We start from the raw sequence: 66,172 nt of genomic DNA, 5'->3' as shown, positions 1-66,172 counted from the left end.
GGTCTTGGCTCACTGCAATCTCTGCCTCCAGGGTTCAAGTGATTCTCCTGCCTCAGCCTCCCAAGTAGCTGAGACTACAGGTGCCCACCACCACACCTGGCTAATTTTTGTATTTTTAGTAGAGATGGGGTTTCACTATGTTGGCCAAGTTGGTCTCAAACTCCTGACCTCGTGATCCACCCTTTTGGCTTCCCAAAGTGCTAGGATTACAGGCATAAGCCACTGCGCCCAGCCCTATGTCACCCTTTTATAAAGGTCTACACTTTTCATGAACAGCATTTATCAGTTTGTGTGATTATTTATTTAATATCGGACTAGCTCCAAGACAGTAAACTCCATAAGGGCAGAGGTCGTATCTGTTTTGCTCACTATTGTATCCACAGGGCCTGACACATAGAATTACGTGTTTGTTGAATGAATGGAAATAATGAAGAATTGAATTGGGGTAACTGCAGTGAAACAGTGAAGGTGAATGTTAGGACTGGTAGACATAATTGGAGATGGTATAAACGTTTCAACCCTGGGTGAGGAGAATGTTTTTGGACTTATATGAATATTGAAGCCAGGAAATCTCCAATGAATTGCATATGGAGAAAGAAGAGAGCCAAGAACAACTTTAACAAACATTTAAAAGGGAAGGATAAAAAAAGGAACTGCAAGGGGCCGAGGAGGAGAAATAGGAGAGATGTAGGAGAACCAAGAAGGTAGTGTCACTGAAACCAAGGGGAAAATTTTAGAAGGAGAGAATAATTGACAGTGCCAAATATAACAGAAAGGCTGATGGGTATGAGGTCTGTGAAGGCATAAGATCTGGTGACTTGGGACCGGGTGCAGTGCTTCGCACATGTAATCCCAACACTTTGGGAGGCTGAGGCGGGTGGATCACTTGAGGTCAGGAGTTTGAGACCAGACCAACATGGTGAAACCCCGTATCTACTAAAAGTACAAAAGTTAGCCGGGCGTGGTGGCGGGCACCTGTAATCCCAGCTACTTGGGAGGCTGAGGCAGGAGAATTGCTTGAACCTGAGAGGCGGAGGTTGCAGTGAACCAGGATCGCATCACTGCATTCCAGCCTGGGTGATGGAGTGAGAAACTCTCTCAAAAAAAAAAAAAAAAGATCTGGCGACTTGGAAGTCATATTGACTTTTAGGCACAATTTCAGTGGGGTAGTGAGAGAGCAGAAGCTAGACAACAAAGAAGGACGAGGTGGAAAGTAGCAGCAGAACTAGGCAAGGCAGCAGAGCACAGGCACCGACACTGGAACCACATTGTCTGGGTTCAAACCTTTGCTCTCCCACTTGGGAGTTATATGACCTTGGGCAAGTTATTAAATGCCTGCAGACCTCAGTTTCCTCATCTATAAGATGTCCGCAACTATCCTCACAGACTTGTAAAGAGAAAGTGAGTAAATATACACAAAGCTCTTAGAGTAAGACCTGACACAGAACAGGTGCTTTAGAATGTTTGCTGTCATTATTCTGCTCTTGCTGTCTGGCAGGGTCACCTGCAACCACTAAATCTTGACATTTCTCTCTTTATTATCTCATTCCCCAGATCGCTATGCACCGCCTCCTGGAAAGGCTTCCGGCCTGTGATTACAGGGCGGCTCCAGTCATGCAGGGAGTTTTCTCTCTTTTTTTTTTTAGTCCTCTACTCATATTCTTGACTCTGGTTTTTATTCCCCTTTACCTCCGCTATTGTTTATTATTTCTTCTCTAGAATGACCCAATTCACCCTTAGCGACGTGAACTCTAGTAGACCCTGAAGCGTGTGTCTGTCATTTCCTCCTTTGACATTCCTCTACTTAACAGCAGGATCTGTTTACTTTTACCTCCTTATTTTTTTTATCCTTGTTTTTTTTTTTTTTTTTGCATTTCTCCCAACCTCTCTGATAAGCCAAAAGGAAGTGGCAGTTTGCAAACCTAGTTTGCGAGCCTTTTTATTTCCTCAAGAAAAGATGAAAGTTGAAAAGCTTCCATTGATTCTAACAGCCACAAAGCCAGCAATTGCTCCAACTAAAAGACAAACCTGGTTACTCCACTCTGCAGGGCACAGGGGCAGTTTCCACACCTCCTAGTTATGGCTCCCACCTTTGACTATGCTCCGATGTGCCCAGCCCCCACACCACCCTCCCACCCATCTCAAATGCCTCTCAGTGGGAGCCACTGGGGGCACCTCGACTCTACTTAGGAGTGGTTCCATCTTGTGGTTCTTTTGGCACCTCCATTCCCATATTTCCCTAGCACCATTTCTTTGCCTGACTGAAAGAAGTGATTCTATCACAAAGTTGTCTATTTTGTTCAGCTGTCCTGGAATGCAACCCTTCTGCCCAGCTAGGAAAAGGCCATTTCCCCTGGTCTCAGTCCGTGCATGTCCCAGGAGTTCTTTGCTTCTTCACAGTAGGCACCAAGCCTGTCCGTCTGTAGTGTCTGACTGTGTATAAACCGAATGTGCTCAAGCGCCATGTTCTTTGACAGCTCTGTTTAAACCCTTTATGTCATCTGCATCACCATTTGGATTTTTTAACTGCAAATTCACAAAAAGTGTGAACTGGCTTTTTGTGAGGGATTCAGCATAGCACATGTCCTTTAGAATTCTACTATTTTATCATGATCATTAAGTGTGGGAGCTGGGAGAGGCTTTGGAGATTATTTGTCTAACTTCCTCACGTTTTAGAGTAAGATAGTGAGGCTCAGAAAGGGGAAGTTCATTCATAAATCATTTATCGAGTATCAATCATGTTCAAGGCATGTGCTGTGAGGGATACAAAGATACACTAGATACAATCCCAGCCTTCTAGAAGGTTTTTGACTGGTTGGAGAGTGTATTATTGACAAATTACTACCCTGCAACAACAGAGTGTGTTCAGTACCAACTGCTAGAGCAGTTCAAAAGGAGGGAAGGGGAAGCTCCTCTGCAGTGATCAGTGACATGATCATGGAAGGTGACATTTGAGCTGGAGCTTGAAGGGTTTCATTAAATAAGAGATGGGGACTGAACGCACTCCAGACAGAGGTCTTGCTCATGGGTAAAAAGTCAGAGTCTAGATTGGTTTGTAGAGAAGTATCAGGAGATAATGCTGGACAAGCAGATTAGGGCCAGTGGAGTGTGAAATACTTCCCTCCCGGACACCCATGTCCCCTCCCCTACCAGGCTGGTCCTGCTTATCTCACAGGTCTCAACCTGAATGGCACCTCCTCAGAGAAGCTGTCCCTGGGCACCTTTTCTAAGTATTAGCCTCTATCATTGCATCCCACGTACTTCCTTCATGGCATCCACTCAAATGTGTACTTATGCATTTAGTCATTTCCTGCTTTGCTGTCCCTCGCCCCCAACTAGATGATAGGTCCCTTGAAAATAGGCTTTATTTGCCATTGTCTTTCCAGCACCAAGCACAATGCTTACCAGCAGGTGCTCACCAAGAAGTAGCTCTTGTCACTATCAGGGTAGGGGCAGTGATAATGACAACAAAGGACTGGATTAAAAAGACATTGCAAATAATCCACACGTTTTGGTAGGAGATAGGATGTGATGACCAGAGTGGGGAGATCAGGGCTTGAACCTGGGTGACTAGGGCAATGGCAGCACTTAGGTGTGGGGGAAGAGAGAGAGTAAAGGGATCAGAGCTGTAGGTGGGAGGAGCGCATGGAAGGGGTGGGGCAGAATGGGAGAGAACTGAAGTCATCAGGGAGAGCAAGCACGTGGCAATTTCCTGTCTAGGTTCTTGGAATTTCATTCTTGGAAGGTAATGGCTGGCCTTTGAGGGCTTCTAGATGCTTGATCAACTTGTGTTGCATAAACGAGTGATGGTTAGTAAAAGAGAGCAGGGTAGGTAGAAGGTTCAGCCCTGGGTGAGAAGACAGCAGAGTGAAAAGAAGGGGAAGGAGCAATAAAGGATCAGAAATGGATGAAGAAGATGAAAAAGAGAGGAGTCATAATGATGGAGTGAAATTCCAGAGGAAGCGGCAGTGGCTCAAGAAAGGAAGCTCTCCATAAAGCAAACCAAAATAATTCACACTCGCCACAGGTTTGGACCTGGTCAAATCACTTCCCCCCAAGCTTGAGCCAAAGACCAGTGCAGCTCTTTTCTTTTACTGAGCATCTACTATGTGCCAGATACTGTACTAAGTGCTGGGCGTATAAAGGTGAACAGGACATAGTCTCTGCTCTCAAAGAGGAGTCTAGGAGAGGAAGACAGATGCAAAGAGATGGGGCAAGAAAATATTCTAAGCAGAGCAAAGTGAGACCTGGGCCTGGTGTGCTGAAGAGCACAGCTGCTACAGCCAGACAGCCTGTTTTGGGCTCATAGCTCTGCTACTTATTAGCTGTGTGCCTTGGTTTCCCCATCTGGGAAACAGGGATAGTAAGAGTACCTGGCCCAGGTGCGGTGGCTCATGCCTGTAATCCCAGCACTTTGAGAGGCTGAGGCGGGTGGATCACTTGAGCCCAGGAGTTCCAGACCAGCCTGGCCAACATGGCGAGGCTCCGTCTCTACTAAAAATACAAAAATTAGCCGGGCGTGGTGGCATGCGCCTGTAATCCCAGCTACTCAGGAGGCAGTCAGAAGAATCGCTTGAACCTGGGAGGCGGATGTTGCCGCAAGCTGACATCGCGCCACTGTAGTCCAGCCTGAGCAACAGAGCAAGACTCCATCTCAAAAAAAAAAAAAAAAAAAAAAACCACAGTACCTGCCTTCTAGGGCTGTTTTGAGCAACAGGTGAATTAGTATGTGTACAGCACATAGTAAGCAGGAAATAAATGTGAGCTGCTACAGTGATGACCAAAGTCCTTACAGGGTATAATACAGCAATCAGGGTGGGAAGGTCAATTCTACCTACAGGGTGACAGGGAAGAAGAGGTGGTGGTTCAGTAAAGTGAGCACTGAGAGGGGAATTCTTGAACTGAGTCTCGAGATATTAAGAGGAGGCCAGGCATGGTGGCTCATGCCTGTAATGCCAACACTTTGGGAAGGCGAGAGAGTAGGGGGGTCGTTTGAGCACAGGAGTTGGAGACCAGCCTGGGCAATATGGTGAAATTCCGTTTCCACAGAAAATACAAACATTAGCTGGGCCTGGTGGCACACGCCTGGGGTCCCAGCTACTCGTGAGGCTGAGGTGGGAGAATCACTTGAGCCTGGGAGGTAGAGGCTGCAGTGAGCTATGATCACACCACTGCACTCCAGCCTGGGCGACAGATGAGACCCTGTCTCTCTCTCTCTCTCTCCATCCCCCGCTCGGTCTCTGAGTCTTCCAGGTTAAGCAAGATGGGGCAGCAGCGAGGGCATTTATGGGCACACAGACCAGGGCTGTGGTGCATTCAGGGAATTCAAATGCCTAGAACAGAAAGGGGCACAGCAGAAGAGACAGGAGAGAAAGCCTGGGGCTGATGGTGGAAGGGCTATGCTAAGGAGCTGAGACTTCAACTTCTCCCTGTGGGTGGCAGGACCCATGGGAGGGGTAGCGCATGAGACAGATGATTCTGTCATCTTGGGCAGGACTGGCCGTAGGCAGACAGGAAGGCCAGAAGACAGAGTATCCTCTCACACATGCGCTTCACTGGGAGAACGCAGGTCTGAAGCCCATTCTCAAACCATCCGCTTTCCATTTCTTCCAAGTGTTAGGTATGTATGCTGAGACTACCAGTGGAAATGGTGGAAGGAAGGAAACACGGGTAGTTCATTCAAGCTAACATGGAAGAAGTCAGTGGGCATCACGTTGTGCACAATGGGAACAGCTCTGCAGATAAAATCTAGTTGGGGCTTGTTAAAGAAGCTTTGCTATTTTCTGGCAAAGAAATGAGGTATCGACACCCTATTCACTGGGGAGGAAGCGAGGTATGCAGGAGCCAGTACTATTTCTTGGAAGTGACAGGGGAAGAGGCTTTTGAGGAAACAAATTTGAGCTTCAGAATGTTATTTGCAATGACGACAAAATGTCCTAGACGTGCCAAGGAAATGGCTGGATGGATAAAAGGATTAGTGGAATCAGGGCCATGAAATCCTAGGTGGGAACAGGGATGAAATACAACTCGGGAATGCTGAGACTGAATGAACACTTCCAAGGCCCAGGTTGAGGTTGTCAGGCTTCCAGGATCGCTTTTGACTTCAGCGCTAATTTGTCAGCTTTGCCTTGAGAAAATTCCCAGCTCTCTCAACACTTTCTCACCTAATTGCAGTGGTTAGTATTAAGCAAAGACTATCCCTGCAGAAAGGTCTCCACTGGCCTTTAGTGCTGGCTTTTCTGCTTGAGCTGGCACCCCTTCTCAGTCCCACTCTTTTTTGCCTGGCCTTGGCCTGCTTAGGATACTTTCCCTCCCCTCTAGTCTCCTCCCAAACCTGCGGCTCAACTCCCACTTGCTTCTGCATCTTTATTAGGGCCGCCCTTGAGCCACTCGACTTCTACACTTGCTGCAGGTAAGGATTTTGTTTTCATTCACTGATTTCTAGAAGCACTTTCAACTTAAGACAAAGCTGGTCGTTTGTGATTGAACAAATATTTTATTTATTCATGGGTAGACCATAGGTTTGATAATACAGTTCTTCCTCTGTTAGAGATGAAGGAGTCAAGGCATGATCAGCTGCAATGTCAGCAACAAAACCAGGAGGAGATAGGGCTGTCTCCTCCCTCAGGACACGGCACAGCACAGCACGGCACAGTGTTAAGGGTGTGTCTCCTTTTGGGGTTTCCAAGTTGCTCTGTATCTTCTCGTGCTGGGGCTGAATGTTCTTCAGCTGTACCTCCACTAGGAGAACATCAGCTGTGAAGACAGAGCCTCAACAGTGTGACCATAGGCCAGATCTTTGTTCTCTTTGCCCTCAGGAGATGAATTTTCTTAAGCTCTCATGGAGCTCTTTGGGGACTCCCTTTTGTTGGGCTGCCTTCTAGCAAATGAGAGAATGTGGGAAAGCAAGCAACCTGCACACCATAAAGCGCCACAAGCAAGAGGACTCACCCTTCCTGTGGCTCAGCCCACACACATTTCAGGTGGCTCATTCATCCAGATGTTGCTCTTGACCTTATGAATTATGACAGCACTTCCTAAGACTCCTCCGCACAAGTTGCAATGGCGCCTGCCACGTCAGAACTGCCAGAACTGCCTGCTCTAAGCACCCTTCCCCTCCTCAGAAGGCTATGGGGATGACTGCTGTCCTGCTCTGCAACTGGGCCCATCCCACCCTCATTTTTGGAAACACTGGTAGCTGGCAGGTCACTGTCTCTGGCCATTTTTCTCACCCAGTTCTCTGCTACTAAATCAGGCCCCTGCTTTCTCTAACACACACCTTTGCTATAGCAGGCCTCTCCCACCTTGTGTACCTCTTGGGAAAATGTCAGCATTTTGCCACCACTGATGTGGACTCCCATCTAGTTGGTGCTGTTTGAAGCAGTGTCTGGGGCTGGGGTGGAAGACCAAGCACACATCTTTCACAAAGGGCCTGTCACCACCGCAGGGAGCTGTACCGATCCCCAGGACGGCCCAGCTCAGCTAGCTCATCATTACTAAGGAGAAAGCCCTCTGGCCCCCAAAAGTTTGGGATGTTCTTCCCACTACTTTGCCCACGCCCTCCCTTCTCAACTACTTCAAGAAGGTCTCTGAGCCACAGTTCATTGCAACTATCGTTTATTAAAAAATATATGTCTCCTTGGAAGGAACACTGGTAAACCAACTAGTGTCATGCTTACTTTGAATCTTTGTTTCTCTTCCCTGGGAGGGGGGAGGGCTGAGCATGGCTGAGACTTCGCCACATAGTTAACAACAGAGAATCAACCTCTCTGCTCAACCCTCCTCACCAGAGTCACAGTCAGCTGTCACTTTATCCTTCTTTGCCTTCAAGTCAGTGTACTGCCCAGGGAGAGCCACTGCCCTTTCCTTATCCTCATCCTGGGTCCCACGCTTTATACAGTTAGCCTCATTCTGCTGGTTGGACAACTGTTAACATAGTTCCCGGATTTGGCTGGTAGTGCTTAAAGCATCCTCAACATTGCCTTGCTGACACCAGCCCTAACCCAGCGGGCTAGGAAACAAATGCCTCAACCCTAGGGCCAAGCACTTCTCTGTTCTCCCCTGCATCGTCCCTCCAGTATGGAGGCGAGGGAGGCACGTTGGCTTCAAAGGAGCACAGTGGGGTGGGGGAAGACCTGAACCACACCTGCTGCCTGCACTTGTGGTGGTGAAGATTCCCTTGACCACAGTCACTGCCATCAGACTCGGAAAAAGCAACAAGGTTTCACAGCTCACCAGCAAGCGAATCTTAGCTCTACAGCTCAAATGTACAGCATAAAGTCTACTTTCCTCTTGAAGAAACCATAAGCTACCAGCTGTTGGGGAGGGGCTGGAGCAGAGCATATGAAGCAGCTGCAAAAAAAAAAACCAAATCAAACTCACGACGCGGCTGGCCAAGCAAGCCAAGTGCTGTCCCGCCATCCCAGCACAGAACTGGAAGGCAAATGACTCCCTGTCCCTGTTGGTGGAACCCAGAAAGGAACCTCAGTGGAGTCCTGCGTGTCCTCCTCTCAGCCCAGCCCCTGCTCTCCCTTCTGCTGACAGGACAACCAGGCCTGTGTCACCTACTCCATCACAAGGCCTGGCTCCTTCAGGACCTCATAAGCCTTTAGAACCTTGGCAAACTGGATTCTATGCATTCACTTAAATAGTAAAAGTAAAATTTGCAATAATGAAAAGGCTGACACAGTAGCACAACATGGTTTTGGTTTAACAGCAGCTTAAAAAGGAACAAAAAGGAAACCTCTCATGCAGACACATCAGGTGGCATAAAACAATAGGCAATTCCACGCGGAGCATCATTAGCCATTCTCTCTGTCCACACACAGGACTGGCTGCACCTCAGGGGCAGCAGCTGCTTTCAGGTCAAGTCTCTAACCCTCTCACCCCAGGCAAAAGCCCTTTCTCTCAGGCCTCAGGCTGACCCCTCCTAGCTCTCAAGAGAATGACCAAATGCGAGTGCCCTTAGTGCAGCACTTGCTACCATCTTCAATCCCTTCCCAACCAGCTGGGATAGAAGATGCCATCTGATTGGAATATGAAAATTAAAGCATTTCTCTAATAACATAGTACCATTGATGAAGTCTCCATAGATTTTTCTAACCCAAATGTGTGTGAATATATATATATATTATATGAGAGTGTATAATATATATATATAATAATTTCTATATATTTTATATAAATTACATATATATATCTATATATAAATAAGATACTTTCTGTCGCCATTACGTTGCACCGTTCAGAGCTGCAAGACAGCAGTACAGATAGGGAGAAATGCCCAGGAGCATCTCATCATGTGGTGCATTTAGCTCACTTCACAAGCCGTGCAGCTGTCCAGAGTCTGTCTTTCCATCAGTCCTCCTCTTTCTCTTCACTTCTGCTTGGTTTTTATGAAAACAATGGCTCTGATGGATTTTGCACCTGTGCTAGCGCTTGGGAAAGGTCCATGCAGGAATGGGCACAGTCACATGATGAATGAGATGGCATCATCCCAAAAAATAAACTGAAACAAACAAAAAAATTTAAAAAAAAGAACAGGACTAGAAAACTCAATTTTTTTTGACATATCTAAAAAAGGGGACAAGAACAGTAGCATTTGTTCTCCCCATGGGGACAGGAATGAAGAGGGAGGAGGGAAGAGGGACTTGATTTCTTCTGTTCACAAGAGAATGGTTGGAGGGGATTCTTCAGAGTTTTTCAGGGGATGGGACCCAAATGTAGTGCCCAGACTGGTCCTCAATGATTTGTTTGATTTTGTTATAAATCTCTTCCAGTGAGTCACCCTGTACAATGGCTAAAGTGAAGAGGAAAACAAAATTATTACTGTGGTCCACAGCACATCCCCCAAACCCAGCAATCCTGCCTCTCCCAACAATCCTACAAGTCCCCCCTCCACACCCCCAACCCCTCACATGAAGGACATGTTCCCAGGAGTATGGGCTTGGGCTTGGGTTCACTGGCTGGCTGCCTGTGTGTTCAGGGCAGTAAGGGCAACCAACTAGGTGCCCCAAGCCCAGGGCTTGAAGTCAATTCACTGAGACAGTGAGACTAAGTAGTAATGACCAGAAAAATGTGTTTATTCAAAAGATGTTTATTGAGCACCCACTATGTGCCAGACCTTGCAGTTCATGTTGCTCTTGGGTGCCATAAGGCCAGCAGCTTGTTATTCTAAAGCAGCCTTACTAAAAGATTTGGAAAACTGCAGTTCTCCACAGAAAGAGTTGAAAGTCACAATTTCTGGCAAGAGGCAGTGCTTCTGGGCCCATCACATCTGCTATATGTCAGAGGTCAGCCCAGCAAACAAGGACATGGATGCTGATGGTAAAGGGAGCTCTGAAGACCCAAGGTGTGTGAGGACATTTATGAATTCTTTACGCAGTTAACCTAGTGTCACCACCAGCTAGAATGGATTCAGCACTGCCTTGCATGCATATATGTATATATCACTGTACTTCAAAAGGTGAAGAACGTTATTACATAGAAACCTTCCCAATGTTTCAGGAACTGACCTTCTAAAGTAGATGATCACACACACACACACACACACACACACACACACACACACAGAGACAGGCACCCCAACAGACAACTTGAACACCACACTGAGGAATCATCATCATCAACAAACGTTTATTCAGCACCTAAACATGCAAAGCAAAGTACTGGGGGAGGGGGAGGGGAGCTGAAACAGAGGGAGACAGAGTAATACAGGGAGACCACAATCTAGTAAGGACAAGACAAAATGAACAAACCAACAATTCAAGGAAGCATTTGGTGAGTGGTTTATGCTATACACTGGCTGAGCTGCTATGGCTGGACACGGGGAACTTGAGTGCTTTGGAAAGGTTTGTGCTCAAAAGCTTAAAAGCAACTGGAAACTCCGTGCAAGGTTTCTACATTCTGTCTACACCTCTTTGAGACACTTATAGAAACAGGTACCTGGCTAGTCCCCCAGAACCCCCCGCAGGGCAGCAGGAGTCTTACCCGTAAAGTACTCTCCAAACTCCTGCTCCAGTTTCATGGCTTTGTCATAGATCTTATTTGCTTGTTCATATGTCTGCCTTCGGTTCATTTCCCTGCCAAAGACAGAAGAAAAATAGTTCCGAACCAGATCTTATGTTCTGATTAACCATAAAGGATTATTCCAGGATCCCTAAAAATCTGCTAAGCTGCCCTCTCAGAGCAGCAGTGGCCCATGGCTAACTCCTCAAACCTTCTGTGTTCAAAAGTCCAACTGAGAACATACGCACAAGCCCTCAAAACAGGAGCGCCCAGTGACCAGAGCTGGGGCACAGAGTTTCTTTCAAGTTTCTGCCCAGCAAATCACTTTCTTCTCCATTTCCCTTCCAGACCCGATCTTAGCTTGGTGTGTCTGAGTTCTCAGTTAAACACTTACATAAGGGCTTCAATGGACTTGGGCTTGATGAAAATGGCAATGGGGTAAAGTTGTGCTTGCTGCAGTCTCTTGATAGCATTGCCGGAAACATCTAAGATGCAGTGCTTGCCCTGAAAAAGCAGAGATTGTATCAGCCCAGCCACTCCCTATTCACTGAGCCCCAAGCAGAAATCCAGTGACATTCTAAACATCCACCTTGGCTGGGGGTGGGGTTGAGGGGAGGGGCACCAGGGCCACCCAAAGTGGCCTAAAACACTGGATCCCTGAAGTAGACAGGCCCCACTTTTTGCTCCTATTACCCAGAAAAGGCCACATCTGTCCAGGGTCCCCTATTCCCTGTTGGGTGATGCTCTGGGGTGAGTTGTATGAAGGAGACAGATAGCTTCGTCAAGGGACTGGGAGCATGCAGAGGTGCTATGGCTTTGGTCAGCAGCACTGTTGGGCAGCTCCTGTGTTGGAAGGATAAGGATCCAAGTGGAACCTTGGCGTGAGCATTGGCTTTCCCTTTGAGGCCATCTCCTCTACACTTACCCTCTCTGCAACTGCCCGCACTGACTGGATGCTGGTCCCATAGAGGTTATCATTAAATTGGCCTGCTTCAATGAACTTGTTGTCCTGAATATCTTTCTCCATTTGTTCACGCGACACCACAAAGTGGTAGTCTTGTCCATCCACCTCATTATCACGTCGAGGTCGGGTAGTATCTGAAGGAAGAAAGGAAATGCTTTGTAGTCCAGGGGCAATGATCCACCCCAAGTCAAAAAATACTGAGTGGTCCATTCTCATCTGGGTGGGTCACTGGGCCACTCCATTTTTTTTTTTTTTTTTCAAATAAGTGGGAGAAAACAAGCAGTTGGGAAATAGTTTGTCTGGCCTACTTCTCTTCCAATCTCCAGGTCTCACACAGGGGGCTATTTGCTTTAGCTTAAACTGGACCAGAAAGGTGAGCTAAGGCATGGCAGAGGGTGCCAAACTTGGTAGAGGAGACAGTGAACCTAACAAACTGTTCATGGAGTCACATCAACACCACTTTGGCTGGGCCTCCCTATTTGTCCAACCATTCCCAACCATCACCACTGAAACTTCCCCTCAAGAGAGTGAGCAGCCAAGCCTGATGGCTTAATCTCTGCAACCCCATCAGCTTTTGGGGAATATATTGCCACCTACTCTTTTCCAGGGTGTCAAATGTACCCTGTCCTCAAATAGCCCTAGAATCTGATCCCAGACCTTTTCCATAAAACATTACAGGAACTATTCCCAGGGCACCAAGCCTCAATCCTCTGGGCCTTCCTGGACTCTTACGTGGCACACAGGATCCAAATTTATGTGGAAATTCGGAGATCAGGTCATCATTGACTCGGTCCTTCATTGGGCCCAGGATGATCACAGGCCTTGCATAGTGAACTAGAGAGGGAGAGCATCGAGACAGTGAACAGAGGCCCCCACCAGACAGCCTGTCCTACCCCTGAGTCTGGCTAGAACACAGAGGCTCTGGAGCAGAGACTCAGACAGGGTAAAGCATCTTCGGCCATTGTCTGGCTTTTAAACAGAAAGACATCAAAGAGCCTTTAATTTGAGAATATCTAAGTTCAAGGCAAGTCTGAAACCGGAAGCTGCTCCCCTTCTAACAGTCAGAAAGAATCTCTGCACTGACACCAGTAACTGAGCAAGGTTTTTGCAGAGCAGCCACTGAAGGGAAGAACCTGGACCTCTCTTTTAGCAGTGGCTACATCTACTGAAATAGACCTTCCTTGTAAATTTGCCCCCTCCTTTGGAAGGTGTCCTGGCAGCAGGCAAAGGCACAGAGAGAAGTGCACACTGGATGCACCGCCTTCCCTATGACACTAGGAAGAAGCAGAAGAGAAGAAGGAGCCCATGGGCTGGATGTGCCATGAGTCGAGCCTTCCTCCTCCTCCAGGTCCCTCCCTCTGCTGCCATAGCCACCCACTGTATTGAGCCCCACGACCAGACCAGCACAAAGACAAGGCTCTCAGAGGGGGCTTACTTTCTTGCCGTGTCACTGGCTCATATGACAAAATAGCATCCTCTTGTCCTTCTGCAACAAAAAAGGGAGATAGGTTAGCACCATATGATCTGCCTCCTTCCGTACAACACTCCCCGCACCCCTCCCCTGCCAGGACACAGCCTTATCGGGTGGTCCTTGCTACCACCTGTGATCCTTTCTGTTTTCTGCTGGTGAGAAAGCACAGGAAACCCTTCACTGGCTCTGAGACAGAAGTCAGCAGTTATCTTGTTCAGTGAAGTATCACTGGGCAAGGGGCCAAGGCCCAGAAGCCATGAAGCCTCCACCCCAAACCACCCCAATTTCTGAGGAACTCTTCTTGTAGGTAACAAGTCAGCTGTGTGCAGTAGCCCCCTCGCTCTAGTAAGAATGACAGGGACGCTTCGACTGGTTGAGATGCTTGCCTGAGTCCCCTTCATCTACATGCAGGGGAGTCAGGGCACACACCCAGGTCCCCAAAGCTGCGGCCTAACTTTGCCCTTTTAAAGGTCTACCGACCCACCTCCTGCATTGGAAGCAGCATCCAGAAAAGTGGCACATGGCTCTGCTAAGGTCCCCAGTGCCCTTTAAGAGCAATGCTGAGCCTGCTGTCTCTTTCTGGTGGAGCTCCATGTCGAGCCTAGCAATGTTGAGGTTTTCCTAAAACAGTCATTAAGCCACTTGGTGCTGGGTGCCTGGAGGTCCCAAAGTGGCTGATGGCAGTCCCAGGGAAGACAGTGATATTTGCATCAAGGCACACAATGCTTGCTAAAAGGCTTCTTCTGAGCCTAAGACTCCTGGGCAGATTTTACAAGGCTTCTAGCCACCATAGCTCCTGAAAGACCAGTGCTCCCAAAGTTCATGAGGTTTGAATTATGGTTTCTCTGGTCTGGTCACAGGATCTCCCAAGGAGAACTTGGCAATTACCTGATCCTTTAACTGGCCCCAAAGGCAAAGAGGTCCTACTGACCTGGAAAGGCAGATTTAGAGCAGTGTCCTATAGGAGCCATTTTTCTTTTGGTCTCTGAGGAAATCTACAAATCTGGCAGCACCTATGGCCCACAGTAGCCATGGCAGCGATTTACTCTTTGGCAGTTTACCCTTTCCAGTGCCAGGGATGCTTTTAAGTCAGGTCCTGGCCAGAACTATAGGGCTTATACTCTCCTTTAACCCATGCGGTGAACCCCAACCCATAAGGAGAATGAACTGGCCACAGCATTTCCAGGATCTCAAAGTGTACATGGCTAAAAGAAGCACCAGCCTCTGAGCAGCAATGGCAGCTGAGCGACACTGGAATGAGGATGGCTGGGATACACGGTGGAGCTACATGACATGGAAGGAATGACACACACTTACTGGAACTGCTTTCGCTGTCACTGGTGTTGGATGTCACTCCCTCTGCAAGCCAACAAGAAAGAGACTCCAATTCAGAACACACCACTGAGAGGTCACATGCAGCACAAAACTCAAATTCTCCAGGAGCGAGACACTGAGCTGCCAACTGAGTCAGGCCACAGGAGGCCTGCCACATCCAGGCTACCAACTGGGAGGCACAGCTCCAATCCTGAGCCCCTGGCCCTCTCGTACTTGTCCCCAGAGCCCTCTTGGTCTGCCAAGTCCCTCCCTATGTGCTACAAGTCATACTTCCTTCAGCAGCATCCTCTTCACCTGAATCAAACAAATTGACCTGGATGGTTTCCAAGTCCTATTTCAAAATGCATCGCCCAAGGCTAACAACAGGAAAGAAAAGGCAGTGACAGGAGCAAAGAGAAGTCCAGGGACCAGTCTGCTCATGGGTGTCCCCCGCCCGACAGAGTCCCCGAAGTACAGAACCATGTGGCACTCCACAACTAAGAGGCCAAACACTGGATGGGTTAAGCAGACACCAGGCAGCGCTGCCCTGACCATTCGGTGGGATCCCCAGCCTTCCTGCCACCACTCCAAAGCAGGAGAGCTTGGCTTCAGTGGTGAGAGGGGAAGCACTTCCATCCACCACCAGACACATGTCAAAACACAGACAACAAAACCAACAAAAACACCTTGAGGACAAGACAGCCCTCCTGTCTCACACAGCTGGGATCTGCCCATCTCTTAGCGGTGAGGGAAAAGAAAGCTCAAGCGGAGGAGCAGCGCTCACAGGAGGCACAAACAAAGCCCGCCCATCCAAGATGACACACGAATGAAGATGAGACATGGACACACCAAACTATGGAGAGAGATGCTGCTCATTTCAGCCAAGACCACACTGTTCCAGACCATGATATGCTGTGGCCCCCCCCAGAAAGGACTGGCTGAGTTGCCACACATGGCTAGTTCCTGAACAATCCCCATAGGCAACTCCTTTGCCTTTGGCCTTTATTATTTATTGAAGGAGAGTATATGCTGACAGAACCCATTCGGCAAGGCTGCATGTCTGTGCACCCTTGCACACAGTAGGATGGCCGCTAAGCCTCATCATCTAGGTCTTTTTCATTTTCCACTCTAGGATTCTTTTCCAGAAAGGAAAATGAGGTCAGAGTTTTCCTGAGATAAAGCACTAACTATATATGGTCCATAAATGGTGCCGAGGCCCCTAGCAGACCAGCTCAACCCCTTACAGGTGCTCTGTGGGAAGCCCACCAGCGCTGTTTGCTGAGGCCCTGGATCTGCTGGGACATCCCAGATGCAGGTTGGGAAAAGGGGGTCACAGTACCCTTGCCCCTAGTTAGAGGGACTGTAAGAGCTGCAATTCCTACACCCAATTCTTTAGCGTGGTATCACTGGAAGAAGAATCCAACCAGCAGGACCCCTCCCTTCGACAATAGGCTAGAGATTAGCTGAGTGGTTACCTTGGAGAAACATTTCAAGCCCATTTCACTTCTAAGGTGGGACGCCAAGCTCACGCCCTGCCACTTTGAGTAGCAAAAGGTAAACAAAGGCATGAATGATAGGGACTTATTTGGGTACTAGGGATCCAGAGCAAACATGTAACACTTGGAGCCACACGCACTTCTTCCTGCTGTGATGTCAGAGTGCTCACAAACACTGCCCTCCTCTCACCCTTGACCCTCACCCATGTCCCCAATAGCCCCACCCCCACTATCTCCATTCATGCCACAAATACAGTGAACGGTGTGTAAGTTGGACTTACTCAGGTTCTTTGCTCCATAATAATCGTCACTTAACCCCGGGAAGTCCTGATTTCACAGACAGCAAGGGCGGAGAGAGGACAAGGGGGAGAAGAAGAAGGGGGAAGGGGAAGGGATGGGAGGGAATGGAAGAGAGGGAGAGATTTGGGGAGAAGAGAAAAAATAGAGAAAAAGACAAGGGGGGAGGAAGAATACAGAGGCAGGTGAGCACTAGTGACAGAATTATGAAACACCATGAAGACCTAGCACTATAGTGAGGCCAGGAACTTTGCCACAGAAAGAACATCCCAGGGCAGATAAGACATCAAGACTTCATGCTGCCCAATTCGTTGCCAGAGGGCCTTGGAGTAGACTAGCTTTCTGAGGTGTCTACGGCTGTAGGCCAATGGGACAGGACAGGTGACACTCCAAGGCTTAGAGCACCTGCTTTGACCAAATTTTGCTTGTGGAGCCCAGGTCTCTGTTTGGCCCTGAAATCACCATTTCCCTCCGCAGTGCGTGAAAGAGCAAATGCCCACGTGTGCCAGGTAGGCAGACAGAATTCCCATTACCTCAAGAAGCTTTCGCTCAATACTGATTCACTCTGTTCAAACCCTTCAGGAAAAGTTTCGCATGGTGTGGGGTGTGGCCTCCAAAGCTGCCCTGAGCCAGGCAGACCTTGGGGGATGAGCTCAGCTTCTGGAGAAGCACTAGGCACTTTCAACTCTGTCGTCCAACAGATACCCCCACCTCGCCCACCAGGCGGGACCACTGAGCAATGAACACCCCCCCAAGGCTGGGCTTGGCATGGAGGGACTCTGGGACACTGGGACTTATCTGATGAAATTATGGTGACATCACCTCAGGCCTCTGACTCGGACTGTCTCCTAACTGCTCATGAGCAGAGCCACCTCATCTATGGCTTCTCATTGAACTACTCCAGGACGATGAGCTGTGGCTGCCATCTGGATGAGGGCACCCTTTTGTCCACCAGGTACCACCCAGATAGCAACGACTTACACATACCATGACCGTGGACCAGGCTGGCCTCACAGAAGGACATTTCCTATCAGAACCAGTCAGTCTCCTGCCAGCCCCAATAGCCCAAGACCCCAAGATCCCTCCATGTAAGTCAGAGGAGTCACTGGTAAATGACAGATGTTTACCACTCATGATGAGACAAATGAGAAAACATTTTTCAAGCCAGACCTGGTGTTTAAGGTTAGGGTTGGAGCAGTTAATTGCTGAGGCACATGGTAGAGCAAGAAGATTTATCAGGATTAAATTTCTTCTTCAGTTGAATTTAACTCAGTGTGACTGCTCTTCCTACCAAACCAACTTTGTGTTTTTCAACAGATCTTTAATTGAACAATGTGGAGCAACACTCCTTCCATGTCAATTCATTTAAGCAGGAAGGATTCTCCTGGGAAAACTGGCTCTGTAGGCACTCTAGGATGACAGCAAGTCTGCCGAGAGTTGTGTGGATATCCTGTATGCTTATGCACGTGCCTGGGATTCCGGAAGTAGCCCCAACTCCAAGGATCCTGGGAAGAAAAGGCTCTTCTCCTGACATACATGAGTGAAGTTAAGGGAAAGAAAACACAAGAGGAAGAAACCAGGAGAGCAACACTGAGTCCCTAGACTTCGTTCTCTTGAAAAACCATTTTCCTGACCCTGACACTCTAGCTGAAAAACCGTTCCTCACCACCACAGCAGAGCTCTGTCTGGCACTTCCATTGCTAGTGCCAAGCACTTCCTGGGACCCTGGGACCAGTCCCACCTCAGTGCCTTCAACATTCATTCTAACTGAGGAGCAGGACAAATAAAACCCAACATCTTCTTATGTAGACCAATTTCTGCCCTGACTCTGTAGAAAAGCAGGTGCACGCGCACACAGGCATGCACAGGGCCACACGTGGCCCTGCCCAGGCTTCTCCTGAGGGACGGGCAACTGACGATGAGAAGACGGGGCTGCAGACGGCCTGCTCTCTGGACTCTGCTGCTACTTACGTTCCTGTATGCTGCTCTCCTGGGCCATGTTTTCTTTGCTCTTGTAAAATGGAAACTTTCGAGAGAGGCGGAAACTCTTTTTACGTTTCTTTTTGATCGACTGTGAAAGAACATGAAGATGGAGGGGAAGGACAGAAGAAAAAAAAAACAGAACAATGGATTTTAAAGCATGCAAGAAAAACTAAAATGGAGACAACGGTGAGCTAAATAAAAGACCATCTCTCACAAATGGAGTCTATGAGATTAAATGAAAGTTGATGTAAGAGGAAAATTATGTTTACAAGAAAATGTTGTAGGGATGTTAGAGGTTTCTACCTAACCCAGACTCATAACACTCACTGTACTTCCTAAAGAACAAAGGTCACTGTAGCCTCCTGGACACATGCCCTAAGGTACCACTGATATACACAGAGTCATCTACTCCACGTCTCTCTTCCCTCTACTGCTCCAGAAGTTCTTTGGCCTGTGAAGCTCATAGAAAAAAAGGGGTGAATAGAGAGCCCCCCTGCCTCAGGTGGTCTGAAGGGAGGTGGGAGCTCTGGGACTGGGCTTCTTGGCTGGATGCTCTGACAGGATCTATAGCCAGGGAGACACCCATGAGTGGCTTCATTTTCCCCAAGCAAGTCAGCCTTCCAGACAGTCCAACTCCAACACATCTTCAAGAGCCAGTACCCAGGGGGAAGGAGCACAGACTAGCTGTGGACTTTAAGAGCTCCCTCTCTGCTTTCTGAAAAGCAGTCAATGTTCTGACAGGACAGAGCCAGCCCTCTGAAAAAGAGATTTTCTTTTGTGTCCCCCAGTTCTCCTACACATCAGACTAAATTCCAAGCTTCTCGCCCCTCTTTACCTACTGGCTGATTTCCTTGGGAATCCCCACTTACCCTGTTAGACTCAATCATCCCCGTCCTGGCATGGAACTTCACAGTTTTCAATCGAGCTCTTTCTTTCTTTTCTACCCTGTTTTGGAATCAGAAAGAAGTCCTGTTACTGCCAGTAAATGGTCCAGCAGTGGGTTGCAGCAGGCACAGCAGCCATTTTTTTGGCTCACTGAGTAAAAACTATGTTGAGTACCGACTCTACCAAAAAGGAAGCAAGGCACAAATGTTGCTCTCAAGCAACTTCTAATAGGAAAACAAGAAAGAAATACCAGCAAGAGGGCAGGAAAGGCCTTGCTCATGATCATGATGACTCACCTCTTCTTACTGGGGATCACACCGATCTGCTCACTTTCTCCGTGTGGGGTCACCAGCCTTGCCTGCCACCACTCATCATCAGAGGCATTAATGACATGAAGAATGTCACCATAAGAGAAGCTGAGCCCCTGGCTTGGCAGGCAGCTGTCCCGAGTCCGATCATAGTCAAACAGGGCCCTGAAAGGCACAGTGAAAGATGAAGTGATCATCCAACCCTAAATGCCAAGACACTGGCACCTTGAAAAGATGGAAGGCCAACCCAAACAGCACAGACATAGCAGCCTCACAGCATACTAGAAGGATGTCTCCAGGAGACCACATCCTTCTTTCTGTGCCAAAGTGGTAAATATGCACTCCCTTTCAAAGAAACATCTCATTCTCCCAATAAGAAGCATAAGAGAAAATATTTTACAAACCCCATTTCCTCTTGGCTTCTGGATGCAAGACAAAAGTTCAAAGTAGAACTCATTCAATAGCCCTCTCCCTCATTCACATCCTAGGAAACTAGCTCTAGCAGGGAGCTTTCTCAGTTCACAAACATATCTTCAAAAAGTAGCTAAAGACAGGACAAAAAAATGTTAACTACAATCCCAAACAATGACTGGTAAACACTGCTGAAACACTAAAGAAAGGGCCCTATGTCCTCGGGAGTCCAAAGAAAAAGCTAAGGCTGACGCTGACCCACACAATGGTAGGGTTGAAAAGAACCAATGGGACCCTAGAAGTGCAGTCTCTTTCTCTTACATATGGGGAAACAGAGGCTCAGTGAGGAAAAATAGTTTGACCTAGATCACACATCTAACCAACCTGGGACAAAACCCAGGTCTTCTGACAAGACATGCTGTTGTGACATGCTATAAATGATGCAGAGTAAAGAAGTAAAAGGGAAGGTGGGAGAAGGTGGGGAGGGAGCTATACAATCCAGGTTTATGGAAAAGGACACCAGCTTGGCTGCTGCTAGAAGTCCTAGGAAATGGTATTGGAAATAAAGGTCTGAGGCAAATTTTGGAAGCCCTTGAATAGACATGATTTAGCAGCCCCTGGAAATCTGAGAGGAGTGACACATCAAAAGAGCCTTACGAGGTCGGGTGCAGAGGCTCATGCCATTATACTTTGGGAGTCTGAGGCAGGTGGATCACCTGTGGTCAGGAGTTCAAGAGCAGCCTGGCCAATATGGTGAAACCCCATCTCTACTAAAAATACAAAAATTAGCTGGGCGTGGTGGCACACGCCTGTAGTCCCAGCTACTCAGGAGGCTGAGGCAGGAGAATCACTTGAACCTGGGAGGTGGAGGTTGCAGTGAGCCGAGATTATGCCACTGCACTCCAGTCTGGGTGACAGAGCGAGACTCTGTCTCCAAAAAAAAAAAAAAGTTTCTACTTTTCACATCCAGTGGAACCTGTCTTTATATAGAGTCACCACAAATGGGTGATTTCAGTAAGAAGTTTGTGTTTTTCTATCTGCAATCTAGGCTGTCTTCTTCATATTCTCTTAATAGAGGTGTTTTCACACCTTTGCACACACAGCCCAAAATCTAGTTCCAAGACTTCGACTTCTACCTGCAATACTGTGGCCTTCGGCTCAGTTGGAAGTTGCAAGTAAAACACACTATCTTACCATATGCAAGCCCAAATGAGATAGGATGTAGTAAAACCATGAAGCGTGAAATACCCACCTACTGCTTAAAGTTCTTGAAACAGAGTTCTTAAAAATCAGTGTCAGATGATTTGAAAATGAAAATACCCAAACTCTAACAAAAAGCTCTTTTTTTCCCCTCAGTTTACACACTCAAAGCAGTCAGGAGAATGGCAGAGGCAGCAGACAAGGAGGTGCTGTCCAAGAGGTGCATTCTGGGCTATGTGTGACAGAATCAAAACTGAATGCATTTCACTGCCTGAGTCCTGCATTTCCTAAAGCAAGGAAGACATTCTGTCAGTCACTCCTACTAAGAAGAGCATCAGGAAGCAACCTCATTCTCATGACAATGAGAAACACTGGATGTTATTATGGGTTTCAAAGATTAGAACAAATACAGTAAGGAAAAGAACAGAACTTGAATTAAGCACAAATTAGTTTGGGGAGGGAAGGAAGGAAGATGTTAAAATGAATTTAGGAGGCTGGGAGCGGTGGCTCACACCTGTAATCCTAACACTTTGGGAGGCCGAGGTGGGCAGATCACTTGAGGTCAGGAGTTCGAGACCTGCCTGGCCAACATGGCAAAACTCCATCTCTACTAAAAATATAAAAATTAGCCAGGCAGGATGGTGGGCGCCTGTAGTCCCAGCTACTCGGGAGGCTGAGGCAGGAGAATAGCTTGAGCCCGGGTGGCAGAGGTTGCAATGAGCCAAGATTGCGCCATTGCACTCCAGCCTGGGTGACAGACTGAGACTCCATCTTCAAAACAAAACAAAACAAAACAAAATAAAACAACAAAAAAATTAAAACACATACAGCACAAGCTAAGTAAAAACAAAATAAACACAGATCAAAGTCAAAAAGATTTTGCCAGTAGTTAACTCTGCACATTGGGAATTGTACTATTCGGGCTTGTGTTTTTAAGCACAGCATGTGTTCCTTTCACAATTTTCAAAAAACATTAAGTCAATTAAAAAGAAAAAGTGGGGAAGCAGATATATCAAGCACTGGTGTGAGTCATTTACTTCAGATGAGGAACACGTTTGGTTCTAAGTTCCCTGGCAAACAAGGCAAAAAAGGAAGTTGTCTAACTCTAACTTCCCAATAAAAAATGGTACCCAAGTCTATCTGGATTTTGTTTGATGAATTTACGAATGCTGAATGAAGAAGAAATATGAACAGGATGGACAATGCTTTAAGCTATGGTTTTGTAAAAGACATAGAAATGTAGTATCTGAGGTCTGAGATTCTGAACTGGACTATCATTCACAGTTGAGAATGCAAAAAAAATTGAACAAGAATTTCCTTTTCTATCAATCAGAACTGCAAATAGAAAAAGAATTTTGCAGACTGCTAAAGCCTCAGAGGTCATTTTGTCCAACTTTCTATCTGATAAAGGAAATCCCTTAGATATTCTCTAAGTTTCTTTCCAGCTCTAGCATTTAATGAGTCTGGGTCTTTCCTAGATCTTCTCTACCAGGCTAAACATTCCCAATTCCCTCAACAATTCCTTTGTCGTAACTTTGATTTGTTTTCCAAACCCGTGATGTGGATTTTCCCTAAATCTACTTTGCCTCTTTTTCCTGCTGAAATTTTGTTTGACTAAGAGCTAGAAAATTTCCTCAAAGACAATGAAAGTCAGGCCCAGATATGCACATGGCCTCATCTAGAACTGCATGCTGGGTGACTCTCAGACCAGGGCTCTTCTATCTCAGAAAATTTTGTAAGGCCTAAGTCACAGTCACATGTGTTTTTTTTTTTTTTTTTTTTTTTTTTTTTTTAAAAAGCTAATTCTTGGCCGGGCATGATGGTTCACATCTGTAATCCCAGCACTTTGAGAGGCCGAGGCGGGCGGATCACAAGGTCAGGAGATGGAGACCATCCTGGCCAACATGGTGAAACCCCATCTCTATTAAAAATACAAAAATTAGCTGGGCATGGTGATGCATGCCTGTAGTCCCAGTTACTCGGCAGGCTGAGGCAGGAGAATCACTTGAACCCGGGGGGCAGAGGATGCAGTGAGCCGAGATCATGCCACTGTACCCCAGCCTGGTGACAGAGCGAGACTCCGTCTCAAAAAAGACAAAAAAGCTAATTCTTCACTCGGCTATGTGTGGAAAAATACCATTCTTCCACTATTTAAATACTTATTCTGGCCTGGCGCAGTGGTTCACGCCTGTAATCCCAGCACTTTGGGAAGCTGAGACAGGTGGATCACCTGAGGTTGGGAGTTCGAGACCAGCCTGACCAACACGGAGAAACCCATCTCTACTAAAAAATACAAATTAGCCGGGTATGGTGGTGCATGCCTGTAATCCCAGCTACTCGGGAGGCTGAGGCAGCAGGAGAATCGCTTGAACCCGGGAGGTGGAGGTTGCAGTGAGCAGAGATGACGCCATTGTACTCCAGCCTGGGCAACAAGAGAAAAACTCTGTCTCAAAGAAAAAATACTTAGTCTTCTTTACATGGAGTATGTGTTAGATACATGGGAGATACAAGAGCAAAGTTTATTGTCTTGTGGAGCTTACTAGGTGACAGACGGTATAGTATACTAAGGATGTTGTAGCAAGAAGCCCAAAAGGAGGACAAACCAAGGCATAGAAGGATTCACAGGGAGTACAGATCACATCTAGTTTGTACAGATCACATCTAGGGAAGCTACAAGGAGATACTGCTTTTTGAATTGGTTCTCAATGAAGATTTAGGATTTCAAAAGGAAGAACTGGGGAGAGGCCCTTCCAGCTAAAGGGAACAGTGTAAGCAAAGGTCTGGAGGCAAGAAGCACAGGGTATTTGCAGGGATCAGCCGTGCATCCAAGTCTGGCTGGGCCTCAGAGAATGGCAGGTTGAGGCCTGACTGTGGACAGCCTGTATTGTCCAGTTAAGGAGTTTGACATTCATTTAGTAGACCTTATGGGACCAACTTCATTACCTCAGCTTTCTTATCCCATTATCAGGCTAAACTTCCATGTGGAAAGAAAACCAGTAAAAAAGAACAGGCCAGCGAACTAAAGTCAAACTTCTCCCATGAGATATATTTCATGTAATCAAAAAAAGTATGTAAATTAGACCTTAATAATTTTTTAAAAAATACTGACTACTTTCCTAAGATCTTTAAGAAGCAGCTAAACTGTGGCCATCTAGCAGTGACAGTCTGTCTTAAGAACACCCTGGAATCCTAATGAAGTGACAGGGGCTGGTACCTTCTCACAAATAAATGCCTCACGGTAGGCTTGATGAGAGGAAGAAGGAATACCTTTCTCCACAACACTGATAAATCCTCTTCTTCCTCTTTTTATCCTTAGGGTAGGCACTAGAGAAAGTCAAGGCAGATACTTCCCTTTCAAATCAGGCTGAACCACTGTCCGAGGATGGAAATCCTACACATGCAAGGCCCACATGACATAGCAACCAACCACTTCAACCTGACTCAAAACTAGAGAGCATTAAAAAAATAAAAAAAAAAAAAAGCAAAACGTATTTGTCTCTCAATACCTAAAGAAAGGCCATAATTAACCAACTGCCACCCTGGTCTCACTACGTGTGTAGGTTTGTGTGTGTGCGCATGTGCACACGTGTGCATATGTGTGTGTTTCAGCTTCTAACAAGATAATGTGCTGAGAGAGTAGAAGGAAGTCTCAGAAACTCGTTATTCCTTCTGCACTTAGATAAAAATAATTTCATTGAAGCCTCCAAGTTAGGGACTGGTCACATCAGAGAGAAACACTGTGCCATGAGAGAATAAAACTCATGGAAATAAATTACCATCCCCAGCCTAAAGTCACAGTGCTTGATCTACAAGAAAGATGATCTGCCCCTGAATATGTTACTTGTTAGTTATGGCCACGTACCTCTACGAAGCCAGGGAGAGCCAGAGCCTGGGTATTCCTGCAACTTTTCAAACATTGAGGCCAAGCCAGAAAAATATTACATTATTTAAGAGCAAGGAAAATAGTGTAGCCCAGGGAAAATGTGACATGTAAAAACAAAGTGACGGTAGGCTACAAAGCAGCTTTCCAGAGCCATCATACCACCATGAAGAGCAGATGCAACTTCTGGGGGATGTGCAGGTTTGAGTTCTTGAGCTGATCTTCGGCACTCTAGCTCTCAAGGCTGCTGCCTGTCTCCCTAAGGAGAAAGCGTTTCCAAAGATCTTGAAAGACAATGTTGTTTAAGAGGTGACCTTTAAAAATATCCTCGAAGGGATGCATGCGCCCACCCACAGGGATAATGTACATGCTCTAGAGGACTCTGTCCAGTCTTCCTTTCAGCTGGGTCCTCTCTGCTGGATAGAAAAGCAAGACTATAACCAGCTCAAAGTAAACAGATTATCAGGCAAAAGTTCTAGTAGTTGAGATCCTAAATTGTGAGATTTGGGTTGGAAAGATCCAGAGAAATTATAAGCACCTGGCACTGCCACTGTGATGTCTTAATGAACCGGAACGCAAAGCAAATGGTAACTAAGAAGGAAACTGGTAAAGCAGGTTTCTCAATGCAAAGCAAATGAGCATTTTAGCGCTATAGCCTCAAAGGCAAGGGGTTGCTTCTGCTAAAATAACCTAGTATTGTGCCCATCTCTCTATCTGTGGCTCGAGCCATCTGTCTATAGCCTGAGATGCTCTGTCAGTCCCCTCACCCTGCTCAGCAATTCCTCTGAGGCCCAGCCCAAGTCTCTCCCAGCTTTGTGATCCTGCCCACTCCAAATTTCCTTCTTCCAAATCCATACCATATTTGCTACCACATTTGGCAGCAACCTTTCTTTTTATTTTCTCCTTATTGCTATTTAATTCTTGCAAGGTTTTTTTGATGTTTCATATTACACCGCCAAAGTGGAAGCCCTTTGAAAACTGAGACCATGTCTTATGCTTCATGTGGGATTCTGAATCCTTGTGAATCGTGGGTGAGACCTGGCTACAGGGGATGGAGTGTCTACAGAAGACCCTCCCAGTTACTCCCTAGTTACTAACTCTGAGAGTGTTCCCTCCCATAGTAACTGGGGTCTAAGAGATCACTTTATTTCTTTGGCCAGAAAGTATTGGATAAAGGCCACACATTATTTGACGACTAAGCAGCCCATCCCTTGCCCAGTCTCTATAAAGCATGCACAGAAAGTTATAAAGCAACAGTCACTCATCAGCCCTTGACCTTAGTGAGAGTTCAATTTCCAGCAGCCTCTGAAGAGCAGCCTAACAGCACAAACCCGAGCACTCAGACAGGCAGTGTAGGCCAACACAAAACGAGTGAATTGGGCCTCCCTGGTGTATCTTGAAGAAAGGTACATGGAGAGCAGGTTAAGAGCACCTTCCTCCTTTGTCTGTCTCAAAGCGTCAGGCCTTATGGCAATTATGACGTTGGAGAGGCATTCAAGGACCAATTAGCCCGCAATGAGTAACTGTTTGGGGCTCAAAGCACTTGCAGATGATAGGATGAGCTGAGGGATAATGAGTGCAAGCCCAGGACTAGTGTTTGGGAATAGGCAGTTCTAGAAATCACTGATGTAGGAAGCTCTGCCCCACCCTCTGGTAGCCCTGAACACTTACATATATTATTGTTGTTTTTTAAAATGCATATTATTCTCGCCCCCAAATTCTATCAGATAGTGAGGCCTGCCAATATTTCCCCATTGGCATCTTAATCCACTATTGAAACTCATTAATAAACAAGACCAAGTCAGGCTTCACCAAGCACCACCCTGGGCAAAGCAGAGTAGTTGCACAATTAATGTCTACTGGTTCACAGGAATGAGCATTCTCCAGCCTTCTTTAATGACCAAGCCAATATGTCTGACATTGTTTCTTGAATCAAGACTACAGATGCTCCAACATGATTTCCTTCCTAGAGTGGGAAGACGACTAAGACGGCAGATGGCCAGTCAGGAGGCCGGGACTCCCAAACTACTTGAATGCTGTCCTGTGGCTGCAAAGAATGCAGCCAGGCTAGCCTGAACAGACTTTCAAAAGCTATTTATACAACTGTACTCTTGAGTCTCTTGGCAACATTTGGAGCACAAGGTCTTTCCTTTACTCATTCAATAAATAAATTAAATTAAATTAAATACAAGTATAGAACAAGGTCATCCCTGGAACTCTAACCTACCCAGTGTCTTTGTATTGCCTTCACATCAGAATGGTCTGAGTTAAACATCTACCCATTCCAACCCTGAGCAAGAAGTTCAAGAGAGGTTTATTTCTGTGGACTCTTCCAGTGGGCAAGGCGAATTCTCCAGCAGAGCAAAAGCCCTAGGCTGGGCAGACTGAGGTGCTGTGCTCATTCTGGTCATCTACTTAAGAGATGATTCTAGCACAGTGAAGTATGAGGAAGGTCCTTCCAAATAAGTCACTGATGACTTTAAAATCAAGTTTCATTTTCCAAATACTGCTCTTTCCTTCTTCCTCCTGCTCCCTGCTCTACAAACCCCATGTCCCCTGTGGTTGGTACAGCTGCAGCTCCCTAGGGTTTCACCTGTTAGAGCCTCTGTTGCAGCTTTAAGAGGGTGTTATTTACTTCAAAATAGCTTTGCAAACCCATGCACACCAAAGGTGGATAGATACTCAGGGGAGGGGAAGGAAAGCAAAATAATTATGTCATAGGGGAAGTGACAGCAAAAGAGAGGTGACACCCAAACTGAAAAAGGGTTCCCTCACTTTAACCACCTTCTGCTTAATCTTTTCTGGGTAGATGGCGAACTGCCAGAGGGCAGGGACCATACCTGCTGCTTCCTTGAATCTACCCTGCAACGGTGCCCAAATTCTCAGCCTTGTGTTTTACTGCTTTCTACATAGTAGGAGCTAAAGTAAGTGTGACGTTTATTTTTTATAATTTTTTATAGAGACAGGGTCTTGCTCCGTCACCCAGGATGGAATACAGCGTCATGATGACAGCTTACTGAAGTCTCAACCTCCTGGGCTCAAGTGATCCTCTTGCCTCAGCCCCTTGAGTAGCTGGGACTACAGACACATGTCACCACACCTGGCTAATTAAAAAATTTTTACTTTTTAAGAGGGGTGCTCACTATGTTGTGCAGGCTGGTCTCGAACTTCTGGGCCCAAGCAATCCTCCCAGCTTGGCCTCCCAAAGTGCTGGGATTACTGATGTGAGCTGCCACACCCAGCCTTGATTGCTTGTTAAAAACATGTATTTTCCTGGGCCGGGCACGGTGACTCACGCCTGTAGTCCCAGCACTTTGAGAGGCTGAGGCTGGTGGATCACGAGGTCAGGAGATCAAGACCATCCTTGCTAAGATGGTGAAACCCTGTCTCTACTAAAAATACAAAAAATTAGCCAGGTGTGGTGGCGGGCACCTGTATTCCCAGCTACTCGGGAGGCTGAGGCAGGAGAATGGCGTGAACCCAGGAGGCAGAGCTTGTAGTGAGCCCAGATCGCACCACTGCACTCCAGCCTGGGCGACAGAGCAAGACTGCGTCTCAAAACACACACACACACACACACACACACACACACACACACTCTCACACATGTATTTTCCCAAACCTGGTGAATCCAAAGCACTGGAAAAGGAGCCTGGGAATCTGTATTTTTACTAGCATTCCAGCTGATTCCTAGGAGGAAGTTGGGGAAACACTGAAAGAACCACTTTATAGTCAGAGCAGCCAGGTTCAAGTTCCAGTTTTGGAACTTCTTAGCTATCTAACTGGAGTCTCAGTTTTCTCATCTGCAAAATGGGAATCATAATATCTACTTTGTAGGATTATTAAAGGGATATTAAAAGCCATTTAAAGAGAATAACAAGGTCTTGATGTACAATGTGTTCCCTAAATGCTTGTTCCCCTTTATCCTGAAGACACTGAGGAACTAGTGAAAATTTTGAGCAGATCATGTTCAGATTATTGCTTTAGTTTCAACCCCCTCTGCAACACCCAGGCAAATGGTTTCCCAGCCTCTTCTGTAACACCCTGAGTGACAAAAGATCGAATTTACTATATCCAGAAGCAGTCCATTCCATTTTCAGACAGTTTTAATCATTAGCTCTTCCTTCCTTATGTTGAGCAGAGATCTGCCTTGGGTGACAGAACAAATCTAATCCCTTTTCCACATGATAGGGTGAGGCAATTAACTTAGATAAGGAAAGCACATGCCGCTTGTTTGAGGCACTGAGAGGGCAGTTTTATTTATGCACATATCCAGCAAGTAGTTGATATGCAGGTCTGTAGTTCAGTAAAGAGATCAGGAATGTCATTTATACGGCAGGATTTGAAGCTATGAAAATAAATGACATTGCCATTTAGGGGGGCAGAACTAATGAAAGTATTAAGGAATAGTAAGCAGGGTAGAAAGGGAGCCTTTAAAGAAGAAAGCAGGTAATTCATGGAAACAAATGTGGTGAAGAGGTCAGAACAATGTCAGAGAACCAGCGAACCAGTCACTAAATTTGAAGACTAAGAAGTCACCCACTGATCCCTGACAGACAGTCAGGCTTCTGCTCCCCTGGAGCTTTCCAGAGCTGCTCAGAGCCACACTACCACATTGAAAAGCAGATGCACGCTTCCTTTTGGGCTAAAGAGAGGTGATTTGAAGCAGGAGCAAGTACTCCAACATTTCCCAACCTGGATGTTGACATAGGTTTCTCAAATAAGGCTCCCATGCTCTATCTTTGGGGAAACACTGCCTAGTACAGTCCTTCCTGGAGATTAATCACAGGCAAGAGCCCCATTTTCCTCTGTTTAAGCCTGCATTTGCCCAACTTACTAAACCACTGATTTTTCACACAATATTACTAATTATTTTGAGGAGCTAGTGTTTTCTGGCCAATAATTTGGCAAATGCAGTAAGCAAAGGGATACAAGACAATAGTTTAAGGGACTATTGGTATCAAGGGATATATTTTTCTTTTTAAGAATGGAAGAAGCTTAAATATGTTTACATGCTGAAGAAAAGGAACCAAGTGTAGAGTGAAAGGCCAAAAGCAGGAACAAAAGGGAAGACAGCAAGCCAGGTTCCGATAAAGGGGTTAGCTTAGCAAAGAGCCTCAGCTCAATGTTTAGCCATAAGACACTAAGTCCCCTGATTAAATCTAGTGATCACAAATGGTTACTATTTTCCTAACCACATCTACTTTCCTCAGAGAATACAGACAATTTATCTAGAGAAGGTTACGGGCAGATTATATAAACTGATTCACTAGACACAGTCATGGTCTCCACCCTCGCCTCAGAGTTAAGCTGAATGTATCCCCTTGAATTCCCTTGCCTGGGCCAGGGAAGAGTGCTCCAGATTGGGAGCCAATGCCCCATTCCCCCTGCCCAGGCAGAGAGAACTCTAACACAGGATAGGCGGAGAGGGGAAATCTAAAAATAAAGCTCTCCAAAGAAACTGTCTTGCCTAAAGAGCAGCTTCCCACGCACACTGGAGTGCCACATCTGCGGGGGCTGGAAGCACAGAACGGAACAATCCTGACCAAGTCATATAAGCATTACCTATTTTAGGGGGTCAACAGTGCATTTCTGATTTCCCCCATCAGCACCCCAGTATCCAGGCTGCAGACTGGGAACAAGGGCTTTAGTGACAGAAAACAAAACTTTCTTTTCCAGGGGACTGGAAAAATGACCAGTGACTAGTCCTGCCTTCCTACCATCCTCCCTTCACAGCTTGAGGTAAGCATAGCAAATGCTTTCAACACACAAGGGGTGGAGTTGAGGGTTCACATTAGAGAAGATTGTGAAGGGTTCTAGTGGGCTTCAGGCTCAGAGATGGGCTCCCTCAGCTCCACTCCCTGCCATAGAGTCAGGGACCACCAACTGGGGAAAAAGAAAAGCAAGCACCATGAGAAAAATTGCAATTAGCATTGACATCCCTTTGCTATTGTCATCTCACACCCCAAGGACAGAGCAGTTGTCACGTTGCCAAGCAACTAGCAAGCGCAACTTCCAGGCCAGGTATCAGAGGCCACTAGAAAAAGTTCAGCCCAAGAGTTTGATATGACCCCACACCTAAGCATTAAACACAATACTGTAGCGACTTCTGGCTCAGGAGAGTAATCCCCACCACCTTTCGCTAAGGGCTTTAACCTTGGAGAGATACAATGTACTTGGCACCAGATTTTGGAGTTTTGCCAAGAAGCCAAAGCAGGAAGAAGGAAGCTATCCCTAATTCTATGAGGAGTCCACAATATTCGCTTGGCACTCCAACTCCCCAGGAGATTTGTACTTTGACCTGACAAAGTATTATGCTATGCCTCAAGGGTCAGAGAAGCTCAACCTTGGAAATATCTTGGAATAGCTTTCAGCAGCAATATACTCCATGCCACCTATCTGTTCCCTCCACCCCCTCCCTCTTCCTAGGGCACATACACTATACATCCCATGATTCATAGATACAGCAGACCAGTGCAGCGGGTGGTGAGGGGGGAATGGAATCACAATAAAACATCCAGAATGCAGCAACCTGTCAGTTCTTTGGTCTCTTAAAACAGACCCTGTACCAGAACACTGCGATAGTTGCTATGCTCAGATACAAATCCTGATGTCTATCTTGCATACATGGAAGGGGATGGGGGGGTGGCAAGTTTCCCCTCAAAGCACAGATTGCAAGCAAAGTACTTTGAACATTTGACTGATATTTGAATGCTGACTAGCAACAATCACCTAACAGTCTTTTACAATTATAGCAAACTGAAATTTTCCCATACTGAGTCATTCATGAGCTAAAAGGAAGAAGCCAGCTCACAAAAGGGAGGAGACACTGACCATAAAATACACAACCTAAGCATACAGTGAGAATCGTTATTTTAGTACTGGGAGTACATACTCCCTAGCTCACTAGTTAAATAAGAAGGGCTGGGTTGGCATGGAGCTCTCCTCGTCCAGCACAAGGGCTAGTGCTCTGAAGGGCAACTTACCTGACATACAAGGACCTCTTCTCACTTGTTCGGAGGGACCCAGATCCAGAGCTCATGCTGCTGTTCATCATTTGTTCTCGCAAGTCATGTATCTTCGATTCAAAGCGACTGTATTCTGTCGCGGAAACAAGGGAAAAGACAGGAAAAGAATGAACTCAAGGAGCTCCCCTGAGCTTGCATGCCAGCAGCCAAAGAGCCAGAAGGCCCCTTGGCTTAAAAGCAGCCAGAGCCAGCCCACTCTGTCTTTGCTTTGATAAGCAAAGTCCCTCCTCCTAACCACAGAAAGACAGACTTCCCTTCAGCCCCAGACTAACAGAAGGAAAGAATGCACCTGAAAAGGGAGTAGCATTTGGGCAGATCAAATGCAAAAAGCTCTTACCTGCCTCAGAAATCTCACTGATCCTTTAAAAAAATAACAACTGGAAAGAGGTTCCAGTGCAACCTTTATAAATCTTTAGAGCCGACACTAAGGCCCAAGGAGAGCAGATGGGAAAGGAGACTTTCCCAAAAAGCGGATTGCAGAGAACAGATGGCCCTGAGATGCAGAGCAGAGGGGCTGGAAAGGACCTGAGGTCATTATATCATTGTTAGGCAAGAAGACAATTTTTTCAGGATGACTTCTTGGCTGGGGTGAAGGGGGGTGATATTGGAACCCAGTACAGAGGTAAAAACAAACAAACCTGACAACCGTAACAACCATATGAGGAGAATTAAAGCTCTCCTGAGTTATTTCCCTTTTAACCAATAGCCTCTTTGGCTTCAGTAACATACACTAAAACATAAATTCTCCCAAATCGAGAAGTCGGCGGACACCTCTCACCTCCAAAATCATCTAGGCATTGAGGTCATAAGTCCATCCCTAACCTTACAGCCCAGTGAGACCATCACAACAGCCGGAAACAGCCTTATCACTCTGGAAATGTATACAGGTTTATGCCCAATTTAAGAAAACCTGATACAAGAAAATTAACTCTAGCTGTACAATTGTTATAAAAGGTTTTTATAGGGCTGCTTTGCTGTACATTCTCCAAGGACATATAAAATACAATATTCACACTTACCAAACACACAATTACACATTTTCCAGGCCTATAATTGCCACATAAAATGGGGTATTATCTAAGGCCACAGGCTGTGGAAATACTAGAAAACAGGCACACTTCACTATGACAAGCTGACTTTAAAGGAAGCCAAAATTTATAGTAGGGGTTGAAGGTTGGGAAACTGCTTTAAAAAACACACTTCCAGAGGAAAAAATTCCACAAAAGCAATTTCGTGCACCATAGAGGGCTGGCAAGAAGCATCCCCACCTAGTCCGTATGACTCTACAGGAGAAAACAAAACACCTGTTCCGGCACCTGACACTCCCCTTCCCTCGACAAAGCAACCGGACTGACCTTCAACTGGGTGTAAGGGGAAATGCTAAAGCCTAAAGGGGAAGGAATGGAGTCAGGCAAATAACCTCCTCTCAACAAAGTTTCTTTTGTTCATTGTGGTATCAATTTAACCAACTGGTTAAATTCGTGCGCTCTTTCATTCATCACACACCGGTGTTATGGTGATTTGTCCTCATTACCTACTCCTGTTCCTGAAATCCTGGAGGAAGCAGTTAAGTCACTGACTCACCCATTAAATGTTGCAGGGGGGCGGTGGGTAGAGAGACAACAGCTGGACAATGTTCCTGTTCTGAGGGTTACATAGCAACCCATCAATATCAATGAGGTGCCCCAACCTAAAGGTAGGGGGTAGTGACCAATTTGTCACAGAAGCCCTGGACTGTCATAGAGCACAGCAGCAGGCCAGTCTACCTCTGGAGACCGCCTGGGTGCTGGCCCCACCCCAAGGCTTGGCCCTCTACACTGGGTGGGGATTGTTTCTCATTCGTTCCTTTCTGGCCCTCCTCTGAGCTCACTGGCTATGGGCAGAACCATGTGAGACAAAGATTTCTGACCAGGCAGCCCTTTCTTAGGGGATGATAAATAAAAGAGACAAAGAACTATGCATTGAACTGTGAACAAAAAAGTACACCCAATCTATCTTTAAGCCATGTTTTCCCCTTCTTGAAACTTGTTTATATATTCCCTTCTTTGGAATTGACTTGCCTGCTGAACTCCAACTCAGCAGCAGGTCATGGCAGTTGCTTAGTAACTACATTTCTTTAAAAATCCTTTAAAAAACAACCACCAAACCACCATTTCCTCAAAGCTCCTAATCCAAGGCTGATAATTCTGGGCCAGAGGGCCCACTTAAAATAGACTACAGAAAAAGAACAAAGCTATTGCTTCAAGGCATACACTTTTTGTTTTTACATGTGCTGCTAAAATTTCAAGTTTATTAAATTGTGTTTTATTCACTTTTTTTCCATTTGGATGATCCCCTTAGAGTTCCAGCTCCCCATCAGTCTCTGGCTTTTATTTGTAGATTTATCTAAAGTCTACTAGGCAGAGCAGCCTTTGAATAAATGATTGTTGGGTAAATGAGGAGCAAATTAGAAAACTGTGTCCAAGTTGACACTTCTATTCTTAAACTAATAAACTTAATGGTTTATTTAACTGATGGCTGCCAGCTTCACTGAGGGCTTAGAAAGGTAGTTAAGAAGCATTCACATTTACTTTTGTTCCCAAGGTTAACTGTTGGGAGCAATTGGGGTTTATTATTTTTAAACACCCTTTTGAGATGTTAACAACCCACAATGGGCAGCTGATTAACAGACTTTGTATACAACAAAGAAAAATCATTCTAACAAAAAACTGTTTAGAATAGACTTAGATACTACCTCCTCTTAAATATTAGAGGTATCATTTTCCCAGGACAAAAGCTTCCCTTAAAAAGCATCTCAGTTCTAAGACTTCAGGACTCGCCAAGCTCCCTCCTTCCCTCTGATTTGTCACTAACACAGCCATCACAGCCAATGCTGGAGGGCATCTCCTAGGCCAAAGTCATCGCCTAGGAAGCCCACCTGACCAGCCTCTAACCCAGAGGGCCCACTTCAAAGAAGCAACACTTAATAGTATACTAAAATCTCAAGTCTACTAAACTGCTCTTTGTTTTTTCCCATTCAGATGAACCCAACTGTTTGTGACCCACAAAGATATCCATACAGTCATCGCCCTCCTTCCTTTTTCCCAGTTAATCACAGAGAAACAAGTGGGAGGGGGCACAATCAGAGGTCAGTACCAAAGAAGGGTTTTGCCCCAGTCACTGACAAGCTGGGGTGCCTCTAAAAGATCAGGATTTGGCGCCCCATCCCAGATACACAGATTCAGAACCTACTGAGCAGGGGCCCAGGAATCTGCATTTTAACAAGCATCAATGTGATTCTGATAAAGTTTGGAGCTGCTGGTCTTAACTTACAGAATTGGATCCTGCAGTGTCTCTCAAAAGGAAGATGGGGCCAGAGAGTGGATAAGCTCTCAAAAATAAAATTTGGCAATACAATTGCAAATCCTTCGGGAAAGGAAAGCCCTAAAGATGCCGCAGTCTTATGTGCCTGCAAAGAAAGCTGCTGAGTTTACACTTTTTAAAAATTCTGTATCACTTCTCCATCCCACTCCCCAGAAGATACCACTGTTGGTATTTTTAGTATGTGTCCTTCCAGACTTACTTCTATGCATATATGGTTTATATACATGTACTCACAATTCACACACAAGCTTTTTTCATTTTCTCACACATCATGAAAACCCATCCATGTTGGCCAAGCATGGTGGCTCACCTGAGGTCAGAAGTTCAAGACCAGTGTGACCAACACAGTGAAACCCTGTCTCTACAAAAATACAAAAATCAGCCAGGTGTGGTAGCACATGCCTGTAGTCCCAGCTACTCATGAGGTTGAAGCAGGAGAATCATTTGAACCCAGGAGGCGAGGGTTGCAGTGAGCCGAGATCACGCCACTGCACTCCAGCCTCGGTGACAGAGCAAGACTGTCTCAAACAAGCAAGCAAACAAACAAAAAACCATCCATGTCAGTATACAGACCTCATTTTAATAGCTGCATAGGATTCTATACTATGGACAGACCGTAATTTATTCAGTCATGTTCCAATTGATACACATTTAAGTTGTTTACAATTCTTAATATTACAATCAATGCTGCATTGTGTATTTGTGGGGTTTTTTTTTTTTTTTTTGTAGAGATGGGAGTCTCACTATGTTGCCAGGCTGGTCTCGAACTCCTGACCTCAAGGGATCCACCTGCCTCGGCCTCCCAAAGTGCTAGGATTACAGGCATGAGCCACCATGCCCAGCCTGCACTGTATATTTGAGCATTTCTGTTGCACAGATTACTAGAAGTGAAACTGCAGGGTCAAATTATACGCAAATTAAAATTTTTGATTAGTACTACCAAATTGAACCCCAACATTCTGAAACCCTTCTGACTGAGGATAAACTACTATTCCAAAGCTTCTAGTACTTTTTCTGTTTCTGAAGTGGAGGCAGAATTTACCTTTGAGGACAAATTGATTTTTTGTTTGGAGAAAAACACTTTAAACGACACCCCTTTTTCCCTGCATACAACCAGTGTTTTCTCAAATTTTGCTGATGTTTCTTCCTAATTGCTTCCTCGGATCTATTTCTTTATACCTTTAATTGTCATTGCCTTACTGTTGTTTTCATGTCTTAATTTTCCCTTGACTATTTTATTATCTCTTCTCTGGGCCACTGCTATATCTCTCTAACTGGTCTCCTGCCCCAAGGCTTTACAAACTCAAATCCAGATTAGATTCTTATTTGAAAAGCTTTCCTAAAGCTTGAATTTGTAGCCCCCCGTCCAAGTATCTATAATGACTCAATGAGCACTAAAGAATTTTACTTTTAATATGTCAACTAATCTTTCAAGGACTGCTACAACCATCCTCCCATCACACCCAGCCTATCTAGCCCACATCTCAATTACACAGGTCTTCTTTTTGAGCTAGCCTGCCTGGACCCCTTGAATACAGCTTGTTCAGTTCTACCTGTTATTCCCTGCTCCTGAAATATTTCTCCCCTGCCTGACACTAAACAACCTTTACATTCTTCACCATCTTTCCTACCTCATTTCAAGAAGTTTTATTCATTCATTTATTTATTCAAATATTTTCTAAGTTTGGGCGCAGTGACTTACACCTGTAATCCCAACGCTTTGGGAGGCCAAGGTAGAAGTATTGCTTGAAACCAGGAGTTCAAGACCAGCCTGGGCAATATAATGAGACCCCAATTCTACAAAAAATTCAAAAATTAGCTGGGCATGGTGGTGCACACCTATAGTCCTAGCTACTTGAGAGGCTGAGGTAGAAGGATCACTTGAGGTCAGGAGTTTGAGGCTGCAGTGTGCTATGATCACACCTCTGGACTCCAGCCTAGGTGACAGAGTGAGACGCTGTCTCTAAAAAAAAAATTACTGAATGTCTACTGTGTATCAGGTATTGTGCTAGCTGCTGAGAATATAATGGTAATCAAAATAGTCCCTAGAAATTACAATTACAAAACAAACAATTATTTCATTACAATTGTGATAATTGTGATGAAGAAAATGCTAAGAGAGAGACTAATAGGGTGACTTAACCTACCCGTGGGAGGGGGGTGGAGTTCAACAAAGGTTTCCCTGAGGAAGTGACATTTAAGCTGAGTCCAGGGAAAGGGCACTGGTGAAGAAAGCATTCCAGACAGAAGGAACAGCATTAAGTAAGGGTACAAAATGAATGGAACATAGGAATGTAAGGGGATACTGGCAGGAGATAAGACTAAGAGGTAAGCAGGGGTCAGATCATACAAGGCCTTGTAGACTATGGTAACGTTATTAGCTTTTTTTTTTTTTTTTTTTGAGACAGAGTTTCGCTCTTGTCACCCAGGCTGGAGTGCAATGGAATGATCTCAGCTCACTGCAACCTCCACCTCCTAGGTTCAAGCGATTCTCCTGCCTCAGCCTCCCGACTAGCTGGGATTACAGGCGCCTGCCACCACTCCCAGCTAACATTTGTATTTTTAGTAGAGACAGGGTTTCACCATGTTGGCCAGGCTGGTCTCAAACTCTTGACCTCAGGTGATCTGCCCGCCTCGGCCTCCCACAGTGTTGGGATTACAGGCGTGAGCCACTGTGACCGGACAGGTTATTTGCTTTTATCCTAAGATAAATTCTTTCTCAATGGAAAGAAGCCATTGAATGATTTTAAGGAAAGGAAGGACATGATCAGGTATGTGTGTCACTTTGGCTACTGTGAAGAGAATAAGTGCAGCGTCTTATATCTACGTTTAAGTTTCTTGACCGACGAAGCACATGCTTTCTATGTTTGTGTATCCTCCACAGCCCCTAGTATAAGAAGCCCCTGCTTTTACAGCATCCAAACCAGCTAGCCCTTCAGCCTTTGCTCAAACATGTCCAATACTGGGAAGCTCTCTAATTCTTTTTTTTCTTTTCCTTTTTTTTTCTTTTTTGAGACAGGAGTCTCGTTCTGTCACCCAGGCTGGAGTGCAGTGGTGCGATCTCAGCTCACTGCAGTGTCTGCCTCCCAGGTTCAAGGAATTCTCGTGCCTCAGTGTCCCGAGTAGCTGGGATTACAGGTGCCCACCACCACATCCAACTAATTTTTTTTGTATTTTTAGTAGAGACGGGGTTTCACCATGTTGGCCAGGCTAGTCTCGAACTCCTGACCTCAAGTGATCCACCCACCTCAGCCTCCCAAAGTGTTGGGATTATAGGCGTGAGCCACTGTACCCAGCCGAGAAAATTTTTTGGTTCAGCGCCATCCCTTCTGCCAGCTGGTCCTAATTTTCGTGTCTAAAACAGCATAAAACATGATGGGTTCTTTCCTTCAAAACAGTGTGAAGGAATAGTTTAAAGAAGGTCAAAGAGTTGGAAAAGCCTGGAACAAGACTACTGAATAAAATGGGAGTAGATGGCAGAGTGCAAACAGGGGAAGGGGAAGTAATGGTAGGTTGCAGGCCAGATTATAAGTGCTTGAGATAGGACTTTTCTTACTAGGGAATGGGAACTGCGTTTAAGTGTTTAAACAGGAAAGTAATACAATTAGAACTAGGTTTGAGGGAAAATTATTCTGGGGGTGTAATATAGAATGGAGGACAGAGAGAGAGAGATAACAGAGAACAGGAAGCTACTCTACTACTACAGACAATAATTATAAAGGCCTGACATTGTATAAGGGCAATGAAGACAGAAGAGACAGGAATCATGAAATATGTTGGATCCTTCAAAAGTGGAGAAAGACAAAAAAGAAATATATTGGAGCTTGAAAGGAGAAAATTTGACATCTGATTGGATGTAGAGTGAGAAAGGATCAAAGGCAAAGAAGCTGAGTTTTTTCTGGGAGACATGGAAAAGGTGGGATATCAGCCATAATGCAGAATGATCTCAAGAATGTCCTCAAAAAGTTACATCTTCTCCAGGTTAACTGTTGTTATTTCCTTAACCATTCTCCATCCAACACAGTTTCCAGACCCTCCACTACCTCACCCTTGTAAACTCTAGTGCTCAGAATTAGTGGTGATGTCGTTTACTAAAATATAAGCTCCTTGATGTGGTTTTTGCTTCCTTCTCAAGGTTTAGTGTGGTGATCTGCACCCCTGTTAAGTCAACATTTATTGAATGTGCCAACTGGATACAGAGGTCTGATAGGACAAATCTGGACTCTGTAATTCTCAAATTTTGGCTCCTCAGGAACAAATGGAAGAAAAAAAAGAATACAAACTTTCTCCTTTCACATGCCCAAACATGCTAAAAACTGACCAACAAAACCATGAACCACTTCTGCAAAACACTAACATGTCAGAGGTTTCAAGATATACTTAACAGCCCAATAAAGCATCAAAGGGGACTGAAACTACAAGGTTCACTATTGCGAACTGGACACACCCCCAAGCTTCCAAGTCCATCTCTCCTCTAAGCCTCTGCTTGCAAATCCATCTACCTCCCTAATGACAGGAAAATTGTCAAAAATTAAAAATGACATTTTTTATTAATTTGGAAAGCTGAGAGGTGCTCAGTTTCTCAACCGGTATTGTTTATTTGGTTCTATTTGATTACAGACAGGAAAATATTATAGAGACAGGAAACAAGTGGTAGCAACAGAAGATATTTATTCTGCATGTAGTATAGACTACAAATGACTCAAATGAAGATATAAAAGGCAAAAGTTACAAAATAACATCCTGCCTATCAAATTTAGAAAAGACGCTGGGTACAGTGGCTCACTCCTGTAATTCCAGCAATTTGGGAGGCCGAGGCAGGTGGATCACTGGAGGTGAGGAGTTCAAGACCAGCCTGGCCAACATGGTGAAAGCCCGTCTCTATTAAAAATACAAAAATTAGCCAGGCGTGGTGGCAGGCACCTGTAATCCCAGCTACTCAGGAGGCTGAGGCACAAGAATCGCTTGAATTTAGGAGGTGGAGGTTGCAGAGCTGAGATCGTGCCGCTGCACTCCAGCCTGGGTGACAGAGTGAGACTCCATCTCAAAAACAAAAACAAAACAAACAAACAAAAAAATACCTGGTCTAAAATGACTGGAATGAAAAATGCCTTGATCTCACATCAAACTAAGAAAAAGTATTCACAGGATCTTGCCTTCTCACCTATTCCGGATCACCCAGCAGATCAGGGTAAAAGCCTCAAATAGGACCTTCTCTATATCTAAAAGGAATTTCATATAGCATATTCAAATGAAAGATTAACAGAGTCTTTGGCTCCTGCAACCCATAAGCCAAAGTATATGTAAAGACCACCAAGACAAAATACCTCATCCAAAAAACATGAGAATAAAGACAGATTTGTACCTTTTCCCTGTTCTCCAGGTGGTGGGTACACTTGTTAAGAATAATGTTTTCCACTTAACAGAGATGCTATAACGCACTAACTAAAACACACACATTTTATGATGAAGTTTGACAACTTGAGTTAATGTAACCAATTGCTATGTTTTACCAGGTCAGTGGAGAGTCTGGATTCAAATGTTCTTCACAGTTGTCACACCCACAGGATCACAAACTCAACTGAATCTCCTTTAGGTCAAGTTTCTGTGGAAGACACTCAGAAAATGGGACCTGGAGAGATACTCTTCTCATCTAAATTGTCAAAACACCTATGGTCATTTTCAATAACTGATAATCCCAGTGTAAAATATTAAAGTCCAAATCGTGTGTGTATATAAAATAATTTTATTTACAATAAAGGTGGTACTTCAAAAATGCAGAGAAACGATGGATTATCTAACAAACGGTACTGAGGTAATTCATTAACATTTGGAAGAAACTAAGTTAGTACCCTACTTTACATCACAAATCAACTCCAGGCAAGTTAAGGTTTTAAATGCAAAAACAGGCCGGGCACAGTGGCTCTTGGCTGTAATCCCAGTGCTTTGAGAGGCTAAGGCAGGAAGATCACTTGAGGCCAGGAATTTGAGAGACCAGCCTGGGCAACACAGTGAGACCCCATCTCTACAAAAAAACCCACAAAAATTAGCTATGCATGGTAGCATGTGCCTGTGGTCCCAGCTACTTGGGAAGCTGAGGCAGGAGGATCACATGAGCCTAGGAGTTTAAGGTTGCCGTGATCTATGATTGGGCCACTGCACTCCAGCCTGGGTGACAAAGCCAGACCCTGTCTCTAAAAAAAAAACAAATACAAAAACAAAAATATTAAATAACTAGAATAAAACTCAGATGGTATTTATTTGCCCTCGGGTAGGGAAAGCCCTTCTAAACCTCTGAGCACAGGCAAAATACACAAAACATTAATAGATTTGACCACATAAAAACATATAAAACATCTGTACATCAAGATAAAATTTAAAAAACAGGCTGGGCACGGTGGCTCACGCCTGTAATCCCAGCACTTTGGAAGGCTCAAGTGGACAGACTACTTGAGGCCAGGAGTTCGAGGCCAGCCTGGCCAACATGAGGAAACCCCCTCTCTACTAAAAAATACAAAAATCAGCCGAGTGTAGTGGCGCACGCCTGTAGTCCCAGCTACTCGGGAGGCTGAGGCAGGAGAATCGCTTGAACCTGGGAAGTGAAGGTTGCAGTGAGCTGAGATCGCACCACTGCACTCCAGCCTGGGCGACAGAGCAAGACTAAATCACAAAAAAAAAAAAGAAAGAAAGAAAGCAAACTATAAACTGGGAGAAGTCTTTGCAATATTATGTGACAAAGAATTAATATTCTAACCATATTAAAGATTTTATATATCAATAAGAACTGATGAACACACCCCAATAGGGAAATGGGGAAAGAGTATGAACAGGCAATCCACACACACACACAAATGACCAAGAAACACTTGCACACAAATGTTCAACTCTATTATTAACAGAAGAAATACAAATTAAAATACAAATTAAAGAATAACATTTTTAACCTATCAAATTTGCAGAAATTGTCTTAAAAAATAATACTCCATGTTAGCGAGGATCTTGAAATAGACATTCTTATACTGTCAGTGGAAATGGAAGCTAATTTGGCCAAATACATCAAAAGCCTTAAGCATGTTCATACCCTTTGATCCAGTAATTCCACCTTAAAAAAATCTATTCAGAGCATAATCAGAGATTCACAAAAACTGTATACAAGGATATCAATCAGAATGTTTTGTGTAATATCAAAACATTGGAAATAATCTAAATGTTCACCAACAGGAGAATGGTTATGCAAATTATGGCACACACATGATGAAATATTATTTAACTATTAAAAATCATTTTTTCAAAAACTATATAGTGATCTAGGAAAATGTTCATGACATATGTTAATGGGAAGAACATAAAACTGCTTAAAGCCAATAATCTCATTCTTAAAACAGATAGATACAAACATATTATATGATATATGTAATATAAATATATAAAAGTTTAGAGGGAAATACACAGAAATATACACATACAACAGTGGTTATCTCTGGATATAGTTTTACAGATGATTTGAATTTACTTTACTTTGTATTTTTCTGTATTTTCCAATTTTCTACAAATCTAAATGTAATATACTTTTAAATACAGGAGAAAAATATAATTTGAAGAGAATGGGAAAGCAGACTTAACATGATAGGCTCAAGGACAAAGCCAGGACACACATGCACTAGAAACTTCTCTCCACACTGCTCCTGGCTTCATTAATCATTTTCCTCTGGGACTATTCATTCAACCAGTTCCAGACAAGACCAGTTAAACATATCACTATTATCACCCAGCCATCTTATCCAAAAGTAGACCAAAGAAGTTTTGTGAATGCCTTGCAGAAATCTAAATATAGTGCATTTACCATATTTCCCTAATCTACAACCCAGTTAACCCTGTCCATCAAGAAAATTTGGTCAGGCTGACAAGACTTTTTTGTCCTTGGTGAACCAATACTAGCTCCTAGTGCTCACCACTTCTTTTTCTGAATATGTACAAAACAACTCTTAATCTACCCTGGAATGTAAGCCAAAATTTGCAAAATTCTCTCCTTTTTGAAAATCCAAAGGACGTCTACTTAGGCCCCTAATGTACATATTTATAAAAAATATGTTAATTTTCTTCTTTTGGTCTAGTCAAATTTTTTACCACTTAATTTCATCAAGTAGAAAGATCATAAAATCTCTAGGGCCTTTGCTTTTTTAGCACAGTGGTGCCATCCTGGCTCACTGCAACCTCCGCCTCCCTGATTCAAGAGATTCTCCTGCCTCAGCCTCCTGAGTAGCTGAGATTACAGGGGTGCACCACCACGCCTGGCTAATTTTTGTATTGTTAGTAGAGATGGGGTTTCACCATTTTGGCCAGGCCTGTCTCAAATTGCTGGACTCAAGTGATTCACCCTTCTTGGCCTCCCAAAGTGCTGGAATTACAGGCATGAGCCACCACGCCCAGCCTGCTTTTTTAAAGATACCTAAATTCAGCAAAAAATAAACAAAAGTCCATTTCACGAGGGGAAGACAAGACCCTCATAAAAGCAAGACTGTTACTAGCTCAAGACTCTGAGTCTTGGCCGGGGTGGTGGCTCAAAGCCTGTAATCCCAGCACTGTTGGAGGCGGAGGCAGGGGAATCACTTGAGCTCAGGAGTTCAAGACCAGCCTGGGCAACATGGCAAAACCCAGTCTCTACAAAAAAATACCAAAATTAGCAGAGTGTGGTAGCACGTACCTGTAGTCCCAGCTACTTGGCAGGCTGATGTGGGAGGATCATTTGAGCTCAGGAAATTGAGGCTACAGTGAGCCATGATCATACCACTGCACTCCAGCCTGGGTGACAAAGCGAGACAAAAGAAAAGAGAAAGAAAACAGAAAGGCAAGAGAAAGGCAAGGCAAGGCAAAAGAAAAAAGGACGGAAGGCAGGAAGGCAGGAAGGCAGGCAGGAAGGAAGGAAATAAAAATCTACGCTGGGTGCAGTACCTGTAACCTTAGCACTTTGGGAAGCTGAGGTGGAAGGACTCCTTGAGCCCAGGAGTTCAAGACCAGCCTGGGCAACATAGTAAGACTTTGTCTCTATATAAAAAAGAAAATTAAAATTAAAAAAGGGGCTGAGTGCAGTGGCTCACCCTTGTAATCCCAGCACTTTGGGAGGCCAAGGTGGGTGGATCACTTGAGTCCAAGAGTTCAAGACCAGCCTGGGCAATACAACAAGACCCTATCCCTAATTTAAACAATAAAAAAGAGTCCAGGTACAAATAGGAACTTGTAAATTGAATTCACAACTCACTACCACTTATCTGACACAGAATTTGAGTTAGACATTAGTGATCATTTTGCACAGTCTCCTCATTTTATAGATTAAAAAATTGAGTCCCTAAGAGGAAGGTTGACTAGTCTAAGATCATTCAGCTACTTTAAGTCAGAACCCAAGGCCTTGGCTCCTCTGCCAAGATTTTATATATATATACATATATATATTATATGTTTCATACATATATACATTCTTACATAAAAGGAACAAAACCAATATATTTTACAAAAAACAATTACCCTATTGTGGAATATAAGACTAAAGCTTTAAACAAAGGAATAGTGTCAATATCAGAGTCAAGATTTCAACAAGCAACATATTAAACAAAAGAGAAATCCTAAAAAGCTACAATTAAGTAAGAAATAACTCATTCTCAGGCTTGGCACAGTGGCTCACGCCTGCAATCCCAGCACTTTGGGAGGCTGAGGCAGGTGGATCACCTGAGGTCAGGAGTTCGAGACCAGCCTTGCCAACATGATGAAACCTCATCTCTACTAGATATAAAAAATTTGCTGGGCGTGGTGGCGCATGCCTGTAATCCCAGCTACTTGGAAGGCTGAGGCAGGACAATCACTTGAACCCAGGAGGCAGAGGTTGCAGTGAGCTGAGATTGCGCCATTGCACTCCAGACTGGGCAACAAAAGTGAAACTCTGTCTCAAAAAAAAATTTAAAACAAAGAAATAACTAATTCTCATTACTGTTATTCTAATAATTCTACCCTATCAGGAAGAAGTGATGTTTTACGGACACCAAAGCTCCTAGGATTTTGCCTCAAACCATCTAACGAAGACAAGAAAGCACCTGACCAGCTAAATACAGAGTGCTTTACTAAATCTAGCACCATGTCCTTGGGTTACATGGAACAAAGAAAAGCCCAAAACAAACACACACATATGAAGTTCAGCTCCAGGGGGCAAAACTGAAAAGAAAACTTAATTTTTTTTCTCTTCTAAGTATATAGAACAGGGCTGGGCCTAAAAGGGTGTAGCTACTTTTTTAAAAAGCCAGGCAGTTCCTCAAAAATCTAAACACTAAGTTACCTATGACCTAGCAATTCTATTCCTAAGTACGTATCATCTAAGAGAACTGAAAACATGTTCACATAGCAGCAATATTCAAAATAGTCAAAAGGTGGAAACAACCCAAATGTCCATCAACTCAAGAATGGATAGACAAAATGTGGCATAACCATAGGATGAAATATTGTTCAACCATAAAAAGTAATCAAGTGGCCGGGTACGGTGGCTCGCACCTGTAATCCCAGCACTTTGGGAGGCTGGGAGGCCGAGGTGGGTGGATCACCTGAGGTCAGGAGTTTGAGACCAGCCAGGCTAACATGGTGAAATCCCATTGCTACCAAAAATACAAAAAATAGCTGGGCATGGTGGCGCACATCTGTAGTCCCAGCTACTCAGGAGGCTGAGGTAGGAGAATCTCTTGAACCTGGGAGGCGGAGGTTGCAGTGAGCTGAGATCACGCCACTGCACTCCAGCCTGGGTGACAGAGTAAGACTCTGTCTCAAAAAAAAAAGAAAAAGAAAAGAAAAAGAAAGAAAAAGGAATTAAGTACTAATACATGCTATAACACACATGAATCTTGAAAACATTATGCTAAGTGAAAAAAAGCCGAGCACAAAACACCACATATTGCATGACTTCATTTTTATGAACTGGCCAGAATAGGCAACTTTATGAAAACAGAAAGTAGATTGGTAGTTGCCTGCCTAGGGCTGGGGGGCGGGGATGGGGGGCAGGGGGCAGGGAATGAGGAGTGATTGCTAATGGGGTCAGGGCTTCTTTTTGGGGTGTATATGTTCTAAAATTGTGGTGACAGTTGCACAACTCTAAAAATTGTAAAAATTGTTGTACTCTTTAAATGAGTGCATTGTAGCATGTGAATTATATCTCAATCAGCAATTTTTTGTTAAAAAGGTAGGCCCCTGGCCGGGCATGGTGGCTCACGCCTATAATTCCAGCACTTTGGGAGGCCGAGGCAAGCGGATCACCTGAGGTCAGGAGTTCAAGACCAGTCTGGCCAACATGTTGAAACCTCGTCTCTACAAAATATAAAAATTAGCCGGGCATGACGGCGGGTGCCTGTAATCCCAGAGCTACTTGGGAGGATGAGGGAGGAGAATCCCTTGAACCTGGGAGGCGGAGGCTGCAGTGAGTCGAGATTGTGCCACTGGACTCCAGTCTGGGTGACAGAGCGAGAATCTGTCTCAAAAAAAAAAAAAAAAAAGTGGGCCCTATCATTTTTATCAGATCAGCATTCCTGAGCTAAAATTATCTATGCCCAAAGCCTTAAACCCCTCCAGCACACAAAGCAGTCAGAGTGAGAAGCTGTTATCTTCCTGGTTCTTTCTAGTTGCCTAATAACATAGCTGGCTTGCTCTGGTCTCAAGTCCATTTGGAAACAGAGAGAGAATCAAGAGAATCAAATTAGGGGACCAAGCAAAACAAAAGTGAACAGCAAACAATAAGCATATGAAAAATGCGCAACATTAGCCATGGGGGAAAATTCAAATCAAAACCACAATTAGATACCACTTCACACCTACCAGGATGGCTAGAATCAAAAAGACTGACAATAACAAGTGTTGGGGATGATGCGGAGAAATTGGAACCTTTACACACTACTGGTGGGAATGTAAAATGTTGCAGCCTAAATGTGGAAAGCAGCCTGGCCATTACACCAAAGGTCAGAGTTGTCATATGATCCAGCAGTTCCACTCACAGGTATATATACTCAAGAGAAATATAAACATGTCCATGCAAAAACTTGCACACAGATGTTCACAGAGCATTATTCATAACAGCAAAGAAGTGGAAACAACCCAAATGTCCATCAAACGACAAACAAAATGTGGTATATCCATATAATGACATATTATTCAGCTATAAAAAGGAATGAAGTATTGATACATGTACAACACAGATGAACCTTGACAATATTATGCTAAGTGAGAGAAGCCAGTCACATATTATATGAATCTAGTTATATGCAATGTCCAGATTGCAAATCCACAGAGACAAAAAGTATAATAGATTAGTGGTTGCTTAGACATGAGGGGGATGGGGAGATGAAGGGTGACAGCTAAAGTGTACAGGGGTGATTAAAATTCTAAAATCAATTGCGGTGATGGTTGCACAACTCTGTGAACATTCTGAAAACCACTGAAGCTCTTAAACGAGTGAATCGTAAGATCATAAAAAATGAATGACAAATACAACTCCATTTCACTTGAAGAATTAAAAAATACTTGCTTATTCCATTAATATCCTTAAGCCTGCACACATTTACTATTAAGTCAGGTAAACCAACTCCCATCTTTTGGCTCCTCCTGGGGTTCCCCCAACAGTATCATTCCCTGGTAGTCTTCCCGAATCCACTTTCCTTCTGCAGGAGAAGGGATCTCCCTCAGGCTTCCCAGCAGGCCATCTACCCTCAAGTTACTTCTTCCTTTGGGGCAGGAGTTTACGGTCATCAAAACTAAAAAGTTGAGATTTGGGACTTCTTTCCCCCCGAGATGGAGTCTTGGCTCTGTTACCAGGCTGGAGTGTAGTGGCACGATCTCAGCTCACTGCAACCTCCACCTCCCGAGTTCAAGCGATTCTCCTGCCTCAGCCTCCTGAGTAGCTGGTACTACAGGCACATACCACCACACCCAGCTAATTTTTGTATTTTTAGTAGAGATGGAGTTTCACCATGTTGGCCAGGATGGTTTCGATCTCTTGACCTCCTGATCCACCCGCCTTGGCCTCTCAAAGTGTTGGGATTACAGGCGTGACGGCCATCGCGCCCGGCCTGGGAGTTCATTTATACTCCATTTGTTGACAGCTTCTGGCACTTGAAGAGTCTCAGAGTGATATCTTCTGTTGTAGCCAGATGTATCTGGGTAGGGAGATAGTTGTGGCCTAGTGACAAAAGCCCTGGACTCAAAGAAGTTCTCCAGAAATCTGTACTCAAACTCTTATTCTGTCCCTTACAGACTGTGTGACCCTGAGCAAGTCACTCAACCACTCCGACCCTCACTTTCCTCATTTGTAAAATGGGGATAATACCACCTAATCCACAGGGATATTCTGAAGATTAGTGCTTATAAAAGTATCTGAAACAGAGATAATAATTCAACAAACTATTTGCCAGGCTCCATACTCGGGGCTGGGGACACAAAGATAAATGTAATACTAGCTGCCTTCAAATTGTTCACAGTGTACAAATGCTGATGATAGGAAATCATTTTCTTTCTTCCTTACCTTACCTTCTTTTAGGATGGCAATAGGAATTTCAGAACTTTGATTCTCTGCCTTGGTATACTCTCAACTTTGTGCTTTCAATGCTGATAGGATAGCAGTTACGTTTACATCCTTCATTCTCAAAAAGGGGGAGATGGAATGGTTACTTAAATGTTATGGGGAAAATATCCCTTTTATGCTTTCAAGTTATTATTACCACTGATTTCTAACTCTTCCAGGCCTTACCCAAAGGTGTTCCATGGTAAAAGTATGCTTATTCACACCTTAAAATAACTTACAGAAATACTCCCATTCTCTCTCACTCCTTGTACCCCCAAGCCTGCCTGGATTTACATTCCCGAAAAGACCGGTCACAAAGGATCATTTCTCAGTTAGGCTACCTTAATGACCAATTTCTAACTCACCTCCTGTTTTTGAGATCAGTTTCTACTCTAAAAACGAAAGAGCTTTCAAGAAAAATACTAGATCAGTTTATAAACAGAGGTTGACATAAAGTCACTACAGGGAAAATGTAGAGCTCAAAATGTTCTAACACATAACCCATCCTTCCTTTGGTAGGACAATTTCACAAGTCACAGAAAAATATTTTTCATTTTAGAATAGATTTTAAGAGAGCCTTTGCCAAGAACCAGTTCTTTAAATGTTCAATTGAATTTTAAGCAGTATTATACACGTCCAAGAACATCATGCTATTTTTAGCTAACAGGTAGGGCTGCTGTGTCTACAACCGTTTGGAGCAATCAGGAATGAAACCATTAAATAGCATCTCTCACTGTGGTATCTTATCATTTAGCATTTCTATTTCTATTTTAATATTTTCCAAAGCCTCATCATAAAAAACACCTGTAAAGCACCCATGCTAGGCACAATACAAAGTTCAAATAGAAAGAAACAGTTCCTATACTTCATTATGGGTTAAACCCACATTAAGCAAACCAGATATATGAAAGAATCTTGGCTGGGCATTATGGCTCATGCCTGTAATCCCAGTGCTTTGGGACGTCGAGGTGGGAGGATCACTTGGGCCAGGTGTTCGAGGCCAGCATGGGCAACATAGTAAGACCCTGTTTCTATAAATAAATTAATAAATTAAAAAAAAGAATTTCACAGAGCATTCTCAAGTTGCCACCAACCTCCTAAGTGTCCAGGGGAGGAACATTAGGAAGCAATTGTCCTAAACCCATCGTCTTTCTAATGCTTGCACACCTTTTATGTATTAAAAGAAGAGGGGCAAGGAAAATGTTCTAGGCCGGAAGCGGTGATCCCAGCACTTTGGGAGGCTGAGGTGGGTGGACTGCTTGAGCTCAGGAGTTCAAGACCAGCCTAGGCAACATGGCAAACCCCCATCTCTACTAAAAATACAAAAATTAGGCTGGGCATGGTGGCTCACACCTGTAATCCAAGCACTTTGGGAGGCCAAGGCAGGAAGAATGCTTGAGCCCAGGAGTTCAAGACCAGCCTGGGCAACATGGTGAAACCCCATCTTTACAAAAAATACAAAAATTAGCCAGGTGTAGTGGCGCACACCTATAGTCCCAGCTACTCAGGAGTCTGAGGTGGGAGGATGGCTTGAGCTTGAGAGGCGGAGGTTGCAGCGAGCCGAGATCGTGCTACTGCACTCCAGCCTGGGAGACAGAGCCTGACACTGTCTCACGCACACACAAAAAAAGTTCTAAAACTTACTGTGGTGATGGAGGCACAACCATACCTAAAAGCCACTGAAATATATACCTAAATGAGGGAACTGTATGGTAAATGACTTCTATCTCAACACCATTTTAAAAAGGAGACAAATTGTCTTACTCTGATTGTTCTAATTAGTCAAACCTATTTTTGAAGCTCTCATGCTAAAGGCTATCTAGGTAAAGGCTGCACTGGTTTGGCAAGGGCGCCTCAGAGGCCACCATGGAGATCACTCTAACCTTCCCCTCCATGTCCATCTTTCTTTCCCTTACACTCTTCCTAATCTCTCCTCTGTTATTTCCCCAGTCTCCTTGCTGCTCCTCCGCTTTTAACTAGGTGTTAGGTTCCTCAAGTGTTCACAAGCATGGTCTGTCCCAACTAGTAGACCTCAGGATTAAGCTGATTTGCTGACCCTCTGATGCTGACCTTCGGTAACTTTCCCTTCTTAGGCAAGTTATATCTTGGTTCTCTTGTCATTGTTTCAGTATGGGGAATTGGACCACTTGATCCTTTCCAGCTCTCACGTTCACATAAAGAAAAAAAATTCAAGTAATGAACACTTACTTGGCCAATCACATGCAAAGTCTCTTGCCAACCGACATACATGTATTTGGATTATTCATTTTGTAAATACACCGTGATGCAATCCTCTGAAGAACCACACTTATTTATAAATTGATCAACATGGAGTCCTTATTTTTAAAAACTAGCACTTTATCAAAGAAAATTTAGAGCCCAACACAGAATGCTTGACAGTCCCTCTGAACCAGTCTCCAGGGATCTGTTTTCAAAGGGGGGGAAAAAATAAAAGCTTTTGCATGTTGGGGACTTGTTGGATTTACCAAACCAAAGGAGGAAGTAAGATTGATTGGGGTGGCAGAGCCTTAACAACAGTGGTTCACCTAAATCCTAAAAGAACAAAGGCCTTATTTGGCAAGTGGTAGAAAGAACTAGCATAAAACAGCACCTCAACCTACATTATAAACTCTCAGAAATATGCTCAGAGAGCAATAAACACTGCAGGAATCTCCTTACCCTGGACAAGTTGCAGCTTTTATGCAAACCAGTTGCATTCCCCTAACAAGTCATAGAAATATGTAGTCACTAGTATCCAGCATACCCCCACCACACACATTCACAGTATTGTTTCCATGTGCCCAACATCAGAGAGCAAAACCGAAAGAAACATCAATTTCTCCTACAACATACACACACAAATATGCAAGAAAAACCATTTCCTTTGCAGAACCTGTGTTGTCTAAGTTGTGGGCATGAAATGCATAAATATTAGTTGCTAATAAAAATCAGACGGTTAGCTCTGTACTGGAAAGCGAACAGCACACACATAAATCATAAAAAAACAATAACCCTAAGGTGCGTTCCTCATCAGTAAGCTGAAAACCAAACAAGGAGAGAAATGACTCAAAGTGTCCATGTGAATCCCTCCTTCCCATTACCTCAGACCAACAAGCTCTCTCTCCTGCGAGTTACCTCCTTACACTTCTGTCCTCGATCAGAAGAGCCTCGTGGAAAAGGTCGCAGGCTCTCTCTTCTTTCCCTTCAGGCTCTTGAGGCACTGAAGGAGCATGGGGGGAGGGGAACGGAAAGGACAAAGGTAGGCGCTTTCCATCCCTCTCAGCTTGGCGACAGGGCTCCTGGCCTCTCCCCTTCTCATCGCGGAAATAGAGCACCTGCCAGGGAGAGGTCGGTCCCTTCCACCTTAGTAACCGGCCCACAGGGCCTAGGTGTCCCAGGAGCCCAGGCGCTGCAGCCCTAGGGGACAAATGGGAGGAGGCGAAAGAAGTCGGGAATGGTACGAATCCCTTGCAAACAAAAGGGAGGGGGCAGAATACCAATCCGTTCGCGGCTGTTCTCAGAGGTGGCCAGGTTGCGTGGAGAAATGGGTTTCGGGGGAGGGGAAGATTTAGAAAATTCCTCTGGGGCAAGGGATTAGGGAGCTGCTTGGGGGCGCAGCAGCCGGCAGGAAGGGGGCTGAGACAGGACAGAGGCCCTGGGGCAAGAAGGGGGCACAGCTCGCGGTGGGGGAGAGGTGACGGCCAAGAGGTGAAGGCCAGACTGGGCCCAGTGTGGGGTGAGCGGGAGCAGAGCCCCGCGCGGCGCTCCGAGGGGCCCTGAGCAGGGTCTCAGAAGGAGGCTGGGGGCACGCAACGAAGGCATTCGGGGGAGAGGGGCAGAGTTGGGGGACACAGTGTTGGAAAAGAGGCTGAGAACAGAGCCGTAGAGAGGTTAGGGGGGACTGCGAGGGGGCCTGACCCCCGTCCGCCCCACCTCACCTGGCGCCGGGTCGGAGTCCAGGTCTAGTGCTGAGAAAGCGCCAGCTCCAGCCAGTCCCTCCGTCCCGCGCGGGAGACCACGGACACAAAGCGGGGCGCGCGGGAGGAGGGGAGGAGAGAGGAGGGGGAAGGAGGGAGGAGGAGGAGGAGACGCCTGAGGCGCGCGAGTGGGGGAAGGAGGGGCACCCGCCGCCCTCCTCCTGGGTCAGGGGGCGGGGCATGCGGCTGGAGGCCGCGCTCAGCCGGCCAATGGCCACTCCACCTGCCCGCAGGCTAGGGCGCGCCTTCCCGCGGCTCACCTCGGCACCTGGGCCTCGGTTGGCCCTAGCCAATCAAACGCCTTTATTTGCAATGACCAGCCCCGCCCATTCGCCCCAGCCAAGGGCTGCTCACTGAGAATACAAAGAAGGCCCCCCGGAGGGGAGGGAGTAGACTCCAGCTCGCCTATCCCAAGGGCATGGTATCACCTTTTCAGCGCGTTTATGGGTCTTTCACGGTCATCTTGAGGAGAGGGGAGTGGGGGTCACAGAGGTTTGGCCCAAGATCACTGAAGAGGTCGGATCTCTTCTACCTGAGGTCCTTCTAACCAAGAGCCGCTCTTCCTCTTCCAGGGAACACAGTTCCCTGTCTTCTCCTGTGGGCCCTCCGCCCCCTCCCCTTTTTCCAATCGCCCTAATCTTTGGATGCTGCTTCCCTTAGGCTGCTGCCCACTACTGGCCTTCTCCTGCACTGCAGCCCACATCAGCAGGCTCTGAGCACAGCCTTAATTGATGCTTCCAAGCTGCCCAAACCAACCCCTATCCAGAAGGAAAAGGAGAGAGGAAGAGGTTACTGCCCTAGGGTAGAAGGGACCTGGTCAAGTGGCTTTGTTACCTAGGATGGCAAAAAGCCAGCACGTAATGTAAGTCTAACTCCCCCACATCATCTCTTCCCACCTTCCCTTCTCCTACCTTCAGGTCTGTACTGGGCCACAATGGTGACTGACTGGCCGGCCCGTTTCAGAGCAGCTGCAGCCTGCTCATGAGTTGCATTCCTCAGATTCACTCCATTCACCTGTCCAAAGAGAGAAGCTGTGAGCCACCCCAAAAGCAAGAAAGGGGGTCCTCTGCACTAGCAGTTAGGTGAGGGAAATGGGTACCCCACCCCTAAGCCTGTTTAGATGCCTTTCCCAATATTCCAACCTTGCCCCTAAAACAAGGCCTAAAGGATACGACATCTCTAGTGTAATAATTATCTTCATAAAGGTCGAATGCCAATCAGGGTTAAGATCCAAGAGGCATTCATTTCCTCCTCAAAGGTAAGTCTGATCCTGGTCCCTGTCACTAAGGATGTCTACAAAAACAAGATAAGTTTTCTCCAGTCCTTAGCCCTCCCCTCATCTCAAGAAGCATTCCTCGGAGGAAGTAAGGTCTCTCGCTCTCCAGTTTACACTGACACAGTTCCCATCCTCCCACCTCTCCTTTGTCTCCTCACCGATAAGATCCGGTCTCCCCTGCGCAGCTCCCCACTCAGGTCAGCTGGGCCTCCTGCCAGGATGAAGGAGACAAAAATGCCTTCTCCATCCTCTCCTCCTACGATGTTGAAGCCCAGGCCTGTGGAACCTTTGTGCAGGATGATCTTGCGGGGCTCTCTGGTGGGAAAGGAGTGGAGGAGTAAGGACTAGGTAGATACGGACTGTTGTCCTTTGAGGGCCAGCCTGGAACAAGGTCCATACTTGCTGCAGGGAGTAAGGATGTGGTTCCCTGTGTATGATACCCAGAGCCTCCCTTTGTCTCCTGAAACCTGCTTGGCTGCTGTTCTGTCAGGTGCCAAGTTTCAGTTCCTCTTCCCTCCCTTCTTTCCAAGGGCTTGCAGTCAACTTCCCAGTGGACAGTCCCCTACTCTCTCGGGTCAACAAATTCCTACCCTGAACTTCAGAGACCAAATCTCAGAGCCCACTCACTGGTCCTCTTCCTTCCCAGATACTCCTATCCTACCAATCCGTGTGATGGACCCTGGACCACAAGAAGAGGAAGCAGTTGGGGCAGTGAAGTCACCCTGGGGTTGACTGCACTCATCATCCACAGGAAGTGCACACTTACTTCACAGATACTCTTCTGCAGTCTCAAAATTTCACCCATCAACTATGACCCCTCCTACCTTCTGCCCCAACAACATATTTAATCAGCAGCTAACACTATGTAGTCCCAGGGGGTTGCAGCGCCTGGGTTCTTAGGGGGACCCCAGGTTCCCAAAAGGAGTTTAGAAGCCAAACTGAAGAGAGCAAACAAGCACATGAAAAATGCGAGTAAAACTAACCACATCTAACGAAGCCCTCTGTAAAAGGTCACAGTGCCATCAGCCCAACTCCCAGGGCACGTTCCCGGCCCACCGCCTTCACTTGTTACAAGCATCTTTCCTCGGAGGAGCCCAAAGCCCCAAGCAAGACTCTTCCTTTCTTGCTCCCAGTCTCAGGGGCGAGGCTCCCTCCCTGAGTTCCAGATGCTCTTGCTCCTAGCCCTCCACTCCTACCTGGCATCCCCTCCGGGCCGCAGGGAGCGGAGCGGCCAGGCCCACCTCTGCGAAGCCCTCCTCCAGGCCGAAGCGGAGGCGGAGCCCAAGCCCGTGGCCAAGCCGGGGCCCTTGGAGAACTTGCGGGCCCTCTCCATAGCTCCTCTGTCTCTCCCCCGGCCGCCTACCCTTCCGGCTCCACTGCTGCCTGCCCGCCAGCCTCCCGGGCCCCACCCTGCAAACCTGTCCCCCGGAACCCCGGCCGGCCCGACCAGTTCCAGGCCCCGCGCAGCCGCCGCCGCCGCCAGCGGGGCGGGGCGGGGCCGTTGCCGGCGAGGCCACCGGGCCGGTCAGAGTCCCGCCAGCCTCACCGGCTGAACTACTTTCTTCCCTAATTTGAAATGGTTGCAGCAGAGCGAGCTGCAACTATCTCAGGGAAGGAAACTCCGCTGCCTTCACCTCCTCAGCCCCCTAAACACTCCACCCCATCGTTTCTTTATCTGCACTTTTGGACCGGGGCCACTCACTCGGCACTCCCCCTGATGGTAGAACTTGTCCCTGCAGCCACTTCTGTCCCTCTCTAGGTCCCCAAGGCCTGAGAGAGGGCCTCGGACCCCAAAGCCGGGAGTGATGAGGGTCTTACCCTCTTCTTTTCCATACTACAAGGAGCCTGTGGCCGGCCAGAAACGGAGAAACGGATTCCTCCCCTCCCCAATTTCTGGGTAGATTGAATGGGATGTTGAGTGGGGGGGGGGGTTGGTCTTACCTGGTGAAGTCCTCCTCAGCCAGCATGTGCCTGGGAATAGGAGAGTAGCGGGTGGGGGGAACCTGAGGAGGAGCAGGGTAGCTGACCTTGCTCTCCACAGCCCCGAGATAACCCAGGCTGGAATTATGGCTTATGTGGTTGTCAGCCAAGGCAGTAAAAGCTGGAATCAAGAAAGGGAGACAAAAGTTCAGAGACTGGTCGAGGCAGGTACCCCAAACTCCTCCAAGGACTTTCCCCCACACCCCACTTCAGGTGCAAAAGAGACCCAGGGATGCTGATTCCTCAGGCCGCACCTCCCCACTCCATCCACCCGCCACCCAGGGTTCCTCCTCCGCAGTCCCTTTCTAAATCCTTGGCTCACTCCTGTGAGTCTTAGAAAGAGCTGAAGTCAAGGCAGTCTACAAAGAAAGGCATGACTAGAGGTGTGACTAATAATAATCCCTCACATCTCTATAGCCTAATACAGTTTTCCAAGGGCTTTCTCATCCATGATCTCATTTGATCCTTGCAGCAGTCCTATGAGGAAGGCAGCACATACATCATTAGCTCCTTTTTGCCAAAGAGGAAACAAAAAACAGGTGAAAGGGACTTGTCTAAGGGCACCCAGCTCTAAGGGACAGAGCTGGGGGCCGGGCACGGTGGTTCACGCCTGTAATCCCAGCACTTTGGGAGTCCGAGGCGGGCGGATCACGAGGTCAGGAGTTTGAGACCATTCTGGCCAACATGGAGAAACCCCATCTCTACTAAAAATACAAAAAATTAGCCAGGCGTGGTGGCAGGCGCCTGTAGTCCCAGCTACTCGGGAGGCTGAGGCAGGAGAATTGCTTGAACCTGGGAGGCGGAGGTTGCAGTGAGCCAAGAGCGTGCCACTACACTCCACCCTGGCAACAGAGCGAGACTCTGTCTCAAATAAACAAACAAAAAAATAAAGACAGACCTGGGATCCGGACTCACTTCTGTGCACTATCCTCTGCAGCTTCTCTTTTTCCTCTTTTTAAAATTCACTGTCCATAGAAGTTGTCAAAAATTGCCAATGCTGACTCTATGGCAAGTCTTCACGGTGGGGCACTGAGTAAAGTTTTCAATTAATAATAATGGCACCTCAGATAAACCTTCTTGGCTGCTACAGTGCCACCACTGAGCAAAGCTGCTTGGCCTGTCTTAACAAGGGGTATGAACTTCTTCCCCTCCAGAAACCAGGGGACAGAGCTTTAGGCCAGGGACAGGGGCTGATGAGTACGTACTGCTGGCGTAGTCAGGGGGAGCGTACATGTCGTTGAGGTGGAGGCTGCCTGGCTTGGCCACCTTCAAATACACCATATCAGATGTGTTCTTCAGTGAGGCCACAGCTTCCTCGTGCCTCACATCCTGCAGATTGGTGTTGTTCACCTAGAAGACGAGAGGCCTCAGGCTGGGACTTGGGAGAAGGAGAGGCTTCTCCAGGGAACCCGAGGGATGCCTTTTCAGTGAAATTCAACAGCATGCTAACAGAGGCCCAAGTATAGCGCTGTGAGGAGCAGAGGCAGGAAGTAGGGGATAGGGCAAGACCCTGGCCACAGAAAGAAGTAGGGCCTTTGTATCTGGGCAAACACAACACAGATGATAACTCTTGAAATTCCCCCATGATGCCTCATCCCTGAGTGAGGTTTAGGCAGAGTGAGGGGTACTGGAGCTCCTCCTCCCTACCCTACCATTTGGGCATCCCCATAAAGTCTGTCTCACCGCCAGCAGCCGGTCCCCGATCTGTAGGCGTCCATCCTTCTGAGCAGCACCCCCCTCAATGATCTTGGTGATGTAGATGCTGTTGTCTCCTGGGATGTGCTGGTTGCCAATACCCCCAGCAATGCTGAAACCCAGGCCTGAGTGGAAGCCAGCAGGGGGTAGGAGAGGCCCACAAGGAGAGGTTAAAGTGTTGTCGATCCCAAATCCAAGCCCCCTCCCCCAGCCAACCCACTGGCCCCACAGGAGCTCCCTCTGGGGGATCCAAACACTAAGCTGCCATCCCCAGATGAGTAAGGGTGAGGCCTGAGGTCAAAAAAGTAGGCTGTGAGTTGGAACAGGGGGAGTCAGGCAAGGAGTAAGGCCATTCCCTTCCAATTCCCTATGGGGCCAGATGGGATCTGGGGCCTAGGGCTCTGGCTGGAGCACAGGAACCTGGAGGGCCGCACCTTTGGGCCCTTTGAGCAGGTTGACCTCCATGATGGTCTCAGGTGGAGGCTGTCGTCTCCGCACCACCAATCGCACCACAGGGCCTGCCTCCTTCAGCGCCTCCACCGCCCGGCTGTGTACCACCTCCGACACGTCCACCTCATTCACCCGAAGCACACAGTCATTCACCCTGTGGGGGAAGCCCGAGACGCATGACACTGTGCCCCCACCCCTCCACTCCCTCTCCTGCTTCCTCCCACTTCTCTGTCCTCCCCTCCTCTGCCCTCCCACCCTGCCCTCAGATCTAATGGAAGGGTCATCCTGCCAGGCAGGCTTTCCTCCCCTCATCTCTATCCTGTCCTTGCCACCCACAACCCTGCTTCCAGGCCATCTCACCCCAGCCTCCCATCCATGGCAGCTGCTCCACCAGGGATAATCTTGGTAATAAAGATGCCAGGGTCATCAGGGACATGGGGATTGTCGATGCCACCTGCAATACTGAAGCCCAGGCCAGAGTTGCCCTGCAGAAGTGGGAAGAAAGGCACAGTCTGTTCTCTCTGAGGGCAAAAAAGAGAGTTCTGGGTACCCCATCTCCCCTTATGTCCCAGAGCTAGTTCTCCAGGTCTCAGAAGGGGCCATGGCAGGCTGGGCACATTTGTCAGAAACCCAGCCTCTGCTGACCATTCTGGGAAACCCATCCCCTCCCCAATACCCCAGGCCTCAGTGAACAAGGTCAATTAATATTTGCTAGTGAGTTGATTGATTGATGCAGTGAAGCGGCCTCTGAGGGCCGCTGTTTCTCCATCCTCTTAATGCAGGTCCCCCCATGGGTCTTGAAACCATGATTCGGGGGTCTCCCCTCTCCTGGCTCCAACCCTCTCCTTCCCTTTCCGCTTTTCCCCACTGGCAGACTCACCCGCTCAAGTACAATTTCCTCATATTTGAACATGCCATCGCTGCCATTCACCTAGGGGGAGACACAGGCAATTCCCTCAGTGCCCCCTGCCCTTCCAGTCATCTGCCCCTTGGTCAATCTGCCTCCTCCCCTACTCCCACAATGTAGAAGAGCCCAAGTGCACCCCAGGTCACCTCTTGGCCACAGATGAGGACAGGCTAACCCGGAAGAGGCCACTCCCCACTCACCCCCCACCCCTGCTTTGCTTCCAACCATATCAGGCCAAACCCAGCCGCTCATTTAGCCCAGATCAATTGTCTGAGACTGAGCCAGCCAGTGATGCACTCACCGAGAGGCTGGGCTTCAGTGCCTCGGGGTTCACTAGGAGGAGTGCAGGGCTGGCCTAAGGGGGATGGCAGAGATGGAGCATGACGGGCAAACCATGCCACACCCAGTGTCCATAGGGGATACCCAGTGGCCTAGACAGATAACCCTTCCCCTTCTGAACCACAGTTCTCCCTGACTGGGGGATCATAGACTCCCACTGTGCCCGAACTGGAAGGACAGCAGACATCATCTTGTCCTATCCCCTTCATGTGACAGTAGGTGACACGGAGGCCCAGAGAGGACATGGGATGTGCCTAAGGGCACACTGGGAGTTAGCGGCAGAGCAATGGGATCTCTAGGTGTTCTTTTGATTACAGTAAGCTCTTAAGGCCCTTGATGTTTTGGTCACTCATCCCCATACCCCAGCAGAGCTCATGGGAGAAAGGACAGTTGCCCCACTTTGGAGCACCTCGTGAATCTTCACTCTATACCTCCTTCTTGGACTCCAGGAACCCAATTCCTCAAATGGGCAGAAGGAGTCAAAGTCCTAATCCATTTTCTACCAGAGGATTTTTGGCCCTGAGCCCTTCGTATTTCTCAGCAGAAAGGGTGAGGGTGGGAGCTGGTCAGGAGTCAGAGACAAAGCCAAGGGTGGGACTGGAGCAAGGTAAACAAGATTCCCCATGAGGGAGAAGTTGGTGACCCACAGACTGACTGGCAGCAGAGTCCGTGGTCTTCAATATGCAGTAGCCATGCAAGAAGAGGCAAGGGAAGGGGTCAGAAACACAGGGGTGATTTGACCAACCCACAGAGATGGCCTCCCAGACAGGACATGTGTGTATCCATTTGTCAAGTGAAAATGTGATTCTGGACATACAAGCAGCACCTGCCTGCTAGCTCTCACTCTTACCTCCAAGAATGGAAAAGCCCTCTTGCCTGTCTCCCCAGGTATCCTGGCACCCCTCCCCCACCTTTCTCTGGCTATGTTGTCCCTTCCCTGACCTCTGGCCTCCTCCTCAGAAGCGGGGAGCTGGAAACCAGGGTGGGGGCTCCTCCACATGTCCTGCTCTGCTTCCCCCATCCCACCTCCACCCCACACAGCTTTGGCTTCAAGAAGCAGAGAGGAGGAGAGGGAGAGAGGACTAGCTTGTCATGCCTCCACCATTTCTGGGCTGGCCCTACAGCTGTGGGAGTTGGTGGGAGGACTCCAGCTGCAGCCTTACCCTGGTCTGTGACCCCAGGAAGAAGAACTGAAGGCTCTTTAGAGACCCGAAACCAATACAGCTGCCTTAAGTACCATGCAACAGACACAAGCAAAAGGACACCCATGTGGCTCTTGTGTGCATTTGGTGTACCATGTGTGCCCACATGTGACAAGCCAGGCCTCAAGCCCAGCCCAAGTGGTACCCAGAGGCTTCCCGTTCCCAGTGGTACACCCTCTAGCTCCCACCCCTACTCAGGGACCTTGTTCTCAGGGCCAAGAGCCATCCAGGGATCAGCCCTGGCAAAGAAACCTTGGCCAATTGGCCCAGCCTGGGATTGCCACCTGTCTCCCAGCCAGGCAGGACAAGCATAAGAGGGTGTTTGCAAGGGAAAGGCCTCCAGGACAGAGGGGGCAAAGGAGAGAGAGGGACTCGCTGGAAAGGGCAAGAGGCCAAGGCAAGGGATGTGGGGAAGCAGTAAGTGTGGACAGACAGAAGGCGAGAACCCCAGGAAGTCCCCACCTTTGCCTCTGAGTGAGAGCACATCCTATCCCCAGAGGGCAGAGGCAGCCAGAACGGTCACCAGCTTGGGGAAGTCATCACCTGCCCTCAACAGCAAAGCCTCCTCTTCCTCTCTCCCCATCCTAGGAGCTGCAGAGCCAGATAACCAGACAGGCCCTCCGCCTTGCGTGCCAGGGACCTGGCTCTGCCAGCCCAGCCTCCATTTTGCTGCTTCTCCCACAGATGCTCCTTCCATTTTCTAAGCTGGCAGTTTAGGCTGGGAGTGGAAGCCGGAGTTGTGCCCAGCACCCAGGGGCTCCCAAGCTGTGCCAAGTCAAGGCTGGGGGGGCTAAGCCCTCTCACATCTGGAGGTACCCAAGGGGGACATGCCCCACTGGGGCCAGTCCCTGCACCAGGGCAGCTGCCCCTTGCCGGCTCCAGGCACCATGCCTGCTCTAGAGCAAGGAAGCTTGCTTCAGTTCCTTCAGATCTCCCCCCGCCCGCCACCCCACCCCGGCACACACACTTCAGAGCTGCTTGGACAAAAGAGTCTGTCCTTCTCAGCAGCCTCTCAGCCTTGCTTGGGACGTGTCTCTCGCCTCCTTCCTCTCCCCTCCCTTGCCTGTCAATCGCCTCTCACCAGAGACAACACACACACACACACACACACACACACACCAGGCACACGCGTGCACACTCTTGCAGCCACATGCTCACACACATATACATGTAGCCACACACACAAACACAGCCATCCCTGCAGCCTCCTCTACAGAGACCTCTCCACATTCAGAGTGACATCTCCACACATCCATGTGCACATCCACACACAAAGGGACTGGGACGGAGAGGGACTCATGGCATCGAGGGATGAAGCTCAGTGAGCCAGGCACATGGGCTCCTCCACACGGATTCCCGGCAGCTCCACTGTCTTCCTCCACACACCCCAACATACATACACACACATATGTCCCCCCTACGCAGAGCACCATGCCCCCTCCTCCCCTCCTGTGGAGACACACACCACACACAGCCCCCGCAGAACCTCCCGCCCCCTGCCAGACACAGAGACACTGCCAAACCCCCACAGAGACAAACCCAATTCCCCCACACAGGAAAATGTGCCCCTCCGCCATGCCCTTACCCCCTGACACACACGGCTCCTCCCAATCTCCTTCTAATGGAGACCCCCAAACAGACACACACAGGGAACCACACATTTCCCACCACCTCTCTTTGCCCAGCTGCAATGCTAGGGCTCGGGGTCCACAGGCTTGGAGCCCCAGCGACCCCTACTGCATCCCAGGCCTCTAGGCCCCCACTCTCCAGCCCTCCTGGGTTGCCCCACCGCTCCCCCCGCCGCTGGTCCATACCTGCTCATACCAGTCCCGGTTGGTACAGGTGCACTCTGGCCACCAGCTGGGGCCGCTGCCGTTGAGTTTGGGGGTGCTCTTGCCCGGGACTGGCTTAGGAGGCACCGGCCCCACATCCCGGCCGGTGGGGATGAGCTTGGCCTTGGTGCGAGGGGTGGGGGTGGCCCCCGCCTGCGAGGGCAAGGTCTGCGAGCTATAGCCCCCATAACCCGCGCTGGCGCCGTTGCCCCCACCTGGCCCGTAGGGGTCGGGGACCTGCCAGTCCCCGTAGCCCGGAGGCTCGAGGCGCCGCAGGGCGGCCAGGCGGGTCACCTCATAGCACTCAGGGCACTTACAGCAGTGCTGGTGCTTGTGCATGGCACTGCCCCCCGCGGCTCGGACCCCCCAGCCGACGCCGGTTTCCACGCCGCCGCCACCGCCGCCGCCGCCGGGCTCCCGGGCACACTCACACTGCTCGGACCAAGAAGGGGGGGGCACCCGTGGGGGCGCCCGGGCTGAGCGGGGCCTGGGGCCGGGCGGGCGTCCCGGGGCCTCAGCCCCCACGCTGCCCCGCACCCACGGCTCCCCCTCCAGCACTGGCGGCTCCGTGTCGCCGGTAGTGGCTCCTGGGCCGAGGCCCAGCGGCAAAGAAGAAGCGGGAGCTCAAGCAGAGACTGGGTGCTGTGAGGACCGCTTCTGCTCTGGTCCCCAGGATGGATCTGAGTGGAGTCAAGAGCATCTCTCCCTGGCTCCCTTCTCAGTTGATTCCAGCCAATCAGCGCTCAGAGGCAGGCAGCGGCAGCGGCAGCGGTAGGAATGCTAAACAGCGGCTCCTTAAAGGAACAGAGGCAGTGGCGCCCCCAGGCTCAGCCCCAGCTCCCCCAGTCTCTAGGGAACTGTTGGCCCTAAGGTGGGGGCAGAGGACGTGGGCCACCAGAGAGCTCAGGCACCCGATCTTGTGCCCTTATATCGCCAATTTTAGCCTGTCCTCTGCCCACTCCACCCCATCCCACTTCCAAGAGGGAGTTGCAGGAAGATGCTCAATGGGTCCCCAGGCTTGCTCTGAGCTGGGGCCACCAGAAGTAAAGACGAGGTAGCAGGATGGACAGAAGGGACGTTGGAGCAGAGTGAGGGAGGTGCTTTCTCTTACAGGGGACCAAGGAAGAAAGCAGCATATGAGGCCCGCTGTCCTGTCAATGCCTCCTCCACAAGACTATTGTTCTATCTCTAGGCCCTGAAATTACTGTGACCTCACACTTGACCTTCTACCATCACCAGTAAGGAACTCAACCCTAGAAGAGGGATTAACACAAAGCTCTAAGTCCTTGTCCCTGGCCCACAAACCCCTATCTCCTCCACTCCACCCCTGCATGGTTATGATGGGGGAAGGAACTTCAGGATATCAAGATGAGAGTCCAGGACAGGTGAAAAGGTAAGAAGGGATTTGAAGGAGAGAAACCCTTCTGTGGGTCTGGAATTGAGCTTAGGAATACTTGTCCAAGGACATCTCCTTACCTTCTCCTGGCTCAGCTTGTCGGGGGAATGGAGGAAGGATGACGTACATGAAAGACTATCTTTTTTGCAGTTCTTGTTTTGTTTTTAGCTACCAATTATTGGGTCTTTACAATGTCCTAAGTGCATAACATGCAAACCCAAATCCTACCAAGCTGATGCTATTATTATCTTCATTTTACCAATGAGAAATTGAGGCTCAAAGATATTAACACAGCTAGGTAACACAGCTGGAAGTGACAGAATCAGGATGCAAATCCCGATTATTTGACTCCAGAGTCCATGCTGTGAACCACTCTAGTACGACAGGTCTATTCTAAGTTCTCCTGCAGAATTTACATCTCAGTTCAATTCAGCAAATATTCATTGAGCACCTACTCCATGCAAGACCTTGACCTAGGTATTAGGGATACAGAGATTCTTTTTCTTTTTCTTTTCTTTTTTTTTTTTTTTTTTTTTTTTTTTTTTTTTTTTTTTTTTTGAGACGGATTCTCATTCTGTCACCCAGGCCGGAGTGCAGTGGTGTAATCTCAGTTCATTGCAACCTCAGCTTCCCAGGTTCAAACGATTCTCCTGCCTCAGCCTCCTGAGTAGCCAGGACTACAGGCTCCTGCCACCATGCCCGGCTAATTTTTGTATTTTCTTTGTAGAGACAGGGTTTCATCATGTTGGCCAGGCTGGTTTCGAACTCCCGACATCAAGTGATCCACCCACCTTGGCCTCCCAAAGCGCTGGGATTACAGGTGTGATCCACCATGCCCGGCCCTCAGAGATTCACTCTTAATTCAACAAATATGCATGGAACACTTGCTATGTGCCAGACACTGTTGTAGGATTTGGGGATATAGCAGCAAACAAAATAAAACAGAACAAACAGAACAAATCCCTGCCCTTGGGGAGCTTACCTCCTAGTGAGAGGACACAGACAAAAATAAACACAATAAATAAGTGAATTATGTAGTACAATAGGTCCTCATTTAATGTTGTTGGTAGATCCTTGGAAACTGTGACTAACTGAAACAACACATAACAAAACCAATTTTACCATAGGCTAATGAATATAAACAAGAGCTAAGTTCCTATGGCATATTTCTCGTCACAAAACATCACCAAGCTTCTAAATAAAGACCCAAAACACTTCTGATATTAAACATTGAAATAAATATGAGCTATGCACACATATAGAAAGATTAATGAAAATAAGTAAATAATTACCTAATTTTTGGTGAACCAGTGAGTGACAGCAGTGGAAGTGGTGGTGGGTTGAACCAAGGAATAAATGTATGCAAAGTGAAAATTGTAAGGAGCACCCCCCTACCACCATGCAGTTCAAAAGCAAACAATCACGAATATGGTGGACTCGATGAGCACTTTCTTACCTCATAGTTTATTGTGCATTTGTATGATTATCAACTACTTTACACATTTTTATTTTACAATACTTTGTATTCATCCATCCATCCATCCATCCATCCTTCCATGCATCCATCCATCCAGTCATTCATTTTTCAATCTGCTTATTTCAGTTCAGGGTCAAGGGTGGCCAGAGCCTATCACAGCAGCTCAAGGTACAGGGCAGGAACCAATCTTGGACAGGATGCCATTCCATCACAGGGTGCACTCACATACACACCCACACTCACTCACACTGGGACAATTTAGACATGCCAATTCACCTAACGTGCACTGGGATGTGGGAGGAAGCACAGTACCCTGGAATACCCGGAGAAAACCCACACATACATGGGGAGAGTGTGCAAACTCCACACAGACAGTGGCTCTGGCCAGGAATCGTTTTAGGTTTTTTTTTTTTTTTTTTTCCCCTCATCAATGTTATAACAAAATGATGTTG

The 66,172-nt window shown here is 46.9% G+C and overlaps 1 protein-coding gene and 1 long non-coding RNA gene across 7 annotated transcripts; one reads left to right on the top strand and one right to left on the bottom strand.

Moving 5' to 3' along the window:
- Window positions 1–6,476: 6,476 nt before the first annotated feature.
- DLG3 (discs, large homolog 3 (Drosophila)) lies at window positions 6,477–63,517 on the bottom strand. 6 transcript variants are annotated; one of them, XM_011992025.1, is made up of 20 exons: window positions 62,830–63,517; window positions 59,776–59,829; window positions 59,448–59,498; window positions 58,928–59,052; window positions 58,552–58,721; window positions 58,106–58,242; window positions 57,628–57,772; window positions 56,384–56,543; window positions 54,601–54,757; window positions 54,078–54,180; window positions 32,203–32,317; window positions 19,714–19,890; window positions 19,402–19,477; window positions 16,534–16,579; window positions 13,407–13,457; window positions 12,704–12,805; window positions 11,933–12,105; window positions 11,402–11,511; window positions 10,990–11,081; window positions 6,484–9,799 (listed from the first exon to the last, which is right to left on the bottom strand). In XM_011992025.1, the coding sequence occupies exons 1-20, from the start codon at window positions 63,184–63,186 to the stop codon at window positions 9,693–9,695; spliced, it is 2,508 nt and encodes an 835-aa protein (XP_011847415.1). In that variant the 5' UTR covers window positions 63,187–63,517; the 3' UTR covers window positions 6,484–9,692. The 6 variants fall into 6 exon arrangements, with proteins under 6 accessions (XP_011847416.1, XP_011847418.1, XP_011847419.1 ...); XM_011992024.1 differs by lacking the exons at window positions 16,534–16,579; window positions 59,776–59,829 and adding exons at window positions 14,760–14,801; window positions 18,521–18,620; XM_011992026.1 differs by lacking the exon at window positions 59,776–59,829 and having other exon boundaries at window positions 6,477–9,799.
- LOC105548147 lies at window positions 52,567–55,434 on the top strand. Its single transcript, XR_001007345.1, has 2 exons — window positions 52,567–52,646; window positions 55,089–55,434. It is a non-coding gene; the product is annotated as an uncharacterized LOC105548147 (long non-coding RNA).
- Window positions 63,518–66,172: the final 2,655 nt, after the last annotated feature.

This window comes from Mandrillus leucophaeus, unplaced genomic scaffold (genome assembly GCF_000951045.1).
Source record: "Mandrillus leucophaeus isolate KB7577 unplaced genomic scaffold, Mleu.le_1.0 Scaffold401, whole genome shotgun sequence".
NCBI classification, from domain to species: Eukaryota; Metazoa; Chordata; class Mammalia; order Primates; family Cercopithecidae; genus Mandrillus; species Mandrillus leucophaeus.
Note: the sequence above shows the minus strand (reverse complement) of the source record. Positions and strands in the feature narration are given on the sequence as shown.

Bases quoted from the DNA above. Each gene is read 5' to 3' on its own strand.
- DLG3 (XM_011992024.1), bottom strand. From the start codon at position 63,186: ATGCACAAGCACCAGCACTGCTGTAAGTGCCCTGAGTGCTATGAGGTG. The intron at 18,621-19,401 runs GTAAGTGGGGAT...GTTCTTTCACAG, and splicing joins GGATGATTGAGTCTAACAGG to TCGATCAAAAAGAAACGTAA. The intron at 12,806-13,406 runs GTAAGCCCCCTC...CTCCCTCTCTAG, and splicing joins GCCAGTGACACGGCAAGAAA to TTCACTATGCAAGGCCTGTG.